General features: G+C 42.1%; 1 long non-coding RNA gene across 1 annotated transcript; it reads right to left on the bottom strand.

Annotated features, from left to right (window-relative positions):
* Positions 1 to 21,682: 21,682 nt before the first annotated feature.
* On the bottom strand, positions 21,683 to 51,529 carry LOC139081110 (uncharacterized). Its single transcript, XR_011536081.1, has 2 exons — positions 51,265 to 51,529; positions 21,683 to 22,033 (listed from the first exon to the last, which is right to left on the bottom strand). It is a non-coding gene; the product is annotated as an uncharacterized lncRNA (long non-coding RNA).
* Between the last annotated feature and the right edge of the window lie 20,560 nt (positions 51,530 to 72,089).

The raw sequence follows: 72,089 nt of genomic DNA, 5'->3' as shown, positions 1-72,089 counted from the left end.
TCCATCACCTCACATATTTGTCTTTTTAAATGTTTTTTTTTTTTGGTGTGAGAACATTTAAGTTCTACTCTCTTAGCAAATTTCAGTGATACAATACAGTGTTATCAACTATAGTCACCACGTTATATGTTTGATCCTCAGACCTTATTCATCTTATAACTGAAAGTTTGTACCCTTTTATCAACCTCTCCCTTTTCCCCTCATTCCCCCAGCTTCTGGCAATCACTTTTGTACTCTCTGTTTCTATGAGTTTGACTCTCTTTAGATTCCACATGTAAATGACACCTTGTGGTATTTCTCTTTCTCTGACTTATTTCACTTAGCAGAATGCCCTCCAGGTCTATCCATGTTGTCACAAATAGAAGGATTTCCATCTTTTTCATGGCTGAATAATATTCCACTGTTATATGTGTGTGAGTGTGTGTGTGTGTGTCACATCTTTTTTAAAATTTGATTATGCAGGTCACTTATTTGGCACTCTGATGTGCAAAGGACACTACTAGTTGTTATGAGGATTCAGAGATAAATAAGCACAGGCTTAGGGAGCTCACAATCTAGTGATTATGTATGAATAATAAGAACAATAACAACAACATCATCTAATATTTCTGAGCATTCAAAATGTGCCAGCATACTGAAAACCATTGAATTGTGCACTTCAAAATATGTGCTAGGCATTTCACACACATTTTTCATGTATTTATTTATCTTTAAAAACATTTAGATATAATTGACATATGATATTATATTCATTTTAAGTGTACAACATAATGATTTGACATTTGTATATTTTGCAAAATGATCACCACAATAAGTCTGGTTAACATCCATCACCGTACATAGCTACAAAGTTTCTTTTTTTTCCTCGTGATGAAAACTTTCAAGATCTACTACATTAGCAACTTTCATATATACAATACAGTTTTATTAACTATAGCCCCCATGTTGCGCATTACATTCCCAGGACTTGCGTATTTTATAGCTGGGATGGCACATCTTCTTTATCCATCATTTGTTGATGGACACTTAGGGGGCTGAGATTTTTTAAAAAATTTTTTGAAGAGTTAAATTTATTCAACATAAAAGGATTGTCTTTCAAAATGTCCTACTTTTTGATGTTAAAATAGGTTTTTCTTTTAGAAGCAATGAAAGTTTAACAATGATTTTCTTTTTTTTTATTGAGGTCACATTGGTTTATAACACTATATAAATTTCAAGTGTACCTCATTCTATTTCGCTTTCTGCGTAGAGTACGTCACGTTCACCACCAAAGACTAATTATCATCCATCACTGTACACATGTGCCCTTTCGCTCCTTCGCCTTCCTGCCTCCCTGCTTTCCCTCTGATAGCCACCAATCTATTCTCCATATGTATGTGTTTGTTGTTGTGAGATTATTTTTAATTCTAAGCTTTATGTCAGTAGCAAATTGTCAACGGAATAGTTTCCTATGGGGGCACTGAATGCACACTTGAATTCATACAAAATTTAGGAAGAATATAGAAAAGTTGAGGGCAGCGAGTGTCTGTTTTGCCTCCGGTTTGTTACTCCCACGCAACATACCCATCACCCACTTGTAGATGAAGACCAGTCAAAGGCTGTTTGCAATCCCTTTTCTGGGTCCTTTTTACCTGTTTCTGAGTTTGCCAAAGCTAAAGCTTGAAGCAGGTCCTGGCCGTTCCTGGAACTTCCACCCGGACCCTGATCCCCACCCCCCGTATTGTCTGCCATGGTAGGAGACTGAACCTACGTCTGCTCTCTCATGTCAGGCCTGCACTAGTTGCTTGGCTAGTGCCTCAGTTAATGCAAGACAGGGGAGCATAGTTCTTTTCCCAAAGGAATAGGCTGCCAGGGATATTTCAAGTCACCTGGGCCTAGGCTACTGGAAGGCAGACCCTTTGTCCTATGGCCGAGGCCCAAGGGACTGTCAAGATAACCCATTTGTTGGACCCAAACAGTTAGGGAGGGGGCCTGGGCCACCTCTGGTTGAAGGAGAGGGACTCAGAACTGGGAGGTACTTGGCTCCGTTGTAAGAGTTCAAGGCAAGTGTGAAAGAACTATTACACTTGATGATGGAGATGAACTGGGGGAGGTAGGATGTATTTATACAGTAACTGCATCCAGCTAGGAATTTTGAAAAAGATATCAAATTGACCTAAATATAGATATTTTAAAAGCATGTTAATTTTTGGCTGACTGAAACATTTCATCAGAAAAGCATGTTCTATGGCCTTGATACTCAAAAGAAGCTCTGAGGGGAGCATCAGCATCCCCTGGGAGCTTGTTAGAAAATGCAGAGTCTTAGACTCTGCCGCAGCTCTACTGAATCCGAATCTACGTCTTAATAAACCCCCAGGTGATTTAAAAGCACATTAAAGCCTGTGTGTCACCTCTCCTCTCTCTTTTTTGCTTTTTCAAAAACTTTTAATTTGGAAATAATTATAGATTTACAGGAAGTTGCAAAGAAAGTATAGAAAGGTCCTGTTGTACCCATCAGTCTCCCCCAGTGGTTACATATAATTATAGTACTGTATCACAGTACTATATAGTACTGTGTTATATATTATATACAGTAATTATAGTACTGTATCACGTTACCACAAGACTACAAAACCATTATGCTTAATTACTGAAAGCCAGTGCACCTGGTGGTGCTTCCCTGGGTTGCAGGCCGCTGCAGTGCCTTGTTCTACCTGACAGGATTCTGCAGGTAAAGGAGATGATGCTGTCAGGCATGGGGGAGGCAGCATGGCTAACAGAGTGATGGGTGCTGTACTGTGCAGTTGTCCCTTTGTGGGTTCTATAGTGGGCTTCAAATGGCCAATGCCAAGAGGGGAGTAACAGGGCCAGACATAGGGAATAGACTGGGGCCAGACACCAGAGCCAGAGAGACAGAAAGGCCAAGCCAAGTCACTGGACCCTAGACAAGCACAAATGAGGAGCACTAAGTTTGAATGTGAGAAGTAAGGTGTTTGGGAGAAATCTAGAATCAACGTTGATGTGGATGGAGATGGGAGAGAAGGAACTGACAGGGTCAGCCCAGTGAATTTGGGTGCACAGTTTTTGGTTTTACATGGACTCTCCTTTGAAGGCTCTGAAAGGTCTCTGGTGGCCTTAAAGGCATAGAACTCTGAAGCTGAGTCATTCTATTAAAACAAAGTGAGGTTGGGACCAGATAATCTGGGTTTGATGGGCTAAGGTTGAAAACCAGGAGAGGAGTGAGCTTGACAGAGTCAGGTAGAAACAGAGGCATGAAAACACGAGGCCACACAGCACTGAGGACAAGGCAAGGGAGATTGGGCCAAAAACCTGAGTCCCTGTTCAGCATAAGCAGGGCCAAAGGCAGGAAGAAACCCTGCCTGCCTCCAGTTCCAGGAAACCCAGAGGCAGAGACAACTGAAGGAAGCTAAGTTACAGGGGGAGCCCAGAAACAAATGAGCCAAGGCGGGGATTCCTGCCCATCTTGCATCAGAGGCCCTGAGCCCTCAAAGAGCTAGGGGTTGCCAAATTCCTGGGAGGGAATAAAGAGCCCGAGGGTGCTGAACTTAGAAAGCTAATTATGCACTGGGGATGACATCAGTGTCACTCACAGTCACTCTGTCTCTGAGTCTGAAAGTGAATTAGCTCATCGCCTTGCTAACTCACAGTATGATGGCGGACCAGCAGCACCAGCATCCCCTGGGAACTGGTCAGAAATGCAGACTCTCGGGCTCCACCCCAGACCTAGTGCATTGGAATCTGCATTTTAACAGAAGCCCCCAGTTACGGTTACTTCTTTGCACTTTAAAGTTAGAGAAGTGCTAGCTTATTTCTTAGCACACAGACATCCTGGAGATCAGAATTCTAAATCCTCTCTGCCAGCAATTGCCTATTCATGGAACTCTGAGTCTGTTTCCCGGCTCTCGAGAGCGAGTTATTTTCTTATAGAGCTTTGGTTCTCCATCCTGGCAGCCCATTAGAGTAACTTGAGGAGCTTCTTAAAGTACAGATGCCCAGGCCCCACCTGTGATCAGTTGAATCTGACTGTGAGGCTGGGATGAAATTCCGATTCGGCTGGTCTAGGCTAGGGCCCAGGGATCAGGAGTTTTAAAAGCTCCTCAGGTGATTCTAATGTGCAGCCCATTGGAAACCTGGGAACTGGGCTAAGAGGGAAGAGGAGGCAGCAGAGGGTATATCTCCGCGCGAAAAGGAGCAGTGAAGCTTCCCTAGACCTCACAGTGGCTGGAAGGAAAAGGATCCTGCAGCTCAAGGGTCCAGAGTTATGTGGAGACCTGTCCTCAAGCGTGAACACCCCCCCACCAACCCACTGACCGAGGGTCCTGGACCCTTGTTATCCCCAAAATAGGAAGTTGTGGATTTTGGCCATTTTGGGTGGCATTGGATATGAAGGGAAAGCCTTTTCTCTGAAGCAAGGGAGACCTGATCAGAAACAGTTGGAAGCCCACTATCACTATTGTCACAAAAGATTTAGGGATGGTCCAGAGAGGGGCAAAGAGGTGAGTTGGGGGATTCATTGCTGAGGTTCAGGCCAGAGATGATGGGGACTTGGCTAGGGTCGTAGCCTGGAAGGTCTGGACCATGGGAAGGTCAGAACCTTGTCCAATCCAGGCCCTACCTTACGTCCCTCATCCCTGTAGTTTGGGTGGATCCCATTGGCTGGCTCAAGCCCATCAAGGCCAGAAGACACTTGAGTGCCTGTCCATCAGTGCTCTGTGGCTGAGAGGCAGATCAGCCTTGTGGCTTGCCATCCAGGCTTGACCTGATGTCCTTCATCTGTCTTTCTGCCTTACTTCCTGCTCCCAACTTGCTGAGCCCTGCTCAGGACTTGTGTTGCCTCGTATGGCTAGAACTCTGCCTTGCTTGCACTTGTCCTTCTCCCAGTTTCCTCACCTCTTCCCTGGCATCCAAGCTGACCTAGATCCACTAAAGAAACTGAAAAGTGTACAGAAACTGCAAACTGTCCCCTAGTGTCCACTCTCCCTTTCTTCTGTAATGAGAAAATTCTTAATTTTTAGCAAGGTAACTTTCCCAGTCTTCCATAAAGCTAGGTGTGGCCATATGACTAAGTTCCAGCCAATGAGATATGAGTAGAAGTGATGTACCCCTCTTCCCACTTGATGGAATGTGGGTCTGGGGAGGGGCCATCTTGGAGCTGGATCAGAAAAGGAGATGAAGCCTGGGTCCTTGATAACTTCATTGAGTGGGGCCACCACCCCAGTTTGTACTTTTATGTGAGTCAGAAATCAATTTCTGTCTTGTTTAGGCCACTGTCATTTGGGGTTTCTTTCCCATGCCATTGAACTCATTTCTTCCCCAACAAAGTTTTAGTCACGTTATAACCTTTTCCAAATGCCTATATGTGCTGGACTCTTCTGCAAGCTTGAGATCACAGCATGCTGAAGTCCTGAGGTAGACACTTATCAACACCGTATTTACATATGATGACTTAGTCTCAAGTATCAATGAAAGGATCTGAGATTTCCCCCTGGTCTATGTGACCCGAGATCCCTGGCCTTTCTACATTAATCTTCATAACATTTGGTACAAATTCAAACATTTTGAGTTTTACTAAGTATATCATAGAGAGTAGAAGTCAACCAGAAATTTGGATTTCCAGAAGGAAATCTAGGCTCTCAGAGGTGAACTAGAATAATGCATCTCAAGCTTGAACGTGCATAGGAATCTTGGGGATGATTTGTCCCTACCTAAGAATGCAGGAGGAAGAACAAAGAATGTGTGAGCCCTAGCTTTTCAGGCGCTGGTGTTGGCCTGAGCAGCCCATGGTTAATTTAATGATAAAACTGTTTTCTGATATTAGTAATCTAATCTCCTGGGGTGGGGTTAGTTTGAGTGGATTGGTGTAGAACAGAGGTTCTCAAAGTGTGGTCTCCAGGCCGGAAGCATCAGTAGCACCTGAGAACTTGTTAGAAATGCAGATTCTCAGGCTCCACCCCAGACCTGCTGAATCAGAGAATCGAAGAGTGGGGCCCAGGAATCTGGGGATTTCTCCAGGGGATTCTGATACACTCTTAAGTTTGAGAAACACTGGTGTAGAAGAAAAAGCCTGGGAAGAGGCAGTTACAGTATAATGGAATAAAAGCCTTCAGCTGGAAATTGGAAAACCTGCGATCCAATCCTAGTTGTCTCCTTGTTTTTAAATAGAGATGGAAGCACTAACTTCACTAAATAATTTTCTGAATTAAACTTAATGGTATTTTTGAGAGGCAGCATAATATACTGGTTAAGAGCACAGACTCTAGAGCATGGTCTGGGTTCACTCCCGGCTCCGCAATGATTAGCCTGGACAAGTCACTGCCTTGTCATCTGTTACAATGGAGCTAATAATAGTGTACCTACCTCATCTTGTTGCAGGGATCAGACAAGTTAACATTTGTAAAGTACTTAGACGAGTATCTGGCATTGAGTAAGTGCCATATAAGTGTTTGTTAAATAATAATAATAATATATGCAGTATTTGGTACACAGAGTGACTACTCAGAAAATATCTTTTAAGAAAGAAAATGGAGTAAACTGGGATTATGGGGAAAATGAGAGTAGAAGGACCTCCAGGGGTAAGTATTCCTGAAGTAAGAACAGGATGCCAGCTGCTTGAGAATCCTCTTCCTGCGGGAATCCCATCCTCGCCTCCAGGGAGTCTATCCCAGTGCAACCTGGAGATGTGTAAGAACTGTCTGCCTGCCATGGTGGCAGTCAGCAGGCATTTGGCAGAAATTGTCCCCTGGATGGCCCTGCATCTCTGCGAAATGTCCATTCAGTTTTAAGAGTGGTGGAAACCTGGCCAGTGCCATTAAAGGTAGCCCTGACACCGTTCCAGGGAGCTGAGTGGGTTCCAGGGGCTTCACTGTGCTCAGGACCACAAGGGGACCCCAGTCAGTGGAGCTGGAGGGAGGAGAGGCTGGTGCTGTGTAAAATGTGACTCTTTAAAAATGTTTCTTTATTCTTTAAACAATTATATTGAGGTACACTTTACATAATATAAAATTCACCCATTTTAAGTGCACAATTTAATGACTTTTTAGTAAATTTACTGAGTTGTGCAACCAGCACCAAAATCCAGTTTTAGAACATTTCTAGCACCCCTGTAAGATCCTTCGTGCCCATTTGCAGTTAATCTATCTTCCCACTCCTAGCCCCAGGCAACCACTAATTTACTGTCTCTGCAGAATTACCTTTTCTGGACATTTCATACAAATGGAGCAGCCTTTTGCAGCTGACTTTTTTCACCCAGCATCATGCTTTTGAGGCTCATTCATGTTCCGGAGTATATCATTACTTCATTCCTTTTTATTGCTGAATGGTGTTCTGTTGTTATGGCTGTGCCACATTTTATTTATTCATTCACCAGTTGCTGGACATTTGGGTTGTTTCCACATTTTGGCTCTTGTGAATAATGCTGCTATGAACATTTACGTGTGAATCTTTGTGTGGACATATGTTTTCATTTCTCTTCAGTAGATACCTAGGAGTGGAACTGCTGGATCATAGAGTAAATTTAGGCTTCAAGTTTAGAGAAACTGTCAAACTATTTTCCAAACTGGCTGTGCCATTTTACATTCTCATTAGCAGTGTAATGATGGTTGCAGTTTCTCCACATCCTTACCAATGTTTGTTATTGTCTGTTTTTTTGATTATAGCCATTTTAGTGGATGTGAAATGGTGTCTCATCGTGGTGTTGATTTGTATTTCTCTGATGACTAATGATGTTGAGCATCTTTTCATGTGCTTATTGGCCATTCATATACCTTCTTTGCCAAAGTGTCTATTCATATTGATAGAATTTTTGTGTTTAAAAGTAGATATGAGGTGGCTACCACCTCACCCTGCTCATGAGCACCCAGACAGGAGGATTCTTTCCATTTGAGTCTGAGTCCCTCAGACTGGTGGTAGGCTGGGGTTTTGAAGAGACTAGCTCTTGCATCAATCACTTAAAACCTTTTTCGCCTGAGTTAGGGAGCAATTCTATAAACTGCTGAACTAGAGGAAAAGTGTGTTGGTTAAAATAAATGCTTGATTTGTTTTCTGTGAATTACATTTTTCTTTTTCTTATTTTTCTTAAGCAAGTTAACCTTCAGTGGAGAAAAAGTCACCAAGCTAAGGTTGGATTTATTTAGCTGTTATTAAGATGTGTGTATATTTTAGAAGATGGAGATTTCAATTGTTTTCTACTTATGCCTTTTCCTTTACATTCTGAATACCCACATTGCCAAGTGAATTGGCAAATTCCAAGCAATTTTCATTTGTGTGAATCTGATTAACAAATGATGCCACTAAGAAGGGGCCTGCCACTTTCTTGGATGAGGAATATAGATGGCACATAGTGAGTAAGAATAAATTTCTGACTACCAAGTAGCAATAGATCATTAGTGGGATGGCGCGTAGAGCTAATGGCATTAGGGATAATGGAGAAGGGGTGATGAATGGGAGCCAACATCTTTCCTAGAGCTTTGAAGTATGGTCCTGATAGGCTTAACAGGAAAGGCCACATTAACTAAAAAGCCCAAACCATTCCCCAGTGCTTGTGAAGAATCACCAGAGTTTACACCTGAGTTGGACCCCAAGATCTGATGACTAGGCCTTCCAGAATGGGCAGTAGCATGTTCTAGAAATGTTGGCCAACCCAGGGGCTCAGAATGTGATGATGAGGAGAAACTATGATTCCAAGAACTATTGATAACAGGAGAATGCAGAGTACCATTATTGTTTGTGTCAAAGCTACCTTTAGTAGCCAACAGTAGCCACTGGTCAGCAGGAGGATGCCAGGGAGAGCCATAGGAATAGGCTGAGAGGGGCTGGAGGCCAGATTTCCTCCTTGTTCCATCCATCTTGCCCCAAAGATGTTGAGGGATAGCCTCCAAAGGGACACAAAGGAGAGGACCCCAGCTGCAAGGGATTCCTACATAACTTGGTTTATTCATTTGTAAAATGAACATAATAATCATGTAGTAGAGTTGATGTGAGATAAAATGTGTGCATCATGCCAGCAGAAAGTAGGCACTCAGTAAACAGAGGCTGTTTTTATGCTGTGTTCACAGGTGTTGAGAGTTTTGCTTGTAGGCGAGACATTGCACATAGTTGCAATTTTTCCAGCCACTGATTGCTTCATTAATTGAGTGAATCTTTCAACTCACGTTTTTGAATGCTTACTATGTAGCATCAGTTTTTCTGGGTACAGAGAATGCCAATGTATAAAATAGGGTCTTCATCCCCGAATTGTTAAAAATCTAGTTGGGAAGTTAGTTCTAGAAGACTGTATCAGTGACTACGACAGAGGGTTGAATAACGTGCCACCGGAGCAAGAGGAGAAAAGGAAGAGATTCATTGTGCCTGGGGTCAAGGCGAGAGCAAGAGTCATGAGTGGCATTCCAGAAGAGGTGATATTTGAGCTTGGCTTTGAAGGATGGATGAGAGTTCACGAGGTAGAGATAGCAGGGAGAACATTTCCAGAAGACAAAATAAGAAACAGCATGGACCTAGTCTCAAGGGTCTGATGTGTTTGGAGGACTTTAACTATCCTAGTGACTATAATGTGAGCATGAGATTGGGTGGTGGCAGGGTTGGGAGGGTAGGGACTGGAAATATACTTCAGGGGAAAGGCCCTCAATGGCGTTTTAAGGACTTAGAGATAAACGCTGCAGGCAAAAACAAAACAGAATGGGTTTTGGCAGGAGCGGCGTGACTATTTTCCCAAATTAATAAATTTTTTCGACTTGCTGGGCACATGTCAACTAGTAAACATAACCCAGTTGTCCAACCTCTTCCAAAAAATGACTTATGGAGGGAGAAATTCAAAATTCAATTGGAAACCTGGTAGAGCACCTGACCTCTGACCATCAATAAAAAAAAAAAATCCCATTACAATAAATACCATTATAAAGACTGCCTGCTACACAGCTATTTTTCTCTCTAGGCAGATGGCTTAGAAACACCATATTCTTTTTATCTAGTCACAATAACTTATATACAATGGATAACCTGGTGCAATAAATTCCATCTTTGTTCCCTGTGCACATAACAGCTCCTTTTCACAGGGAAAGAACTGCCGCTGGACTACAGGCAGGAAGAGGAGGATGAGTTGAACTGTAGCTGAACTCCACGTAGTTTTTCTCTTCAGCTATCAATCCCCAACTATTCCTTGACTCCCTTTACCGTCTCCCCCACAAACATTCCAATCCCTTCTTCCAGAGAAGCTCATTGAGACTCCCAAACCACCCACCAACTTCCCAAACAAAGCACTCTAACCCCAAATATCTGGAGCTCAAAAAGGAAGCCCTGCTGCTTTCCAGATATGGTGGACTCGGCATCTGAGGATGCCACAACTGCCACTCCAGCTTTCGTGAGTGACCCTGACAGTCATTTCTATTTTTGGTGGGGCACGAATTTCAAGCACCACAACAAGCCTCTTACTGAAGGAAGTACAGCCAATTGTTAGCATCCACGTCTCAAGGTGACTTTGTTTTCTCTGCTTGTCACGTACACATTCTTGCTCAGGAAGTTAATTTTACTGCATTTGATGAGAGATGCTATGTTCTATGGACATTAACCAATTTGAGAATTCAAGGTCTTAGGGTTAACACCTTAGGAATGTTACAGACCTATTTTGCTCTTTAACACTTGCTGATATTGAGCAAGGATGTGGTCCTTACCTCTGTGTGTGTGTGTGTGTGTGTGTGTGTGTGTGTTTTAACCTTTATTTTTGAAAAAAATTTAAATCTACAGAAAAATGGTGGAAATAGTGTAATGAACTTCCATAAACTTTCATCTAGATTTACTTATTAGCATTTTTCAGAAGATAAGACGATAAGGCCAATCAATTTGTGAGACAGAGTATTAGTTAAGGTAACACTAGCTACTCTAACAGATCTCCAAGTGTCTCTCTCTGTGTGTATATGTATAGTTATTTATCATTATTTACTGAGCCATTTGAGACTAACTTGCAGACATCATGACCCTTTACCTCTAAATATTTCAGTATGTAATGGCATTCTCTTACAAAACCACAGTGCAATTATCCAATTCAGGAAATTGAGCATTGGTACACTACCATTAGCTAGTATAGAGCCCGTATTCAAATTTTGCTGATTGTTTCAATACCATCATTTAGAAGAATTTTTTTTAAACTGTCCATATTCCAACCCAGGATCAAGCATTGCATTCAGTAGTCATGTCTTGTCCTCTTTAATCTGGAACAGTCCCTTCATCTGTCTTTGTGAAGTTTCATGACATTATTTTGAAGAGTACAGTCCCATTGTTTAGTAGAATGTTCCTTGATTTGGGTTTGTCTGATGCTTCCTCATGATTGGATTTGGGTTATGCATTTTGGGCCAGAACTTGACTTGGATTTTAATTTTTACTGTTGTTAATTAAGAACATGATTTTCAAACAGTGCGGTCATTCTCAAAAAATTCTCCTGCCACAAAATATTATGGGTGGGTTCCAAGGAGACTCACTTTAGTGGAATTTTTTACTCCTGCACCTTTACTGACAGATTATGAAAGTCACTTCCAGGGTTGCTGATGTGGAGCAGAAGATGTCACAGCAAACAGTCCTCCTGGTGGGTCACTTTCTTCTGACATTGCCACTCTGATCATGGAGTCTTTGTGCTCCAGGATTTTCCTTTTGCCTCACCACACTGCTGTCCCTCAGAAAAGTGTCTGAAAGTCAGCGATGGAGAAAGTATGCAGATATAGAACACCATTTACCAGCAAAGAGCTGGCAGTGATTCACATTACTAAATCTTCATTACTTTTACAAAATACACCACAAAATATAATAAATAATTCACATTAAACTGCACTTATCAAAACATGAAAAGTTCATTTTGTGATACAGCATCATTGACTTGGATCATTGTAAACTCTCAGTTATTCATTAAATGGACATGGATGATACCCACTCACTGACACTAGTAAGAATTCAAGAGCTTTCACTGATTCAAATGTGGAGTGTTGAGCCTCATTAGATGAGATGTGGAAACAAAATAAACTTAAATTTATTCCTTCTTTCATTCACTCAACAAAATGCTATTGAGAAGCTACTTTATGTCAGGCTCTGTGTAAAGTGTTAGGGTTTTAGGGATTAAAGAGCTAGTCCTCAAAGAGCTCTCCTTAGAACCCAATATTTGGACTCACAGGCCAGAGCCCAAGTTTTTCTCTTGCTTAATGGCATCACTTCACACTTTGTCCTAATTTAGTTGGTGATAAGGCCGAGAAATACCCCTGTGGCAATTTCGTGACTCTTGCTTCACCCCATTGGCCCAATGCTGTTAACATCATGTATAGGTATGTTCCTGAACCTCCCCAGAAGCTAAGAAGTTCTCTTTTAGGGTTGTCACATGTCATTACTGTGTCTTCAACCTGCCGCTGACATTTCTAGTCTGCATTCTCCCAACTTTCAATGGCCTTCAATGCCTCTCTGTGTTAAGGTCTGTAGAGATGTCCTTTATGCCTTGGTTTAGGCCATGTAGATCTGTCAACTCATTAAAAATCCATGACAGTGTGAAGCCAGTATAATAGAAATCACACTGGACTTGGATTCCAGTGATGTGAGTTCCTGGCTGCTACAGGGATGGGCCAGTGTTGTTCATCACACCTGTGTTCTCTTCTTTGGCACACAGTTAGTCTTCATTTTCCAGGCTCTCTTGCAGTTAGGTGTGGCCATGTCACTGAGTTCTAGCCAGAAGAAAGTAAGCAGAAATGATATTTATATGAATCACTTTAAGGTCTGACTCATAGAAACATGTGTTCTGACATGCTTTTTTCCCTTCATGCAGAGAAGTCACATATTAGTGGTAGAGCCACAAGGTGCCAGGCACCTTAATCCCTGAATCACCATATGGACCCCTGCTTTCCCCAGTGAACAGGGATACCCACATTGGATTATTCTGGAACCAAGAAATACATGCTTGTGTATTAAGTCCCTGAGATTTTTGTGTCTATTAGAGCAGCTACTTTGACTCATTGCCTTACCCTCTGTCTACTCTTGAGGGAGTTGCTTAGCCTTTCAGAGTCCCTATAACCTCCTCTGTCAGTGGGGCTCATAACATAGGCATTCTAGGCCCCATTTTACAGATGAAAGGATGAAATGAGGTAACATTTGCAAAGATACTTTGTAGATGATTGTACAAATAGAAAGTTGTCCTATTATTATTGGATCTTGCCCTCATAGGGGTAATATAACATTTTCCATTTGGGTACCTCAGTTCCTTCTGTAACCAAGTGACATTTCCTGCTAAACATATAGCTGGGCTCTGGAACGCCTGTACTGCTTGACCATAGAAATCAAGGTGAAGGAGCACTCAGACCTTCCTGACTTCCTCCAACATGTTAGTCTGTGGATCATGGCTGCCTTAGCCAGGCCACTGACTCCTCCTTACTGCCTGAGTGATGTCCCAGAAATCGACCTCTTGACCAACTAATTCCTATCATCATCTAAGGCCCAATCAGAGGCATCAGAACAGTGAGTTTCCCAAGCCTTTCCTGGATCCCTAAAGGGCTCATTTAATAGCAAACATAATATTGGATGCTCATGATATATTGTTATTGTATGCATCTTCACAAACCCAGGAATCTTCACAACCACCCAAGCAAGCAGACACTTTTTCATCCCCATTTTGCAGATGATAAAACTGAGGCATAAAGAGGTTAAGAAATTTGTTCGAATTCACTCAATGAAGATGGATTCAGACTTGTGTCTCTAAAAGACCTGTGCTCTTAACCTCTATGTAGCCAATGGTTAACTCTTTGCTTCACAGCCCAGCATTGCCCATTCCCTTCTAAGAGTCTCATTGCTGAGAAAGCCAAATCTCCTTGTAGGTGAAAAGGATTTTACTTTTTTAAAGGAGTCAGCAACAATCATTCCTTTGGATGTTTCAAATAGACATTAATATTCCTATATACTTTCCTCCACATTTGTTATTTATTTATCTTGTTCTTTGTACCTTAATTTGCCTGCAAGTTCTATTAATGTGATTTTTAAAAAAGTTTGAGAACCACTGGGGCTGGCCCCGTGGCACAGCGGTTAAGTTCGCATGTTCCACTTCTCAGCGTCCCGGGGTTCGCCAATTCGGATCCCGGGTGCGGACATGGCACCGCTTGGCACACCATGCTGTGGTAGGCATCCCACATACAAAGTAGAGGATGATGGGCACGATGTTAGCTCAGGGCCAGGCTTCCTCAGCAAAAAAGAGGAGGACTGGCAGTAGTTAGCTCAGGGCTAATCCTCCTCCTCAAAAAAAAATTTGAGAACCACTGCTCTCCTCAAACCATCCCATACTCCTTGATGGCTTTTTTTAATGCCTCTTTTTTTGATGAAGAAGAGTGGTCCTGAGCTAACATCTGTTACCGATCTTCTTCTTTTTTTTTTCTCCCCAAAGCCCCAGTACATAGTTGTACATCCTGGTTGTAAGTCATTCTAGTGCTTCTATGTGCGATGCCTCCACAGCCTGGCTTAATGAGTGGTGCGTAGGTCCACAGCCAGGATCCAAACCGGTGAACCCCGGGCTGTGGAAGCTTAACCACTTAGCCACTGGGCCGGCCCCTATTAATTCAATTTTTTAAATGTTAAGAAAGATCTCTCTGGGGGAAATTGCACAACAGTATCGCATCAAGGTTCAGTATCCGAGAGAAAGTGCAGAGATGGCTGGTCTTCCTACCTGCCTAGGGCTGTCTGCCTTCAAGGGGCTCTGCATTGGGCCGTGAACCTAAATCCATCCCAGTGTGCTTGTGAGTGCAGTGCATGAAGGGGATGCCCAGGACATTTCCTACTCTACCAGTTGTAACTGCCTGATAAATAATAGGCAAAATCATTGGGTTATTTCACTTGATATCTGACTGGGACTTAGTGCAGATTTCATGTCTATCTGTGCTGAACCAGCATCCCATGGGATCTTTCTATACTGATTCCCAGCTTTTGCCCTATCTCCTATGGAAGCTGAAGAACTTGGTTGCCAAGCAAATATGTCCTGTGTTGTTATGGAAAGGCAGCGTGGGACAGTTTGTTCTTATGAAGTATGTAAAGTCAGGAGTAAACTAGCTCTTAATTGAACTCTTGAAATTTCAAAATTCAAGTCTCTCTGAAATTTGGAGAGGCTAAATATCATCTTGACATCTTCGTTATCATCAAAAGTTTCAACTCATGAGTACAATATCACTTCCCATGGAACAATATCACTGAATTCATCTTTGAAGTAAAAAGAAAAGCGGTATTTGATCAGCCAATACTTCACACACATCTCCTCTAATTTCCCAACCACTTTTCAGGGTAGGCCTTCTTAGCTCCTTCTTAAGATGAAGAAGCTATGCTAAGCAGACCTAATTAACTGGCCCAAGACGCACAGCTAACAAGTGGCAGATCCAGGCTTTGAAGCCAGACAATCTTGGCCTCACAGCCCATACCCAATGACCTCTCTGCTCGGAACACATCTGTTTCCTAAATAAAGAATTCCTATAATCTAAACATCCATAGGAAGTTGTTATGAAGAGACTGCAAAGCAAGAAACAGAAGACCTGCTTTGTCAGAGCCTTTCTGGTCAGCTATGGTGAGCCTGCCCCCTTCATTGTGCATTCCCCGCAAAAGAACCTCAGCTGAAGCCAGAGGCCTCCCCTCTCCCCGTAGGGAATGAACGAGGACAAAGCAGGGGAGGTCTTGGTTGAATATCGGGAAGATGGAGCCAAAGAGACCCATGCACTTCCAATTAAACAGCATGCCTTCCGTGGCCCTCTCAATGTCCTGCTCCTTCTCAAAGTGTACCCAGAGAGTTTCAGCTTTGGCAAAGGCCTGGGAGATTTCATGCTCCTTTTCCCCATGTAATAAAAAAGTCATTTTTGCCTCAAGCTAAGGAAAACACTGGCATTTCTAACTTTAAAATGTTTGGGTGATGTTTTTTTTTGTATTAGATTTACTGTTGCTGTTGTTTGGAAATCTTGTGGACATTCGCAGTTTTTGGTTCCCTTGCTGAGCTTTTCTGGAAACTTCCATGGAAAGGAAGGTTAAAAGCAGAGGGACGAGGTTGGCTTTTAAACTCTAAGTCTCAAGGGTGGGAAGAAGGTTTTTAAAAACTGCGCCTGCTGAGTTTCAGATGGCATACAACTCAGTCCTGGCCTGGGTGGAAAACAGAGGACTGGCAAGGATGCCATCTTGCTCTTGATCCCTTGTAAAATCTAGAATAGGATGCCCCATTCTGTGTTCACTGACCAGCCTGGGGATGTTTTACCCATGTGAATGTCTTCCTTTGCTTGTTAATTCCCCCTGAAAGGAAAGCAGGAAAGAAAGTTCCAACCCTTCATAATCTGAACCATACGGGGAAGAGGCAAAAGCAGAGCCTTCACCAATCGTTCAGCTGTTCAGTGTGGTGGTCAGACCTTACCACACAGGCTCCAAATTCCAAGTGAGCTATGCCCGTTTCCCCATTTTCTCTCTTGCCATCTTCGGCCTGCACCAAAATGCATTACACTTGGATTTTTGCAGCCCACACGATTGCCTTGTACAGCCTCACCCTCTAACAGTATCTCCCTTCTGCTTTAAGGGTCTGACCCTAAAGTGACACCTTCTTTAAGAACTCCCCACCCTGTCCCTCCCAGCACTACCTCCTCTCATCCCAGTCCAATTGGACCACTCCAGTTTTTCCTTCTTCCTCTCAGTTTCTGAGGGTAGAGAACACTCCATTTTCCTCTTTCGTTTTGGTGACTTGAATATCTCAGAGGGTATTTATGGGAGACTCGTGCATTCCCTACTCCACCTCCTGCTTGTGTTTTCAGATCCTAGAGGCTTCTTGGGTAAGAGAGCGTCTGGTTCATCTCTCAAATCTTCTAGCCTTGGGGCCCAAGTGAAGGGAGTGAGTCATTCAGTTGGTCAACGAATATCTGTGGGGTGCCCAGTAGGTGCTAGGCCCTGGAGATGCATTGAGGGAGAGATGTAGTCCTGCCCTCATGGGGACTCCTCAGTTTAGGGGCAGGCTTTCTGCCTTCTAGGCTCCTCTGTCACTTCTACTTTAATCCCAGCCCCAGGGGGAACATATGTAAGCAGTGCCCTCTGGAAATCTTCCATCCTAACATCAACTCCTCACCCACCGCCACCATCTGTCACTTTCACAATGCATCCTGAAACTCTCCACCTAACTGCACATTCACATGAAGACCCCGATTCCTAGAGTCAGGTACCTGAGTGCTTTTCTAGCCTCTCTCTTATACATGTAATTTAATAGGTACATTTTGGCTGTTCCAGATCTACACTCTTGGCAGTTCTCCCCAAGTTTACATGAGCCAGATAAGTGACTTCTAGGTAAGAGCAGGTCACTATATCCTTAGTTTCCACAAAATCTCTCTCTCTACACATTCTCCTTTGATTTAGGGGTAGACTAGAAAGAAAATAATTATCTTAAATCTTATTTTACATGTCACAATATGAAGATTTATCCCAGACACAAGCATGCATTCTTAATTATAATCACAGCATTGATCTGAGCAAGTATAAGATATATGGCCGCAAGTGGCTGGTGGTTTTGCATTACCATTTTAGTGCAATTAACGTCTACCACTAAAGCACCATCTTACGCATAAGAAAAAATTAAAAAGAAGCTTGAAATGTTATATCCTATCCAGGAAATGTCGTTACTATTGCATTTTAAAGATGAGGAGTTAAGGTTTTCATTTTTAATTACATTACTGAGTGATTCTTCTTAAGGGAACCTAATTGTGAAGAATATAAATTACTTTGCAAGCTTATGGTGAGGGACTAGTCATCCTTTTGGGAAGCAAGCAAACAAGCAAATTGGAATTCAGCAACGTTCAATAGAAAAGTTTAAACTTTCTGTCTGGTTGTAGCTCTTCTAAAAAGTCTTTATACAAGAATATTGTAATCGATAATTTAATCATCCATGAAGCATTTTTGCTCTGATTCATGGGAGATACAAAGGCAGAAAGCTTGTACGGGTACGAGGCTGCTGCCCTTTCCTTTCTAGGCCTTTCTTCCTCCCCAGAGTGTCTCCTCTCCTCTCCCAGTGGCCCAATCTTCCCAGAGCCCTCCTTGAAGTGCCCGCTCAGACCTGCACCCTTGTCCTCTTCAGGGCAGTGCCCCAGGTTGCAAATTCACCTTTCCTCTGCTACCCTCAGAATTGCTATTCTTTTCCTCTAAGCCACTCAGCTAACTGTTAGGGGAAGGCAGCTGATTAAACAAAGTCACACTCCAGTGTTGATGACTAAAAGCACTTAACGCTCCCTGGGGTGTCTGCAGCTGAGACCATGAGCCTGTAATGGTGGAATTTCAGGCGGTGCCACAGGCTGGTGGGGATATAATTTTTGGTGTGTTTTGATGCCACTCGAATTGTACCACTTGTAGATGTTAAAGGAGCTGGGATGAAAGGATTTCATAAAATGACACTTTGCCTGCAGCCTTTCTCCCAGGGCTTTAAATGATCAGGAAGAGGTCTTAGAGCTGTCCCAGTCCCAAGAAAGTTTTGTTCAGGGTCACATCCATCTGCCCCGTCTTTGAACTACCGTGTGACCTTCAACCACAGATGCTGCCTTGTAGAGTTGTAGAAATGTTCCTTGTGCCAGTTTTTTCCCAATGAATGGAATCCTGAATTCAGTAGAAATATACCAAATCCTTAACATTTGCCAAGGAGGCATTCCCAGGCCTTTCACTTTCTCCATAAAAGAAAGTAAACAATAGCTTCCCAGGCATTACTGCATGTGAGGATAACAACAGACATTTATGATGTTTCCAGCACTGTTCCATGTGCTTTCCATATACAAAAAATGAATTCACAAAACTGAAGAATTGTAAAATTAATTTATATAATTTAACTTTTGAATGATGGTTTTTGTGAGGTTGTAGCATTTATACTTCTGAATTATTAAAGCTTAAAATGGCACTAACACTTTCAGGTCATCCTGTATTAACTCAATCTTCATGATAACCTCAACATGTAGGTAGCATTATTCTGCCCATTTCACTGACGGGAAAACAAAGGCACTGGGAGGTTAATTTGCCCAATGTTATACAGCTGGTAAGGGGCAAAGCTGGGATTATAAACCCAAGCAGTATAATCCCAGTGTTCATGCTCTTAGCCACTAGGCCACACTGCCTCTTGGTAGTCACTAGGAGACAGCAGAGGTGCTGCCATGCCTGAAGGACAGCTAGACTCAGTCATTATTCAAATGTTTCACTCTCCACACCAATCTCAAATGGCCATAATTCAATTTCAGCTCTCAACAAGATGCACCTTTCCACATGTCATGGATTGGCAGGGCCCTCATTAGGATCAAAACCATGAATGATAAATCTAGAAGTGCTAAGGGTCCCCTGTGTTCCCCGCTTTTGTGTTCTCCACTCTTTTACATAGCTTGATCCAACCTATGCTTGTCGAATTAAATTAAATGGAATTGCCAAGACCCTTTGGAATTCTGTGGGCAGTTTGAGCAGATCCCCCTGTCTTGCCTCCACTTAATTCCAGACTTGTTGGATGGCCTTGGCATGGCCCCATTTCCCTCCTATATTCTCCCTGTCCATCACATGGAACCTTCCCACCATACCCGCCCCAGCTCAGAGAGCCATAGTGGGGGCCTACTGCTGTCTACATAACAGCCCCCAAGCCTGCTGCCTTCTCTAATGGCAGGAAAGGCACAGTGCTCTGTTTTGGGGAGCCAGCCCCATCTAGGCCAGAAGCAGAGCTGAAGCTATTTTATACCTGTGGTCAGGAAGTCAGTCAGTCAGTCAGTCAGCCTCCTCTAGCTCCTTCCAGGGGCCTCATTTGTCCTTCCCAGACCACCTGTGTCTCCTTTCCCAGACTCACTGGCCTCCAATTGACCTTGGCTGGGGGACTTTGGTCTCCCTATCCTGTTTTCTTGGCATTCCTGGCCCCCATGACCCCGGCAAGTGGGAGGCATTAACACCTAAGATCCAGGGAGCTCTGTCTGTCTTTCATGACCCACACACAGAGGGCCTACTTGTTGACCTAACTTTATGGCGCTATCCCTGGCACCTGGAGCCCCTTGAGACCTACCTGGTCCCATTAGCCAAGGCTTGATCAACGGTACTTTATTTCTTATTGGCATTTCTGAAAACTGAGAGGTTGCTCAGGGATTTCTGAGTCTTGAGTTGATTAGCAGTTAATGATGTGTGTTTTGATGAGAAAATAAAAGATTTTGTTTATCCACTTGAGAGGAGGAAAATTAGTAGTAAAAGTAGAGAAGGAAAAACACAAATTCTCAGCTTTTCAATGGAGTTTTAAGTGGTTGCGTCTGCTGAGTTCCCAGTCATTGCTGGAAAATTCTCTGGATGTTGATTTTATGTATCAGCTCTCAGAAAAATTCATAGAGTGTTCAGTTCCGCCTAAAGCTGTCAAGAGACACAGAAGGCCAAAAGGGCTGCTGGATGAGTTATTTTACTATTCAGAGAATGTGTGAATGCAACCAGGAGGTGCATTTATACTTCTGCCTGCAGCGCAGGGAGAGAGGAACCCGTAGAGACCAGAGGCAGTTTCCAACAGCGGGTCCTCCAACCAGAGCTGTGGTTCACCAGGATGCCCCAACTGGGTCAACATGTATGGAAAGGATGTTTTCTAAACTTGCCCTTGGTCCACCATTGTTGAAGTCATGGGGGAGATGCAGAGGGCTCCATAAAGGCAGGATGTGGTAATCGAAAACGAATAGGCTTTAGAGTCAAACCAATCTGGGTCTGAATCTCACCTAACTATACCACATTTCTCATCCTCTCTGAGTCTCAGTTCTCATTCACAAAACGGACCAGTACTATTTAACTTGCAGAGTTGCCACGAAGATTAAACGGTTCAATAAGTGGAATTAACTAGCACAGATCAGGTGCTCAGTGAGTGTTATTTCCTCTCCTCACTCCTTTTCTTTTTTCCTATGGAAAGTCTGCACTCTCCGCTCTCCAGAGCACACGTGGTCTTTAATGTCTGACATTCAAAACAAATAGACCAAGATGGTTAACATCTTCTGGAGGCTTGGGTTTTTTCAAAAACAACTCACCAGGGAAATAGTAATTCATAATCCTGCCTTTAAGGGATCCCCTCATCAGATCAACAAAATGTCCTTTATTAGGTGCTGATGTTGGAATTTTCACAGATGGTTTGGGCCAGTAAACTCGGTTGGTTGGAGTTAGGCAGTCAAAGCCTTGATTTCCAAACGGGCCCATAGAAGTGATCTTCTTTGACGTTAGTTAGTTTTACTCAGGCCAGTTCAGCCAGTCACATCACAAGTGAGATTGATGGTTACAAGTGGGGCTAGATGAGAGGCTGGGTGAAGGTCTTTGCCTATCACTATTCCTAAAATGACAACTTGGAGCACATCTTACTGGCCAGCCGCATTATCTTTGCTTGGCGAGACCACTCCATGTGATAGAAAGTGCCCTTTGGTGGGATCTGCTCTGAAGATTTCACTAATGATCATGAGCAATCCTAAGCCTGAGGGAAAATGAGAACATTAGAGGATCTCAGCTGTTCTAGAACAGTCTCTCAGTGAACTACCTTTGCATCTGGAGTGGAAGAGTCAAATTTTTGACTTGGGTCATCTAGAAAGGAGTTATTGAGGGAGCAACTTATATGTAGGGTTACACACTATAAAGATATGGCCACTGCTCACTAGAAGATACCCCAAAGTCATAGATACATTCAACAGCAGGTCAAAAAAAGAAAGCCCAAGCCTTCAGTCTAATTCTTCTTTATTTCTGCCCTTTGGAACATATCAAAATTGTGTTCTCTCCACTTGGAGGGAATTTTTCAGTCAAGGTTAGGGGCTCATCAGAACTTCTTTTCCATTCTGGCACCGATTTAATTCTGTAGGGTTATTTTAATGGAGGAATTTGTTTTCGAATTAAGCAACAGTTTTCAGGAACATCTCTGGGTTTAAGGTAGCTTTAGTATGCCTATAAAAGCCGAGAGCCATTCAAAGCAGCTGGTTATGAATTCCTCATGAGATGGGTGATAGTGAGTTCATCATTGGCGTTGGCAATTTCTTTCTAAATGAAGAAACGCACCTTGGAATTGCTCAAAGTCCTAGAAGGATAAAACAAAAGAATATTCAAGTTTTCTCACATGAGGATGATGGTAGTAATGGAGGTGAGGGAGGTTGTCACCTGCAAACCAAAGGACATAAACTGGTAAGTCATTTGTGGTGTGGCACAGGTCAAAATCATTGGAGAAACTCAATGGGATATCTTGTTTCATGTTTGGGGAGAGATAGACAAGAAGACTTTCTCCAGGAAAAGCTAAGCCTCTCTATGTTCCCCAAAAGCTTAGAGGTATCTTCTTCAACCCATCCCAAGCCAGGAAACAGAACAACACACATTCCTGGTGTCCAACCCAGTGCTTGCATTTGTTCAGTGAGAGAATTACTGTAGATAATTGTGTGAACTGATATTCCTGAAGCATGTTTGATGCTTCCAGAGTCTTCTTTCTGAAGCCTCTTTGGACAGCTACTAGTGTAGTTCTTTAAAAGCTGCCTGCAAGGCAAGATCCATCGATGGTTGCTAATATTAGTGGGTGAACATTTGAGGAGAAATAGGCTATCTCTCTCAAGGTATTTACTAATTACAAAGGGGAAAACAGTAATTTAATGTGGAGCAACATTACAGACACACCTTAACCAAGTGATCAAGGTTAACACCACTAGTCATCAGGCATGTCAACATCACGTACCCTCTGATATGATGCCCTGAGAAGGGTACATTGTCGCTTCTGTGGTATTCTTGCCCAAAATGCATACATTCAATTTAATTATGAGGAAACATCAGACAAATACAACTGGAGGGACATTCTACAAGATAACTGACTAGTACTCTTCATAAGTGTCAAGACCAGAAAAGACAAGGAAAGCCTGAGAAGCTGTCACAGATTGAAGGTGCCTAAGGAGGAGAAGATGCTGGAATAGGAAAAGGACATTAGTGGAAAGACTGGTGAAATCTGAATAAGGTCTGTAGATAATAGTACTATGCTAATGTTAAATTTCTGGTTTTGATGATTGCACTATGATTATAGAAGGTGCTGACATTAGGAAAAGCTGGGTGAAGGGTATATGTGAATTCTCTGTACCATTTTTGCAACTTTGCTGTAAGCCTAAACTTATTTCAAAATAAAAAGTTAAAAGATAAGTTTCCTGGAAAAAAACCCCACCATGCAGCATAATATTGCCCTACCAAGTGCCTCAGTGAACCAGATGGGGTGCATAATTATCTTCCTCTACATTCTGTGTTTAATTTCTACAAGTTGTAACTTGGGCAGCTCATCTCAGTCCCACGGGTAGCCTAGGAAAATGATATTTCATGTTTCAAGACTAAAAGGGTAAAATCGAGAAGAGCCTCTCCAACTTGGTTTCACAAGCTTTATTACTTATGAGAAATGTGTCTGTGAACAGGGAAATACCAGTGATGTAAAAAGATATATTTTTTAAAGGCTGAAACATGGAAGAGAGAATTTAAGGCAGGAGGACTGCCAATTATTTCTTTTTTTTTCTGAAAAGCTGTGTACTTCTTTGGAGTCAGAATCCAATTGTTTCAAGTCTTCATTAATCAGTGACACCATTCATCAAACGGACACATTGGCATAATGAGCTCTCATAAATACAGTGTTTGTGATCTTTCTTGGATTATGAGAGTAAAGAATGAGGGGTGGAAAGAGTGAAATCACGTGGTACCCCATCTACTTAGTCTAAAACATACTTACATATGCCACACCAAATTAACATCCTGTCATCTTTTCTGTTTCATCTCTCTTTCTCGTCTCTATCTCTCTGCCTCACTTCGTTTCTCTCTCTCTCTCGTATGTATAGCAAACGAACCAAGGGCACCCCCCACTCCCTTAATTGAAGCAGTTCAGGTCAAATCATGATTGTTAATGGAAAGAAACCAAATCATTTGTCACAGAGCTTAATTTCTCCTGTGCTGCCTGATTTCCTGCTGTTATTGTACTTACAGTAGATGATAAAAGCAGTTGCTACAGCCTCTTCACAGGAAAACACATCCCAGCTGCAATCTGAATCATAGCACCTGGGGCTGGGGATCAGCTGGGATTCAATAGCTATTTTTCCAGCCTTGGTTGCTCCTCAGGTTGATTGAAATGAACTGCACCATTTTTGAATGAAAGTTAACTCCCACATTTCCAAGTACTGTCTTTGGTCTCAAATGAATGAGCACTCGAGGTCACTCATGAGAGAATATGGCAGCCCAGAGCCCTTTTCTCATTATATCGCCTCAGAACTCACAGACCTCCCCCAGGTTTCTAAAACTGCAGTTCAGGGGCTTGGAACCACCTGTGTATTAAGATGGAGCTTGACTGTGTACGCATTGAAAATTGGAGAGTCATCACTGAGAGGCCAGGAGAGCAGGCTCTTTTTGTGGGGTAAGGACAAAGCATTCGGTTGAGCATTTGTGGAAATTACAATTCCTTGTACCCCATGGTTTCAAACTTTCTCCAATTTTCTCCCTGCCAATGGACCGTTGACTAGAGAGGTAGTGTCAGTTTTGAGACCTGTCTTAGAGATGGAGAAACGGGTATGATAGGCATGTCTTTGGTCATCAAGGAGGTTCAGAAATAACAAGGCAGCTGCTGGTCATGATCAGCCTTCTGGTCAGCCACCTCCACCCTCAAAACAGCCACATGGGGCTTCCCTGGGGCCACCCTATAATGCACAGCAGTAAGAGAGTCATTTTCCCTTTCTGGAATCCACCCCTGGCCGTGGCTCAATCCAGGCTGTCGTGTGTAAGTAGGGTGTGTGTGCCTGTGTTTATGTGTGAGTGGAGGTGCAGTGTTACTCAGCATGAGAGAGGACAGAGCCTGGGAGGAGAGATTGAGGGATGTCAGGCATCTCCCTGAGATGACCCAATTGTGCCTTGTGAAACCATTGCCTTTGAAGACTTCTGCTCTAGGTCAGAGATTTCTAAGTCTGGCTGAACATCCAAGTCCCCTGGAGAAGCTTTAAAAAATACAGATTCCAGGGATCCATCCTAATCTTACTGAATCAGAACTTTCAGGGGAAGGACCAAGGAAAAAGTCTTTCCCCAAAGCACAGCAGGTGGCTCACATCAAGATCCAGGTTTGGGAGCCACTGCTGTTGATCACTACTAACCAATCACTATCCCCTGACTCTATGGGATACTGTGAATAAGTAATAAGAATAATAACTTAGCGTTTATCAAGCATTTACTATACATATAGTGCTAAGACCTTTATATGTGTAATCTTATTTAGTCCTCACAATAACCCTATTAGAAAAGTACTATTATTATTCCCATTTTAAAGATGAGGAAACTGAAGTTTAGAGAAATAAAGTAACTGGCCTAATATTTCACAGCTTATAAGTGGAGGAAGCAGGATTCATACACAAATGGTCTGATTTATGAGTTTCAGTTCTTACTTACTACGCCATACTGCTTTGGGATGCTGAGTATTCACTTGGACAATTTTGGCCCTAGGATGTGGAGGAGGAAAATAACTACATCAAAAAAGAATGAAGCCTAGTATGTATGTGTGTGCCTGTGCGTGCTCGCACACACGAGTGTTAGCAATGTGGGGAGCAGATGGAGAACTGAAGAAACTGGTAAAAGGCTGAGCCTGAGGGAAGAAGAGTACGATAGGATAGTGAAACAAGAAAGAATTTTGGAGCCAGAGACTTACGTGTGAATCCCAGCTCCGCCGTTTGCTAACTGTATAACTTTAAGCAGAATGTTTAACCTCTCAGGGCCTTAGTTTCCCTGTCAATAAAAATAATAATAATAATATCTTCGGTGCAGGTTTGTAGATTATAGATAAGGTTCATAAACTGCTCTGTGCAGAGTAGATGCTCAGTTATGGCAGTCATTATTAGATGTTCATATATGACAAAGGAAAAGGGCAACAATTCTCAAAGGACTGATGTCCTGACCCCAAACCGAAAGTTGCTATCAGAAATAATCTGACTGGAGACATGACTTAAAGTGGCTAGAAAAAGTTCAGAACAAAATTCCTTTAGAAAACTGCCTGAGAGACATTGCATCTTTGGATGCGAAAAAAAGAGCAATGTAGAACACGGTTGTTGTCTGGCCCATACGAAGAATGATAGGAAAACCGGGGGGTTGATAAAGACCCGAGGGGTGGATCTAAGTGCTTTCAAGTACCAAGACCATCATAAAGAATTAGTTGATTTTCTCCCCTCTTAGCATCTTGTTCTCAAAGGCAGCCTTGTGTTTTTAGACAAGATGATGCAGCTTCTAATCTGGGGGCACCAGAGAAGAGACACCAGGGAAGAACAAATTCCTCCCTTAGATGAAGACTGTGTACAGAGTAGTGTGTGTCCATTGACTGGACATGGTCCTTGGAATTTTGCTGATGGATTTGGACCCAGAATTTCAAAATGATGGCAGAAGATAGGAAGACATTTAGAAGTTTTTCTACAAAAGCACGAGGAAGGGCACTACAGCCAAAAGATGACTAAGAGGGAACAATAACATCCTCCATCGTTGAAAGAATATAATGGTCCCAGGGAGAGTAATTAGAAAACATAAAAGGGATTCTTGGGAAGGAAAATTCAGACTCTCAGGGATTTTTTCTGCATGTCAGGACTTGTGAAATAGTGTTCCAAGAGAAGAGGCAGAAACTGTCTTCACTGAATCGTGGAAAGTCAAGTGAAAATCGAACGTGATAAAACACTCCAGCTGGGCATCTCCAATCTAGTTCTTGAAGATGCATTTGACAAGACTTAGATTTAAGAAAGATTTTGAACGATAGCCATGAGAATGAACAAGCTGCATGGAAAACACGGATAATCTCACTCGTGGAAAACATAGATAAATCTCATTAAGTATAATGTTAAGTGAAAAAACCTAGACACAAAGACACATAATGTATGATTCCATTCATATAAGGGTCCAAAAGAGGTAAGACTAATCTATGTGTTAAAAGTCAGACATCGTAGTTATCGTGGAATGTAGCAATTGGGAGGAGACTCAAAGGAGATTTCAGGGCGTTGGCCATGTCCTGTTTCTTGATGTGGGTACTGGTTATGTGGGTGTGTTCAGTTTGTGAATATCCATTCAGTTGTAAACTCATGATTTGTGCATTTTTCTGTATGCATATTTTAATAAAAAGTTAATAAAATGAAGGTTTTATCTATGAACAGACAGCAATTTCTTTCAAGAGAAACAAATCCCAAGTATCCAACCTCAGAATTTATTTCTAATTGCTTCGCCCATGAAAATTTTATCTTTTCCTGAACTGCAAATTCTTCAATTTCATGTGCTGGTCAGAATAACCCTAATATGTCAGTTTCGGTCTTCTGAGAAGCATATACAGTTGGCCCTCCTTATGCACGAGTTTTACATCGGTGGATTCAACCAACTGTGGGTCAAAAAGCCTATAATGGCTGTGTCTGTACTGAACACGTACAGACTTTTTTCTTGTCATTATTCCATAAACAATACAGTATAACAACTATTTACATAGCATTTACATTATATTAGGTATTATAAGTAACCTAGAGAGGATTTAAAGTACACGGGAGGATGTGCATAGGTTATATGCAAATACTGTACCATTTTATACAAGAAACTTGAGCATCTGCAGATTTTGGTAACCGCGGGGGTCCTGGAACCAATCCCTCTCTGATACCGAGGGAAGGGGGACAACCGCACAAGGATGGGATTAGATGTGCAAGAGATTTATCAAAAGAAACTCCTTTGAGGGGTAGTGGAAACAGTAGGAAGAGACTTTAGGCCAAAATGCAGATTTGACACCTTTGTAAGGAGAGAGGGGAGGATAGAGGATTGCATAGGAAGACCTGCAGACCGTAGCATGGTCCTGAGAAAATCTTGGCCAGGTTGAGGTCTTGGGCAAATATTGCTCAGTAGAGGAATACTGCACTGGGCAGAAATAGTGCTTTTCTAGTATCCCTACCATGCTCAGTCTTGGCTGGGTGCAGCCCAGGGGATCTGTGGCCTTGGCTTGAATGCTGTGGTGAATTTGAAGGTACAGCAATTTGAGGCTATCAGTCAAACATACTCTCAGCAAACAGATCCTCTTGAAGGGAGACCTGGGCAGTGCATGTCCAGGCCCACCATACCTAAGGCGTGCAGTGACACTCGCGGGATGGGACTTGGCTACAGCTTGCTCCATACAGAAATGTTATCTAACATGTCACAGATATCAAGAATAATGTGCTCCAGCTTATTTCCCTACTGCTTAATAGTCAGGAAAGAAGGAAAAACAAAATGTGGCAAATACCACATAAGCACAGTTGTTTTAAAATAAAGTGTTTTTTGAAAGCTTGCTGGGAAATCAAGAGAGCGTCTTAAAAGAAAAAAAAATTCTTCTCATGTTCCATTTAAGCCCACTTTCTAGCGAATATTCCTTGAGTTACTTAAAGAAAAATGACTTGTTATATTCTGCTAGGGTCATGGCACAAAATAATGCGAATGTTGTGATCCTAGAGTTTTGGCTCCTCTTTCATTGATTTAACTTCCCAAATTTTCAAGAAATGATAAGCTGGTGGTTTGAATTAGTGACAACTTTCCCACAACATATGGGTTAATTTTTCTACTCATCCTATCATCTATACCTAGAAACAAAATCCAGTAACTAGCCTACAAAGGGGCCTTAATATATTGACAAAATTGCTGACTTCAATGTGACACCTCTTCTTTGGCTAGCTATTGGAGTACCAGCAATTCCTCCTGCCAGCTACCACCACAAATTCCCACAATTCAAGAAAGTAAAATTGTTCATCCATCCATTCCTTTATAGTGGGGAGTCTCAATTTATGCAATATATATAGTTGTAAAAACCAAGGTGCACTTCTGGTCCAGGCAAGATAATGTAGACCCATTTCCCCTTGTGTTTCCCTGATAAGTACAACTGTAAATCATGGAACAAGAGGCAACCAAAGAAAAACTCTGAAAGGTGGTAAGAGGAATAGAAGGAAACTTCCTCAACCTGTTAAAAGGCAGGAATGAAAAACCCAAAGCTAATATCATACTTGATGGGGAAAGACTGAATGTTTTCTCCCTAAGATCAGAAATATGGTAATGATGTCTGTTCCCACCCCTCTTGTTTGATACAGCAACAGAAGTTCTAGCCACTGCAATAAGAAAAGAAAAAGAAATAAAGGGCATACAGATTGGGAAGGAAGAAATAAACTGTCCCTACTTACAGATGGCATGATCATCTACATAGAAAATACCAAAGAATCTACAAAAAAATCCTAGAACTAATAAGTGAGTTCAACAAAGTCACAGGATACAAGATCAACACATAAAATCAACTATATTTCTATATACTAACAATGAACATGAGGAAACAAATTAAAAACACTATACTATTTACAATTGTTCCAAAGAAAATTAAATGTTTCAGTATAAGTCTAACAAAACATGTGTATTATCTGTATGCTGAAAATTACAAAATGTTCATGAAAGAAATCAAAGAAGACAAATAAATGGAAAGACACGCCATGTTCATGGATCAGAATACTTAACATAGTAAAGATATCAATTCTTCCCAAATTGATCTACAGGTTTAATGTAATTCTTACAAAAATCCCAGCAATTTTTTTACAGCCCTAGAAAGGCTTATTCTAAAATTTATATGGAAAGGAAAAGGACATAGAATTGTTAAAACAGTTTGGAAAAGGAGAATAACACAAGAGGAATCAATATAATCAATATTAAGACTTATTACACAGCTACAGGAATCAAGACAGTTTGGTACTGACAGGAGGATAGACAAATAGATCAATGGAACAGAATAAAGAATCCAGACATAGGCCTACACAAGTATGGCCAACTGGTTTTTGAAAAGGCATAAAAGCAATTCAATGGAAGAAGGATAGGCTATTCAATACACGGTACCCGAGTAATTGGACATCCAATTCCTGCTATAAATCTCTAATAAGGAACCAACTGATAGAAGGAGTGAAAGAGATAGTCCAGGACGGTAGTAGCAGTCTCCAATTTATGCAAACTCTTTTGTCAAGTTTGGGGGCAGTCCCTTTAGGGCAAGATATCAGTGAATGGGAAACCAATTCTATCCCATGCAGACAGCAATGTGGACATCAGAGATTGATGGGGGCAGTTTGGAGAGTGGAGTCAGGTGGTGGAGCTACCTTTCCAACGGAGGGTGTGAGAGCTGTGCAGAAAGACAGACCCAGAAGCCTAATGCTAGGGCTGGGGCCAATGTGGGAGGGGGTGCTAGGGAAGACCGCTGGAGAACGCTGTGGCTCCATGGCTGAGTGATGCCTCAGAACATAAGGAGTTTAGATGTGAGAAATCAGCTTCATCTCAGACCCAACACACTGGTGGTCTGGCTCAGAAATTGGGCAGGGATAATCCCAGGGGTGAAGAGCATCAGAGATTCACCTGGGAGGGGCTGAGGTAAGCAGGGGCCGATGGTGAGCAATTGGGTGCTGACCTGGCACAGAGAGGCCTCAAATGCAGAGGACGGCAATAAAAGCCACTCGCCACCCTACAAGAGAGATTTTACTCCTGCTCTCTTTTCCTCTTCTATAAAATTCTTCTGTTCACAAAATTCTATAATTTGAGAAATTCTCCCTGCTGAAGAAAAATGAAATGAAGTTCCTTCTGTATTATACATTGATGTCCTGTTCAAAAATGAATGACCTTGTCAACTCCTTTTACGCCTTGAACTTATAGCAACAGAAACCTTGTTAGTTACGTTGGAGAGACTCGCAGTGCGTGAATCGAAACAAATCTGATGGGCCATCCACACACTGAAGGTTGCAGGAGCGTGCAATGCATCTGTGGCATGGACCTTTTGTGGAATTGACAGCCACCTTCTCATCTGCTTACAAACTGTGTGCTAGCCAGGTCAGATAGGTCGTATCTATGGAGGAGGTAATCACTTCCAACAGCCGGTGGGTTTGGTGGCTGAGAAAGCCTTCAGTAGCTCTTCTGCCCCAATTGCAGAGGTAGAATCTTGCCCTCGCCACAGGGCCAGGCACAGGGGACTGTGGTTTTCAGTGACTGGGGATATTTAGGGGCCACTGATTGTTGTTCCCTTTAACATGAACACTCCTGCCTTGGAGCGTCTCAGCAGTTATTTTTTATGATTGTTTTGGATATATTTTAAGTGTCAGTGCTCCTTACTCCAGGGCAACTTTGCCGATTTTTCCTTTCTTACTGGGAGAATGAATCTGACTATTGTGAATGAATTTTTAAGAAAACAAAAAACGCAAGTCTGATCCCTGGAAAGAGAAGAGGACTTGGCAGGTGGAAAGGGGTGTGTGTGTGTGTGTGTGTTCCAGTTCTTCTGCAAGAACCTCTTCGAGCATCATTTCCCCGTCAGAAGGCCGAGTCGTGTGGGGTCATCTCTGAGCTAGCTTATCCTCAGTCCTTTATGTGCCAGCATCTCAACCACACTCAGGCCAGAGCTGCTCTGTCATCCCACCCAGCAAGATAATTCACCTCTCCGAAAGCAAATCTGGGTCTATTTTCCACTTAACCCAGATCCACTGCCTTATTATGTCCTGCCCCTGACTCCAAATCTCTCTCCCAGCTGTAATTTTTGCTTCTGGTCCTTTCTTGGTGATGAATATGCACTCTCCTCTGTCTCAGGTAAGCTGGCTTCTCACTTGGCTTGTACAGGGCTCTCCACTGACTTGGACAAACCCTGATAGCCTCAGGTGACAGTCACATGGCTCCAACCCCAAACCCACTCTGTCCACATCCTCCGTCCACACGGAAAAGGCAAGTGCATTTGACGGTTGTGAGTCTTGTACAAGATAAAGGAGACTGACGCTCCTTAGGAATAAGAGACGAAAGCACAAACGTGAGGGGAGATAATCATGAATTTAACCATTACTTATTGAAGGCCTCTGACATAAGGAGAACTGAAGTCGATTCTGTGGGAGATGTGAGCCGTGGCTCCCCCCTTGATGTTGACAGTCGAGTCAGAAAGACGAGACACAAGGGGGAAGCCGGCTCCTGCTGGTACAAAGGATCCAAGTCCAGAGAGAGAACAGAGCGGGTTCAAAGCCGCTCAGACAGAGCAGTGAGTGAGCAGGAGATAGAAAGAGACTCTCCTGACACTGGGCACAGGAGTCTCAGCCCTTTGTCAGAGGCAGGAGCGTGTCTCCAAGGGGCTGCTAGAATGCAAACCACCGCGCACACAGCGGGCCGTCCAGATGCAGCGCAACCGCGCGCTTCCACCACGGGCTGGTTTAGAGGACTTCCTTCCCTCATCTTTAAAGTCAGATCAGAATATCAATTCCCGACATGCTTCCTCCCTCCACCTGCTTTTCTTAGATCTCTTGACTCCAGAACGGCCCTTACCCCATCTGGGTCTAAAACAAAACCAAACAAAACCAATCCTGTTACCTTGTCTGCATCTATCTCAATAAAAATCTTTTTAAAATCCACAAAAAACCAACCCTATACAATGCAGAAATCAAATAATATTGTAAATGGACAAATATGGTTTGCCAGTTGAAGGGGCCTTTATGGCATATGAATTATTTTCCTTATTGTGAATATGCATATGTAATTTTTACACCAGGATTTTATGTACTCAGATCTTCTTAACGTGGTATCCTGTGGTGTTAAGACCTTGGAGTTTGTATCATTTGCCTGTTACTACAATAATATCCTCTTATAGGTTCTCTTATGCTGGATAACAAACTCCTCCAGCACTCATTTGCTTACAATAAATGTTTATTCTCATTCTCACAGATGTGTAAGTTGAGTGAGGTTTGGTTGGTCTAGCTTAGGCTCAGTTGGACGATGCTGCTTCAGAGTGCAGATCTACACAGGCTTGGTTTCTTGATACAGTTTGGCTCCAGTGCTGGTCATGTCTCTCATCCTCTTTGGACCGGTGGGCTACCTGGGGCATGTTTTCCCATTTTTGATGACAGATTTACAAAAGAAGCAAGCAGACACATGTGACATCCCTTAAGGCCTAGGCTCAGAACTGTCACACTATCCCTCTTGCCCACATTCTATTGGCAAAACAAATTGCACGGGCAAGACCAACATCAATGGATGGGAACATGTACTCCACCTCTAATGAGTAGAGCTGCAAAGCCACGTAGATGGTTAACAGCATGGGTACATGGAGGAGTGTATGATTCAAAGCATTAACACAATCTACTGGTACCGGAAGACGGGTGGAGAGCCCTGTGTAGAGCACTACTCAAAGGAATTGTATTAGTCTGCTAGGGCTGCCGTAACAAAATACTGCAGACTGGTTGGTTTAACTGATAGAAATCTATTGTCTCACAGTTCTGGAGGCTGAAAGAACAAGATCAAGGTGTGAGCAGGTTTGGGTTCTTCTGAGCCTTGGAGTTGGCCACCTTCTTGCTATATCTTCCTATGGTCTTTTCTCTGTGCACACACATCCCTGGTGTCGCTTTGTGTCCTAATTACCTCTTCTTATAAGGACAAAAGTCATATCGAATTAGAAACCACCCTAATGGCTTCATTTTACCTTAACCACCTCTTTATATGCCCTATCCTCAAATAAAGAGTCACATTCTGAGCTACTGGGGGTTAGGATTTCAGCATATGAATTTTGGGAGACGCAATTCAGTCCGTAACAGGAATTATCTTCTAAGCAGCTCAAAGCACTTTGTAGGGGAATTTGCTGAATTGGTCAATGCAAGATGAGGAATTTAGGAAGTGGGAGGGATCCAGACATGGCTGTTAGGTGAATTAGACTAACTTGAGAGAGTAGCTGTAGAACAAAGACTGGAATATGGTTCTCTTAGGACAGATACCTTGATTTCCCACTGCCTGAGTCCCTGGACTCAGGGGACTGGACTTCCCACTGAGGTGCTTATCATTGAAATGAGTCAACTGAAATATAATAGAGAAATCAACTTCCTTTTGAAAACAGGGGTCTTCTGCATATTTTAATCCCACTGACCTCAAAATCAGTACAATTCAGGCCAAGAGTTCTGATCATTTTTGTCTTGGCCACCCCAACAAAAACTACCTGACAGAAGTAGGGTTTATCACTTTGAGAGGGGAAAATCCATTCTACAATATGAATATTCTTAATAGAAAGGCATAGGAAGCCCTCAACCTGAGTAGATGCTCTGTCTACAAGTCAAAAAGCCTTGGTGGCCTCATTCTTTGTAAAACAACAAAATCCAAACCATCAACAACAACAAAAATCCCTTTATGATTGAAATTAGTAAGACTAATAACTTAAACTTTACCAAAAATCACCAAAAGAGAAATGGATGAGCACATTAATGTAACTAGTAATATGCTTTATGGTTCACTTAGAGGAGATTTAATCTGTGTGGTTTAAAGATGATAGCTCCTTCCTTAATTTTAGAGAGAAATTCTTTCACTGGATTAGGGGCTAGTAATGGATTTTATAGTAATGAAATTAGTGTTAATGGATCCAATATTGCAAGGCAATAGTAACCATTTAAAAGCAAAGGAAGCAGAACTCTACAATCACAGGCCTCTAAACCCGTTTTTGACTGTTTCCTCTCTTGTTCTTAAGCCCACTGTGCTTTTTAACTCCTGAAACTTGTGAGTTAGTGAAGTGGGGAGTGTAGAGAGAATAGCAAGATCCCGTTTGCAAAGCAAACATATCTCTTTTTTATTATGTAATTCAAGAATGTCCAGCATCAAGAGGACACTGAAAAGCTTTTGTTTTCTTCCGATTCTTTGGGGGGCATTAGAGAAAGAGGGGAAAGATATAGGAATGCTTTTGATTTTAAAGCAAATTACACAACTTTTCGATGAAAGGGGTCCAGATTGAATTAGAAAATGGACTGAAATAATGCTTACAGTCATTTGATGACTTCTATCGTCGTGGATGCTGAGTTCTCAGGGAGCTTCTTAGACTAACGCTGTAAGCATATCTCCCAGGAAGAAAAACTTTTCTTAAAGTTACTGGGCATGTTTGAAAAACATCAAATTCGATAGAATTTTCTCAACAACCTGCACCAAATATGGATACACAAAACTGAAGACTTTTTTCATTTAGTTTTCTATCCTCATCTTGATTGTACATATCATTTGTCCCCCTCCTTCTGTCCCAGGCAACCTGATTCCCAGTTGTCCAAATCAACACAAAACTCAAATCAATACAAAAACATTTATTTGGTTATCCATCAAACCAACTTCTTTTCATCCTTTTAGGTTGTCTTTCAAATGATGTTGATTGGAAATTAATCTTAAACCCTTCTTGGTGGAAAACATCTTTTCCTTTTTTTGCTCTCTAACTTTTACTTTTGTTTTTTGGTGATACATTCACGTGATTTGAAAATAAGAACAACATAAAAGTTATATGTTGAGAGGTCTCCCTCTCATTCCTTCCCTTATCCTCCTGTTACCTGCTCCTTACCCCATAGAGGTAACCATTTTCATTAATTTCTCATATACCCCCTTATATGATGCAAGCAAATATGAAAATAATTCTTATATCTCTCTTTCTTACACAAAAGATAGCATATATGTGGTTCTCTACCTCGGTATTTTCAATTAAGCATACAGTCTGGAGCTAGTACCAGATCTGCACTGGGAGATCTCACTCATTCTTTTTTTTACATCTGCGTAGTATTCCTTGTATGGCTATCTCAGAGTTTGTTTACCCAGTTCCCTGTTGATTTACATGGAGTTGTCTCCATCTTTTTTGCTACTATAAACAATGCTGCAATGAATGACTTGTATATATGTTATTTTATGCCTGTAAAGTGTATCCATACAATAAATTCCAGAAGTGAAATTATTTAGCCAATGGCTAAATATATTGAAATGTTGATAGATATTTTCAATTTGCTTTCCATTAGAGTTGTACCATTGTGTATTCCTCTTTTTGCCCCCACCCCCAGCAATGTGTGAAAGTGCCTTTGTCCCCACAGCACAGTGGGAAGTGAATATGCTTAGAAACCTAACTTAACACTTAAAGTGTTCAACACTCAAATTGTGTAACATATCTGCCTGCTCTGACCATCTTCTCTAATGATATAACTCCAAGTAGCATTGGCTGGACTTTCTGCCTGGTACAACTTAATCTTTTTCTTTTAAATCTTTTTAGTTGAGAAATACAACACACACACATAGAAAAGAGCATAATGTATAGCTTAATAAATTATTGTGAAGCAAATACCCACCAACCACAACCCAGGTCAAGAACTAGAGCATTTACAGCACTCTAAAACATCCTTGGTGAGCCCCTTCTCTCCCACAAAGAAGTCACTGTCCTGATTTTTTTAGTATTTAGTTCCTCGTGGTCTTTATACTTTGGCTTCTTCTATATGCAACTTTAAACATTCTAGCTTAGTTTTGTCTGGTTTTGAACTTTATATAAATAAGATAATACAGTCTGTACTCTTTTTGTATTGTGGTAAAATATAAATAACATAAAATTCACCATATTAATTTTTAAGTGTATAGTTCAGTGGCATTAACACTGTTGTGCAACCATCATCACCATCCATCCCCATAAGTCTTTTCATGTTGTAAAACTGAAACCTTATGCCCGTTAAACAATAACTCCCCATTCTCCCCTCCCCCAGCCCCTGGCAACCACCATTCTACCTTCTGTCTTTATGATTTTGACTACTCCAAGTATCTCATATAAATGGAATCATACAGTATTTGTCTTTTGTGACTGGCTTATCTCAGTATAATGTCCTCAAGGTTCACCCATGTTGTAGCATGTGTCAGAATTTCCTTCCTAAGGCTGAATAATACTCCATTGTATGGATATACCACATTTTGGTAATTCATTCATCTCTTGATGGACCCTTGGGTTGCTTCTCGTTTTAGCTATTGTGAATAATGTTGTTATGAACATGGGTATACAAATATCTCTTCAACACCTTGCTTTCAATTCTTTTGGGTATATACCCAGAAGTGGAATTGTTGGATCACATGGTTCATATAAATAGAATAATATAGCCTGTACTCTTTTGTGCCTGACTTGTTTCAGTTAAATTTTGTTGGTGAGGAGTATCCATGTTGATGCATGTAGCTGTAGTTCATTTATTTTGGGCGTCTATTATTTCCGTTTATGAATATGATACAATTTATCTGTTCTACTCTTGATGGATCTGTGAGTTCTTTATGATTTCGGGCTACTGTGACCAGTGCTATTATGAGCATTTTGACACACGCTTCTGCGGCACACATTTCTGCTTGATATACACCTAGGATTGGAATTGCTGACTCATAGGGATTGGAACTGCTGACTCATGGGGATGTACACCTTCAGCCTTAGTTGACTTAGATTGTGTTACAGTGAAAATAATGAGAAAATCTATGAGTTAAACAGATACTGTTTTTGAATTTTATTTTTAAACTTCTTTTAAAAGATCACTTCATTTTTTAGGCCTTGCATCAAACATTTTGCTCTGCTTTTGGGTAGGCGTACACCCTACATTTTGTAAGCAAGGTTTCTGCTATGACCTGTAGGATGCAGGAAGATGACTGCTGATGTCTCCTAGACATGTAGAACAGAGCCTAGCAAACTAAAGCCCTACAATCTGTTTTTATAAATAAAGTTTTATTAATACACAGCCACACCCATTCATTTACATATTGCCTATGGCTGCTTTTGTGCTACAATGGCAGAGTTGAATGATTGTGGCAGAGACTGTGTGGCCCACAAAGCCCAAAATATTTACCATCTGGCTATTGCTGCCATAACAAATGACCACTAATATAGTGACTTAAAACAACACAAATTTATTATCTTACAGTTCTGTAGGTCAGAAGTTTGACAAGGTCTCACTGGGCTAAAATCAAGGTGTCTGCAGGGCTGGCATGCTTTTCTGGCAGCTCTAGGGGAAAATCTGTTTCCTTGCCTCTTCCAGTTTCTAGAGGCTGCTTGAATTCCTTGGCTCATAGACCCCCTTTCCTCCATCTTTAAAGCCAGCAATGTTGCATCTCTCTGTGCCTTTCTCCCATAGTCACAACTCTTTCTGGCCACTGCTGGGAAAGCTCTTCTGGTTTTAAGGACCCATGTGATTAGATTGGGCCTGTTCAGTCCAGGATAAGCTCCCTCTCTCAAGATCCTTAATCACTTCTGTGAAGGCCTTTCTACCATGAAGGGTAACATATTCACAGGGTCTGGGGATTAGGATATGGACATCTTTGTGGGCCATTATTCTGCCTAGTACACAAGGCCTTTGCAGAAAAAGTTTGCCGACTCCTGATCAAAAACGAAAGGTTGAGGAATTTCTAGTTGGAATCTAATGTAATCTAGTAGGAATATAGCTTCCTATTCAAGAATTTGGCATTTCCATAATCCCTAGCTTCTCTCCCAATTCACCTAAAGTCATCCCGGCAAATGAGACAAGTGACAGAGCTATGTTATTGACGCTTGAGTGCTGTAGAGGAATTAAAATACGGACAATCCCTTGATGCCTTTCTCTTGCAAAATTCTCTCTGTCTTGTCTGACTTTCCCAATGGACTTAAATATGCATTTCAGCATCAAATTCAGTCACGATCTCTCTCAACAGGCCAGTAAATCCTTACTCATCTTTTAATATTCTGACAGGCATTAGCATTTTCCAACTCAGCCAAAAATGACCTCACTGAGATCACATTATGAAGCCCTATTAAACATGATTGGCAATATAAAGCAATCAAGAGCTACCTTTGCCGTATTTACTGAACATGTTAATAGTCTGTCAGCCTGTCTCTCTCTTCCTCGTGCATTTCCTTAGGAAACAAATATTTAGGAAGCACCATTTGCATCTCCTTTCACTCTTGCTTTTCAGCAATCCTATTCGGTAATCATCTTATTTCTTCCCTTCTGAATTCAAAAATAATATAGTGTTTTTTCTTAACTGTAATCACCTCATTATCAGACCTCATAATTATATTTTGTCTCACTCCCGTTAATCTTTTAGCACTCTTAGCTGAGAATTCACTCAAATCTCACTTTAAATATTTAAAAAATATATTTAAATCTCACTCTAAACATTCTACTTTAAATATTAAAGATCTCATTTCTTTATTCATTTTTTCAATCAGCATGTTTTGAATGACTTGTCAGGTCACTCTTAGTATATTAATTTCTTTGATACTTTTTCCCCTGTGGGGGAAAGTTATAAATCATAAAGGAAAATAAAATGATTCTAATATTTTACCCACTCGTTTATATATTCAACGGGGATAGACAATAAATTTTAGAGCAAGTTTTTGAAAAGACTGAAACATTAGGATTTCATGTTTTGTGTATTTTTTAAATTTCTAAGTGACTTTTTCAATCAAAATCTGTAGAAAATAAATACAAAATTCTTTCCTATTATTATGTGCAATTAAATGAATGTATCTTGAATTGAACCTAGCTATTTAAATGTGCACAATATAAATGTTTCTAAATAAAAATTCCATACTAGGTAGGACAAATCCTTGTTACCCTATAAGATAGCCATTGTGTAGTCAAGAAATATCAACCCCCCGAGAAGTCACCAGTGTGGAGCCAAAGGGCCAGCCACTGGGGGCTCGTCTGCTTTAATGTTTTGGCTGAAAATGTAGAAGGCATGCATATCAGTTCCACACCTGACCTGAGACTGTGAATGATCTCAGGAACCAGAGGCATGTAGGTGCAACCAACAGGTATCAGCTGGGAGGCTGTGGCTACAGCTGCAAGATGATGTTTGGGCGTCCATAATCCATTTCTTTGGATGAATTGGATCCAAAGGCTGTCACTAGTGAATTGCCTACCAAAAGCCCTGAGTGACAAGGGCTTTACTAAAAGTGTCTTTCATGGGATGTAGGGTTGGACAGAAGCATTGCAGTGGAATCCAGGAGAAGATCCCAACAAAACAGGGAGAGTGGTGGAGCTGAGACTGGGAGGCACCAATCAGCAGCTGCCAGGGAGGAGCCGGCTGGAGAGGGTGTTTGGGGATTAGTTGAACAGGTGCCTCAAGAAAATGCCTGATGTAGATCAGAAATCCCAAGGCAAGATCAAATCATTATTGCTGCATAGAGCAAAAAGGCAAGGGGCCTGATTACATGAAGTCCCCTCTGGAAGTCTTTCTGGAGGCAACCAGCTCTCCTCAGACTAGAGCCTTCAAGTGAAGGGATGTCCGGGATGAGTAGCAGCATTCGGATTCCAGCGTGTTGGAACAGTGGACTAAAATGTTTCACAGGAATGAATGTGAAATTCTGCTTTCAGGTCTAAAACAATCATTTGCAGAAATAAAGGATGGGGGAGACTTGGCTTAACAGCAGTTTGTATAAAAATTCTGAAGAACTTTTGTTGATCAAAATTTCAAAATTAGCCAACAGGGATAAAAAGCCACCCTCAAATTCAACCTTAGCATTCACTTGAGTGTCTCACAAAATTCTCTTCAAAAAGGTTTTTGTGGTCAAATTAGTTTGGAAAATACTACATACTCTCCTGGAGATTTACAATGTCTTTTAGTTGGTTAAAGGCTCAGAAAAGGGGCTGGTCCCGTGGCCGAGTGGTTAAGTTCGCGCGCTCTGCTGCAGGCGGCCCAGTGTTTCATTGGTTCGGATCCTGGGCGCGGACATGGCACTGCTCATCGGGCCACGCTGGGGCGGCATCCCACATGCCACAACTGGAAGGACCCACAACAAAGAATATACAACTATGTACCGGGGGCTTTGGAGAGAAAAAATAAAATCTTTAAAAAAAAAAAGGCTCAGAAGAGTTCTGTGGTAAAAAGTCTTGATTAGCTTTAGTTAATCCACTGTATTAATCAGGATAGGAGAGGTTATGCTGTAAGAACAAACATCCCTCAAAGTGTCGGTGGCTTAAAGTAACAAAAGTTTATTTCTTGTTTATGCTGTGCGTCCATCAGGGGTCAATTGAGGCTTTGTTTCTTGTCATCATTGGACCCAGCTAAAGGGACAGTCGCCATGTAGAACATTGCAAGTCACTGTAGCAGAGGAAAAAGAGAATACGGCAAAGCGTGTACTTGCCCGTAAAGCTTCTACCCCAGAAATGATACATACCCCTTCTGCACATGTTCTATCAAGCAAAGCAAGTCACATGGCCACACATTACAGGGATGCCATTTTGAACTGGATATGCAGAGGGATTTTCTGAAAATTTGAATAAAGCCCCTCTCCTGACCATGGCCCACAAGGCCCTACAGGATCTGGCCCCCGTTTGCAGCTCCAGTCACATCTCACGCCATTTTTTCCTATCTTGCTTGGTTCTAGGCATGTTCGCTTTTCTAAGAGCGCCCAAAACATGGGCACTTTTGCACTTTCCCTTCACCCGGAAGGCCCTTTCTTTACCTCTTGCCTAGTTAGCTCCTTGCTATCCTTCTGGGCTCAGCTTCAATGCCACCTTCAGGTGGAAGCCTTCCCTGACCGTTCACTCTAAGTAATACCCACCATTTGTCACTTATTTTCTGTCATGGCACCCACGTATTTTAGTCTTGGCCCTAATCATAAGCTGTAACTATCTATCCATCCACCTATCTATCTATTATCTGACTCCATCCATATATAAGTTCCATGTGGGCAGAAAACTTGTCTATCATGTTCGCCACTAAATCTCTAGCGCCTTGTAGATACTAGGTGGTCAATACATGTTTACTGAATGAATAGTAAGTTCTTTTATTCTTCTTTTTTCCAAGCGTATACAAGAGTAGAGAGAAGAGTGTAATGAACTCTGATGTCCCCATCACCAAGCTTCAGCAGTTTTTAACTCATGGCCAATCTTGCTTTATCCCTATCCCCAGCTAGTCCCCTCCTGAATTATTTTGAAGCAATCAAAGACATCATATCACTTCATCTATAAATGATAAATGTTTCAGTATGTGTCTCTAAGAGAGAAGGATTCTTTTAAAAAATTACCACAAGACAATTATCACACCTTAAAATCTTGACCATGTGAATGCTTAGTGCTGTCTGGGAAGAGCACAGGCTGCTTCAGAAAGAAGCGAGAGCCTGGTTGGTTGCCATATGTTTACCCAGCCCTACTATGTGCCTGCTGTGATTTCAAAGTGACCCATATAGACAAGGTCCTGGGAGCTGACATTCTGGGCAAGGGGAAACAGAAACATGAGATGGGGCTTCTTTCCCCATCGAGCTCCACAACACTGGCTGAGTCCATCAGTCTGTGCGAACAAGAGTGCACAGATGCCATAGAGAGGAGTTCTGCGTTATGGGGTGACTGGTCCATCTTAAAGCTCATGGATTCTTATTTTAATGCTGTTTTGCCTTCATTTGAACCAATTCCTTACTTATATCCCAAAATATTTATAGGAAAAGCATTTTCGTTTGTTTTTCTTTGCAGGAAGTAACCTGGATTTTTCTCACCTCTCTGTGCTTTACTCGCTATATTTACCAAACAGATCACTAAGGGTGGGTGGCCAGAACTGCTCCCAGCCCATAAGCCATCTCTGTGTGAATTTAAAAGGCATGCCTTGCTCTGCATAGAACAGCCTGTATCAGGGTACATGGCCTGGTGTGCAGGCCATGGAGTTGGATTTCAGACCCTGTTTGCTCCTTTAACCAAGCACTCACCCTTCAGTGGTAAACAACCTCTACAACAGTACATGGCAGGCCTGCAAGTGGCTATCTGATCAGGGTGCTTTCCTGACTGGTTTAATTCTGTGCAACTTATGTTGCCTGCTCCCAAACACAAGTAATTCAGTAAAGCCACTAAAATGCAAAGGTGAGAAATGACATGTGATTTGTGACAGATATCTGCTATTCATTTGTCAAAATCCAACTGTGTGTGAGGAACAGTTAGTGGGACGATAGTGTTATGAATATAAAGCATGGTATTTTACAAAGTTCCCGATTCTACTGACAGCCAACTATGTGAATTATTTCATAAAAGTGTGGTATGCCTGTCTCATTCTGATGCATTTCTAAAAAATGATACATAGATAATAAATCCAGGGTTTATAAATTCACTTCCTGTCAAAAAGTGGATGTCACTATAGTGTCTGTTGTCATGGAAATAGTTGAGATATTTCAGACATATGAGGGCGTCTAAGTAGGTTGAAAATGTGTTACATTCATTTTGTCCCCTAGATTTTTTTCAAATTTTCCTAATTGGGGGAAAAAATCCATCGCAAGAATGAAAAACCCTAAAACATGTTGGAATAGTATTCTTTCCATTTGAGAAAACTAGTTTTTTCCCCGCTATCCAAACAAAAAGATAGTAGCTATGTGTCCCAAAGAATGAATTGGTACTTTTGTTTGCCTTGGTATAGAATGTGAGCGCCAGGAGGCTGGAGGAATGCTGTCTGCCACCTTGCTCTATACGAGAATGGTCAACTTAGTGGTGTTCCGTCAAATGTGGCGGCCATGGCCATGTGTGGCTATGGAGCACTTGAAATGTGGCTAGTTCGAGCTGAGATGTGCTGTAAGGCCAAAACATGCTGTATTTCAAGACATAGTACAAAAAAAAGAATGTAAAATATCTCATTAATAACCTATTAATATTGATTTCATGTTGAAATGATCTTTTAGATATGTTGGGTTAAATGTTATGTTATTAAGATTATTTTTGCTTGTTCCTTTTTACCTTTTCTAATGTGGTTATTAGAAAATTTTAAATTATCTATGTGGCTCACACTATATATTTTTTTGGACAGTGCTGATTTAGATATAAGCAGTGCCAGCATGATGCCTAACTGTCCAGCCAACTGTGACAACGGAAAACTCATCCATTCTTGTGACCGTTCTATCTGTTTGGCAGCCAGTTAGATGCTGGCCTGGTTTTCCTCTAGGTAAACACAGGCAAAGTGGAAGGTACTGTGGAAATGGGGTAGGCAGGGGCACGTGCATTATAAAACAGTGCCATACTTCCTAGATCACTTGAGGCAAACTGCAATGAAACTCCCTTGACTGTTTCCCACGCAGACCTCCACTCATGGTGGCATGATCATCCCCATGTGTCCTGTTAGTCTCTTTGGAGCAAATCACATTATCTAAGACCTTCAACTATTTGGAAGAATTGTAAGACCATCTTGTCATTACGTGGTAAGGTCTGCAATATGCATACGGATATTTTATTTTATGTGGAATTTTTGGAGAAGAAAAGAATTAACCCAAGTCAAATGAATTTGAAAAGGTGGCAAACTTTTGGCAGAGTCCTGGTTGATATACTTCATTGCAAATCTATTTTTCTTTTCGCACTATCTGAAAGAATCCACATTTTTTTTATCCGGGCTTATAAGGTATAAATCTCTATAAGGTATAAATCCCTGCCACTGAAATTCCTGGATGATACCTATGTATATTTGGATTCAGTTACTGTGCCACATTTTCAGCAATTGGTGAATGCCTCCTGTATGTTGGGTACTTTATTTACATAAGCTCTATTTCTTACTATATTCTTTCAAGGTAGGTATTTCAAGGAGAAGAAACTTAAAGTTCCATCATCTAGAATGGTCATGAGAAGAGATGAGTTTTAAACACTTTGTAGTGGTAATACTAAAAACTCAATGGCCAGAAACTAATGCTCTGTGGCCAGAAAGGAACTTAAGTTCGCTCTGCTTAATACCTGGAAATATTCTTTTTTTTTTCTGAGGAAGTTTGGCCCCAAGCTAACATCTACTGCCAATCTTCCATTTTTTGGTTGAGGAAGATACGCCCTAAGCTAACATCTGTGCCAATCTTCCTCTATTTTGCATGTGGGTCAGCACCACAGCATAGCCCTCAACAAGTGGCGTAGGTCCGCACCCAGGGACCAAATCCAGGCAGCTGAAGCAGAGTGTGCCAAACTTAACCACTAGGCCATTGGGACATAAAAATAAGACCTGCCTAAATGATAGAGACATACAATGTTTTTGGATGGGAAGACAATATTATAAAAATATTAGTTCTACCCAAATGAATTAATAACTTTAACATAATCCCAATCAAAATTCCCATGGGAAATTATTGATAATTTAATGCAATTATTTTAAATTTTATGTGGAAAAATAGCGAGGATAATTCTGAAAAAGAGGAGTAATAGGTGGAGGGTTGGCGTTTAGGGTAGATTCCTAGCTTCCTATCTCGGTCCCAATTCTTCACCTTCCCTTTGTATCCGCATCTTTTTTCATGTGATTTTGCAATTCTTGTAAAGGCCCCTTAACTTTGGACTTAGACATGTGACTTGCTTTGGCCAATAGAATGTCAGGAGTGGTCTGAGTCAGTTCTGAGCCTAGGTCTTACGAGGCCTCATGGGTTTACACTTGTTCTCTTGCACCTTTTCCATTGAGCTGGGAAAAACACACCCTGGCCAGCCTGCTGGTTAAAGGAGGATGATGGACACGTGAAGCGGAGCCACCTCAGGCAACCCGTAGACCTGCAGTGAGAAGGAGATCCTCCCAGCCACTGCGGCCTGAAGCAGGCCTAGCTGGACAAGTCAAACCCCAGTCAATCTGCAGATGCCTGAGTGATTGTAAATGATTGTTGTTTTAAGCCCCTGAGTTTTAGGGTGGTTTGTTATTGAGTAATAGCTAGCTGATACAGCCTTATACGAAAATCGATTGCAATGTTATAGTCCCTGTGAGGTGGAGACAACATTCAAATCTGGGTTTGTTTTACCCCAAAAACCATACTTTCCTTTCCTGAGGAAGTTAATTCAAGGTTTGTGTTAGAGACAACGGGCATAATACAACCATTGTGCACTATACCCAGGCTGTTCCTAATATTGCTTAGCAAGGGGATCCAAAGACCTGCTTTGTCACGTGGCTTGAAACGTGAATGCCCTCACTGAGAAAGCGGAATAGAAGAAAAATCAATCCACGTGCTCCAAACCTTCCAAGACTGGAAGTGGCTTATCTCCCTTAGAAATTCAGTCCAAGGCATACGGGACAAAATTAAACTTCTTTGTCGTGGAACTCCTGCTTCCTTCTTTTCACAGAGAGCACAAAATGCGCCCCCAGAAAACACCTCTTTAGATGCTACCTTCTCCCCAAGAGGTCCTGAAGGTATTTTGGAAGCTGCGGACCTACTAGAGAGGGATGATGTGCAATATCGCAGGCAATAATTCATGATTTATAAGGGCAAAGCTTTGTAGTTTAAAGAGAAAAAAATGACTTCCATGTTACTGTTCTACACAGACTGCAAGAATCTCTCAGGAAGCCCCCATTGTCAACTTCTCAACAACTGGTAATGACTCTTGGCTCCCACACTACACATTTCTGTGGCTACGCAGCAGTATTTCAGCTTCTTTCAGTATCTCATAAAAATCACAGCTAATAAACTCCAATCGGCACCTGAAGGAAGGGGTGTGCGCTTCTGACTGTAATATACTGGCCTCCGCAGCACTTCAAAGGCCAGGCTGCTGCTCGTGTCTACCTTGCCCTGGTTTGCATCCCTAGGTGAAGATTAACCATGTGTGCCCTGGGGAAAATCTGTTCTGAGTTTGCTTTAAAGTCTTTCGGATCCCTTTAAATCAGCTGTCCCATTTGACAGCCCCCTAGCACAGGCTCCTTTTCAGTAGGGTGAGGGCATATTCTCAGTTTCCATTTGATCCTTTAGTTTCCTTGTCCTCTCTTACCCATCTCAGGCTTTTGATTTGTTCTCTCCAGAAGATGAAGCATGTATGTCCATGAGAGAAACCTGATCATTTGAAAGTTTAATGACAAGCCCAAACTAAATTTGAGATTTATTGGGTGCCTGGCTCCTGATACTTGAAAATAGTTTGTTCCTAGCTAAGGTTGGGTGTCAGATGCACAGTGACAGGGTCAGTGACAAATTTTTATGGAATTTCAACTGGAGAAAATTTTCCTGTGTGTTCCGAGCCTTCCCCTCTGAACCTTTCATTGTTACCATAGTTTTATATTGGGATCTCAAAGTTTGGGTTCTTAGAAAACACTTTGTGAAAATATACAGACTATTTTTTTAAAAGGCTATTTAAAAATAGTTTCTTCTTTCACCACCTCTCAGAAATATGGAGAGTGTTGCTGAGTCCTGGTGAAATGAGAGAGCAATATTTACTGACCAGAATAAAATTAGATTGAAATGCCGTGTGATATATATCACAGAGTGGGGGTATTTACTTAGCAATTTAGGGGGCAACTCTCCCCCTACGTTTTAACCATGTTTCTCATTGCTCTCAAGAGAAAACATGTTTCTCAAGTTTGCTTCCAGATGCTCTCAACGAGGTAAAAACAAAACAACTGACACTTCATGAGAACACATCCAATCAAACCTAGTTACCATTTTTAAAAGGCAAAAAAATACCTCTAATGAAATTTTGACAAGCCTATAGAGATCTAAATATTCCAGACTTACTGAATGCCTCAATTCCAGGAGATACTTTGTTCAGATTTTAACATCTCTGAAATTGAGATGCATCTGGTCGATGATGCCTTATTGTTGTCAGTGAGGCAATGGGCATTGCCTGCCCCCACGCAAATTTGGACTGAAAACCTTCTGTGCTTCCTCCAGGTAAAAATCTGGAAAGCACACAAACATCAAAACTTGCAGAATGCACATCAGCAGCTTGGAAGAAAACCCCAGAGACCACAGTGGAGCAGTTCCATAAAAGGCTGTGTCATCAACTGTTTTCATGACACAAGGGATGATGCTGTGTGAAAAGGCATGGCTATCTCTGATTTTGAGTTGAAAATTGATTCAAAGGCCTCAGGCTTGAACCTTTTAATGTATATTCCAGAGTAGTGTATGAAAAAAAATCCACATCAATTGAGTCAAAATGAGTCATTCGATAAACATAAAGTAAAAATTGTAGGTGGTCAGAAAGTATTGTGTCATTGTGTAGTTGGCAGTGTTTTTATTTCTTGGTGGTACATAAAATAACAGTGTATCTTATAGTCGATGGCATCTAAGATTCGCTGAAATACAGTATTCCGACAAGCCACGTTCTTCCTCGTTCCTGTGATCAGTAGTGTCCAGCCAGGGAAGTTTGATGCTTACAGATATGAGTTTGATGCTGGCTGAAGCCTACGGTTACTCCTAGCATACTTCAGTCTAGGGCTCAGTGGCCAAAAGGCAGTAGGCTCTGCCTCTTGTGGCTCTGTCATTGCACTGGGGGTGCCTGAGCCACTGCGTGTGGGGGCAGACCCTACCAGCTCTAACCCATTTATTTGCCACCTTGTCAGTCATTAACTTCTCTCTGGTCAAGCTTCTTGCAATATGCCGTTCAGGCCAAAAGAGTCTCTGAGAAGAGACGGAGTTTAAGGCCACTTGCCAGTGATCTGACTTTTCATAACTTTGCTTGTCTAGAACAGAACTCCGAACCTACAACTGTGTGAAAATGTCCTTCAAGCAGCAAAAAGCTGTCACAGGGTTCTAGAAGAGGAGGACATATCCTCAAGCCTTCTCTCAGGTAATTAGGTACAAAATAAATCAGGAGCTTTGGAGCAATAATATATACAAATTACAGCAAAAAGCAGGAGCCTGAGCTATGGAAAGGACAAAAAGAACTACCAGAGTTAATGCAGCTTTGTCTAGAGCTATGGAGAAATCTGATAGCCAGGGACTTGATGGACGAGTCTTTTCACTTCTCTGAGTCTCAGTTTTCTTATCTGTAAAATGGGATACACCTACCTCACGAGGTGACTGGAGGCATTAAAGTGCTTTCAAAATGCTTATGTAGAATAAAATCTTACCACGTTGAAATAATTATCTGTGCTAAGAACACTATATGACTCAATGATCTCAATAAAAATACATGCCCAAATGGATGGAAACCATGACCGTAAGTCATGAAGGAAGAATTAAATATGCTCTCAATAATCTGTTTAAGAAAATGGGAGGATGCAGGCCGTATTTTAGAAAGAGTTCCCTCAAAAATGCTTGTATACATTGGAACTTATTGGAACATTTCAGTTACCTGGATAATTCACAAATAGGGAGAATCTCAACCATGGTGGATGAATGAGGCATGGTGGTAAAAACATATTCTAAGATTTCCAAATCAGGCTTTGGGAGAATTTAGATCTGTTACTCTGATAAAAACCATTGCAAGTCATGTGGCCAACAAAAAAAGGCTTTGAAGCTGGGTGTTTAGTTTTCTTGGTATCCATACTAAACACAGTAAACCAGGACTACAAATTTTAGCAAATACTTAAAATGAAAGTGTGAGAAGCAGAGCTCCATAATGGGCAACCTTCCTAAGGTTGCCTTATTGAATCAAAAAGCAATGATTACCATCTGCCCTTATCGGCACATGGAAAACGTATGTGTAATTGTGCTCTCCCAAAAGTGGTTAAGAAAACGTGGGTGGATAGATTGTGGAGGTACACTAAATAATTAAAGAGTAAAAGACCTAAGTGGTTTCGCTTCTAGCACATTTGTCTGTTTCTCTCTCATCTGCATTACTCATTAAAATCACCTGAACTGATGTTTATTCCGGTCATCCTGCCCTGCTGTCATTCTCCAGTGGGAGTTCTGCAAATAGTCTGGTTAGATAGGGAGACCACTCCACATAAAGGGCTCCCTAATGTTGAATAAATTTCCTATCTTTGAAACCTAAGCAAGTTTGTAATCTTCGAAAACAAACTGCCCTATTTCAGACAGTATTTTCCAATTTAAAGGCATATAACTCGCAAAGAGGAAAGAGTAAAGACTATGTTTTGCAATTTTCCTTGGGAGCCTTTCTAAGGCTTTATTATAAGACAATTTCAGGCAAAGAATTTGTTCTAGACCTGTGCAACCAGCCACGGTAGCTTACTGAGCACTTGAATTGTGGCCAGTCCAAATTAAGATGTGCTATAATGTAAAATACACACTCAGACTTTGAAGACTTAGTTTAAAAAAAAGAGCAAAAGATCTCATTACTATTTTTATATTAGTTATATGTTGAAATTAAAATATTTTGGGCTGAATAAAGTATACTGTTACAATTAATTTCACCTAGTTACTCCCCACTTTGAGGCTACTAGAAAATTTACAATTACGTATGCAACTCACATTTGTGGCATGCATATTTCTATCAGACAGATGGGTCCAGGCCATAACAGGGTTGGCTCACCTTAGTCTGTTTTCCTGTTTCAAGTCCTTTAGGACTAAGAAACTGAGAGTGAGAAGTGGGACACGCTGGTCCTAATCCAGGCTCCGACACTAACCACCCCAATCTCCCCTGGGCCTCAGAATCAGCATCCGTGGTTTGGAGCAACATGACCTACGTTGCACACCTCACAGGTTGGTTGTGAAGATAAAATGAAATCGTGTTTAAGAAAGAAGCCCTTGGCAAACTGCTAAGATATTAGGGCTGTTGGTATTATCTAAAATACTCTCAACATAAAACAGTCACTGAAAGTTTTTCTGAGTTTTTCTGTCCTTCTCCCTGTCCCAGACCTAAGGGGAACATCATATTATGCTACCCCTTACAGGGGAACATCTTGCTGCATCCACAGCTCATATTTACTGTGTGCTTCTGTATGGCAGGCATTGTGCCGAGGACTTGATAAACATTATCTCATTTAGCCTTCACAACCTCTCCACGAGATTGACACTATTATTAGCGGGCATCAGAGTAGAGTGGTATTTAAGATCAGGGACTGGAGCCAGGCTATTCGGATGCATAACTGAGAGCCACCACTTAATAGCTGTGTGATGTTGGGCAAGTTACTTAACCTCTCTAAGCCACAGCTTCCTCATCAGTACAATGGGGAAAATAATAAGACTGTATTAGTTCACGTAATGCTAGCTGCTGTAACAAGCAAAACTGAATGGGCATCATGGCTCACATACAATAGAATACTTGCACATATAAAGCAAAAATTGAATATTCAAGCAGAAATTCAGGAATGCAACCTTCTTTATGTCTCCTTAGAATGACTTTCAAAGTTGCTGAGCTTGTCTGCATCAAGCTGGAAAAGGAAAGAGCATGGAAGATGATGTATGGAAGGAACCTAGGGCTCAGAGAGACAAAGTGGCTTGTCCTAGGTCATACAACTAGGCAATGGTGACTCAGCTCCATATGGCTCTGGAGCCCATACTGTCTGCACAGATCATAACTCCAGTGTTAGGGACCCCGGCTTGCTGTGCACAGAGCTGAACTACCACCAGAAATAGATGCACAGTTGGCCACTTGCCTTGGACTCTACATGCAAGAAGATGGAGAAGGATCTGACCTGCAACCACAGTGGTTGCTGTGGCTCACCTAGAGGGTGGACTGGAGAATGTGCTATGCACAAGGGAGTAGATATTGGATGCCATTGCTGGTCCTCCTGGGCTTCACCACTATTGCTGCCACCATCACCACCATCTTTTCTTTTTCTCACTACCTGCCTCCAATTTCTCTTGGAACTTTATGAACCTTTCATTAGCTTAAAGAAATAGCTCTTAAGACAGAGAAACAAAAGCTACTTACAAGCACAGCTGTGGAAATGAGCTAGGAGTCAAGGGCCCTGGGTTCTAATTCTCACTCAGTCACTTACCAACTGTAGTAGATTTCTTCATAGTTCTGATTCTTCACTCCTCCATGAATCCGTGTGCTTTACCATGTGTCTTTGTAGTTCCTACCACGAGAGGCAGAGAATATATCTCTGTCCTGTCAATGTTGGAGTTGACCGTGTGACTTGCTTTGGCCAATGAGCTGTTAGCAGACATATTGCAAGCAGAGGCTTGAAGTATGCTCAAATCATTAGGCTTGTTCTCTTGTACACCTTACATTCTCCATTAAGAGAACAAACTCTGCCTAGCCTGCTGGCCCAGGGGATGAGAGACACATGGAGAAGACCTGAATTCAACCTGCACCTTGGAGCCTAGCCCAACCTAAATTGAGCAGTCCCTAGCCAGAGACGAGTGACTATTTTAAGGCACTGAGGTTTGGAATAGTTTGTTACATGTATTATTTTGGTAAGGGTACCATGAGTACCCTCGGCAGATCACTCGTCCTCCCTGAAACTCAGTTTACTTCTGTATGCAGTGAAGGCACTGAACAAGATCCTCTAAAACCCCTTCTAGCTGTCCTGAAGACAAAGGCAAGCTTTCTTGCCATATTTTTCTCCTGAGACTTTGGGTCCCAGGGGACTAACCCATATGCAGGAACAGAAGTGGGGCTCTTAAGTGAGCATCCTTTAAGCATGATAATTAGGCCACTATCTCATTATCATTTTGAGCTACATGGTATTCATTCATTTTCATATTTTAATAAAGTCAAGATTTCATTAGCTTTCAAATACCAAAAACTTGCTTTATTAGCCCCTTTTCCACAGCCAGCAGGTGCTGGGTCTGTGGCCTTCCTGACAGCTCAGCAGGTGCGCTCCATTCAGTCTCCAGGCTTGAAGAGCTAGAAGTCTAACTTCAGTGGTGGTAGAGATAGCCCAGCAGTTGTGAAAAGAGGTTATGTCCATCCACCTCCTTTTCAAAGGTGCTTATATTGGAGTGAGGTCCGAGGAGGCATGTAGCTACAGAATGTACATATGTGCCTTATAGATATGGCCTCTGGTTCCTCAGAACTGGCAGTGATTGTGGCAGCAGATTTATTGTATGTGCCACATGTCAAGATTCATAGGTTACTTCCCAAATATCCTTTTTAGGTATCTGATAATTCCTATAAAAATAGACATTATGGTATAGTGTACTCTGAGGAAAGTTAATTACTTGTTCTACTTGGAGCTCAAATGAAAATAAATATTCTCTCTGGGGTCTCCAGGTCCTCCTGTTTCCTGATGAAGTTTCCGGCACCAACTGCCAAGGGCCAGATGGGCTGGAACTCTATTCTGAGTGGAGTGGGTGCACCTGACATTTTGTAGCCAACATGTTTCTTCTGATACTTACACAGCAAAATAAACTGAATCTAGTCATCCTCCCATTTGATTAAAAAGAATGGTTTCTTCTTGTACACATGCATAAAAACACATGCAGGGAGAGACATTGTAACCTTATTTTCACAAGCAAAAGATTAGAAATGACTGGAATGTCCATCAATAGAGGACTGGCTAAACAAAGTAGCCACCGAGGTGGTCTAGGGTAGTGCTTAAGATCAAAGTATCTGGAGTCAAAAATGTGAGCTCAAATCCCTATAGTTTTGGTTACTCACTTGGGGCACTGGGCAAGTCACATGACTTCTCTATAGTTCAGTTCCTCATCTGTAAGATGGGGGTGGTATACCTCTGTAAAAAATGTTTAGGGCTAGTGGGAATTAAATGAACCAATGTATATACATAAGGCACTTAGAACAATGCTTGGCACATAGTAAGCATATAAATATATGTTAGCTGTTATTTTTAATATTACCAAAAATAATGAAGCAGATCTATATACTTTTTTTTTTTGGTGAGGAAGATTGGCCCTAAGTTAACATCCATGCCAATCTTCCTCTTTTTGCTTGAGGAAGATTGTCGCTGAGCCAACATCTGTGCCCATCTTCCTCTATTTTGTATGTGGGACGCTGCCACAGGATGGTTTGATGAGCAGTGTGTAGATCTGCACCTGGAATCTGAACCCATGAACCGTGGACAGCCAAAGTAGAGTGCATGAACTTAACCACTATGCCACTAGGCCAGCCCCATATACTTAATTGAAATGGAATAATTACCCCAAAACTTAGTGCCTTAAAATAAATTCATTATTTCTCATGATTCTGAGGGTTGACTGCGCTCAGCTGGGCTATTCTTCTGCTCCCAGCTCCTGTTGGGGCTACAGTCATCTGAGGGCTCAACTCAGTCTAGAACATTCAAAATGACTCACTCATGTGGTTGGCTGTTGGTGTTGGCCGGAGTTACTGTCCAGAGCACTTCAAATATCTTCTCAATATGGCTTAGGATTCTCACAACATGGCATCTGCATTCCAAAAGGGAGTGTCCCAAGGGTGTGCAAGGCAAAGCTGCAAAGCCTGTAAGGTCCAGCCTTGGAAGTTACAGAGTCACTTCTGGCACATTTTATTGGTCAAAGTAAGTCACATGCAGGCCCAGAATCAAAGGGGAAGAAAGAGACTCCAAATCTCAATGAGAGGAATGGTAAAGAACTTGGAACCATCTTTAATCTGTCATATATTGTCAAGTAAAGGGGAAAAATGTGAGGAAAATGTGGATATGATACCATTTATATAAAAAGGGAGCTTTTGTATGTATATACAAACATGAATATAAAAACATATGTACATACAACATATGTGCATATGAATGTATATGTGTGTAAACTTCATAGAAAAATATCTTTAGCTGTATACATAAGAAGCTGGCAACAGGGGGAGGGACTGGAAAACTGAGATGGGAAGTTGACAACTTTTATTACATGCAATTTGCATTGTTTGAGTTAGTTTCACTGTGTCCATATTTTATTTACTATTTAAAATGCATAATAAAAATGTAAAGAATTAACAATAATATTAATGTTTCCTAGTATGAGGAGAAATCATTCCTGGAAAAAACAACTCCGTGAAACAAACCTTTCACCCCCGGTTCCAGTTATCCACCGTGAATAGCTTTGGATAACTTTGAGAAGTCCTCACAGATCAGAGACATCCCCCGCAACGTACACACGCACACTCACACACTACTGGTATGGGTTTTTAAACCACCAAAATTGTTCATGTGTCTGTCATGTTCTCACTAAGAATAGGGTTACTGGATATTCGAAAAACATTTTTCCATTCCAATTAAAAATCATCATTTATCTGTGACTAGCAAGACATCTCATTTATGTTTAAAATAGAAGAACAGAATTACTCCACAAAATAGGGAAATTGTAAACACAGTATCATATTTTCACAGACACATAACTGTGGATTTTAGCATCATTGTTTGGTAGCTGTGGTTCTGTGCTATTTCTCTGTGGTATTAGATGGTTGCAGGGAGGTTTCAACTCTTCTTTTACAAAGAAGGAGCAAAAACAGAAAGTAAAGGTACAAATTCCCATCTGTCTCATGTGCAGCAGTAAGAAAAGCCATGACGTCATTCCAAGGTGGGGGACGGGAATATTCTGTCTGCTTTGCCTCTGCTCACTATGTGAGATCCTCTTGTCCTAAGAGTGGGCTAGTGGTACCACTGAGGTAGAAAGAGTTGATTCCAGGTTCCACAGCTTATGTGCATCTTGTTATTACAATATTCAGACTTTCATTCTGGGAATGTGCTTGCCCATAAAATCTATCGCATTTTTTTTTAATTGAGGTAGAATTGACACACAACTTTATATTAGTTTCAGGTGTACAATATAATTATTTGATATTTGTATATATTACAAAATGATCACCACAATAAGTCTAGTTAACATCCATCACCACACATAGTTATAGAATTTTTTTTCTTATGATGAGAACTTTTAAGATCTACTCTCTTGGCAACTTCCAAATATGTAATATAGTATTATTAACCATAGTCACCATGCCGCACATTACATTACCTCCCCATGACTTATATAGCAATTCATTTTTAAAAGTCTTATTGTAACTTTATGAATTTGGCAGCTAGTGTCCCAGATTTTTCACTTTCATTCTTAATTTTTAAAATAACCATTCACACCTCCATTTGTGATTCCTTTTAACATAATCTTTTGAATAAAGACCAACCAGACTGGGCACTAGTGAATTTCAAGCATGAATAAATCAAGCAAGGCTTAAGCTGATATTCAAAGAGAATTTGAGAGGTCAGAGTCACTTCCTCATTCCCCCTGCCTCTAAAAGGGAATTTGTGGCGACATTATAAATAATCAGCTTCTCTGTAATCACCAACATCATTATTCTGGTCTCACGGATTATGTGACACAGTTGTGCTAATAGATTCATAACATTTGAAGCTGAAAGGGACCTTAGAGATTATAATGAAGAAAGGCAAGTTCAGAGAGGTCAAATAACATGCCCAGAGTCACACAGCTGGTTAGTAAAAAGTTCCAGATGAAACTCAGATTTTGCCATTCCTACTCCGTTGCTCCTTTTCCTGTACCATGACGTTATAGCTATTATTGCAAGATTCAATGTCCCCTTTGCTTTCAGCATGCTTATGGTATAGTGAAACACACCAGGAATTGCTGTGCTATTGGGCCAGTGGGCAGGGCCAGTGCGCACATCGAGGAGGGGATGGTTCTCTATTTAAGCTTCAGGGGAAATCATGCTGCTTATGTCCTTAGAATTTGTTTGTGCTTCTGGCTAAGATTGTGTTGAAACAAAGGGTGCCACAACTAAAGCATGTGGAAACCACATCAATAGTTCAATCCAAAGTTGATGCAGGGTATAGGTTTCATAGAACATGTATAAAGCACGCATGTGAAGCTGATTCACGTGCCCAAAAGAAGTCAGGTTCGTGACTGGGTGCGGTTGTAGATGGAGTCAGGATTCTGAGTTAAGTGAGCAAGTCCTTCCTCATTATTCTTGAAGTTCTGATGTCCTCTTTCCCCTTCTGTCTAGTTTAGTGGTACTCAACTGGGGGTGACTTTGCCCCCCAGGGGACATTTGGCAATGTCCGGGGACATTTTTTGTTGTGACAACTAGGAAGAGAGTGCTACTGGCATCTAGTGAGTAGAGACCAGGGACGCTCCTGAACATCCTACGGTGCACAGGACAGCGCCTGTGACAAAGAAGTATCTGCCCAAAATGTCAGTAGTGCCGAGGGGAGAAACCCTGATCTGGTTAAACCCTATCTATGAGTTGGGGCCAGCTCAAGGCCTACTGCTTCTGTTTGATGTTTTCCTGCACTCCACCAGCTGTCTTTGCTCTGAGATCATGTGGTTTCTGCTCCCCAAGTTAGCAATTGATTGAACAATTGTCTTACTTGTTCATAATTTTTTTCAAGCCAAGATTAGTCTTAGCTGCTCAACTAGATTATGTGTCTCATAAGAAGAGAGAGTCTTTTATGAATATACTTGTTCTGAGTGCCTGACAAGCACCTAACCTTGGCTAAACATATAGGAAATGCTTTTCTGGGGAAGATGCAAAAGGGAAAATGTCCAGGAAAATGTCCCAAAGAATGTCTCAGATGCCCAGAGGAGCTGCTTAAACAAAGAATCAGGAATCACTAGTAAAGAAAGTAGGTGGATATTTCTAGCTGGCATAAAGATGACAAAGATGATGTAAAAGGCAAGAAGACATAGGGAAGAGAGTGGAGGCAAAATGGAAGGGGATTTTGAAAGCCACAGAGGAGTTAACGCTAGAACAGGTGGATAAAGGGACCCTCGAAGATTTCATGCATCATCCATCCATTCAACAAATACAGAGCATCTTCTAGATACGGGCACTGTTCTAGGCATGGTAACGGGCAGCAGTGAATGCAACAGGGTACGTGGGGGCTGATATGCACTCTGGTCAGGGAGGGATAGATCATTAATAAACTAATGATATAATGTAATGTATTGTCTATGCATGCTGTACATATATGCACATACATACAGCTTATATAATGTAAAAGCCACGTATATAATGTAATACCAGATAGTGATAAGCAGTGTTATGCTAATAAGGGGTTAATGGTTGGCTTTGGGGGTGGGGAAAGCCCAGATTTATAGTGTTTGCTGATTTCCCTCATGTAAACACTCCGACCACAGATGATTTTAAAGTACAAACATGAGGTCACGGAACACGGGCTTGGGAAGAGATGCGCACAATGCTATAAAGAAAATATAAAACAGGTTTGGAGACTGAGGATGGTGGAGATGCTATTTTTGATGCTTCAGTCAGAGAAGATATCTCCGAGGATATGACACTTGAATAGTGGGGTTTCTATAGAAAGATGTGACATTGTTTTATCGGTATGTTTAGTGACTTCAGGACACCTCACCTATATCCGCTTCTCCCGGTAGAGCTGTAAATGTGGGCAAAATTGAGATTATGCCAGATCTTCTTTCTGTCCCTCAGAGGAGCAGCTGGTGAGACGCCTCAGAGGAGAAAGTTGAAAAGAGAACGAACAAGCTCCCTTTCCCACATCACACCCCTGGGAACTAGCACGTGATTGGAAGGCTCTGTAAAGACTGTCACCATATCTGTGGGGTACCAGGGTCCTACCCAGAGCTAGGTGGAAATCTTGCCTCTCTCCCAGAGATAGGTTGTGGATTATTCTAAGAGTCACTCCACACCATGGGCCTGGGATACTTGACAAGGCAGTCCTACTTCAGGTGGTAACATTCTCCAAATGCTTTCTGGGTTGTTGTTTTTTAAACAAAATGCGTGCAAATAGGATTTTCCATTTTCAAACAAATGCCCACAGAACTCCACAACTGCAAACTGGTGGTGGACTAAAAGAGTAGCAATTTGGTTGAGAAATGGGTTTCAGTTTGTGACTTCCAAGGGTAGATGTTAAATTTCCAGGAGTGAAAAAGCTGGAAACATTAGGGACATGTTTTCAAACTCTCCTCAACCAAGCCACTGATTTAAATAAAAAAAAAATCCCCCTGAATGCCAAAAAAGCATATTTCAGATGTCCCCATCAGCTGTGAGACAGTTGCTTTCCCATGAAGACCCGCCATATGGACAGTATGAGAAATCTCACATTCAAATAAATTGTTATTCAGAGGGAGCCTTTCCTTTGAGCCAAGACTCCCAACTTTACATTTTGCAGCCTTTGCCACACACTTATGAGGTCCAGTTGGATTGTTTAAAGATTTTTGTAGTATTTAATCCCCTGACTGCAGCAATCTTTGTTTTAATCTCTCCTCTACGCCACAGTGACCCTGTAGCCAGCGTGAGAGAAAACAGGAGCCCTGGGCCCCAACTTCCAGCCTCTGGGTTCCCCTTCCCCAACTCCGGCTTCTGGGCCTCAGTTGCAAGGCTGGGCAGCTAAGCCCAGCGGGATCAAGTCCTCCCTTAAAATGCTGGGCTGGCTTAGGCGGGGCCTGAGAGGGACAGCGGGAGAGCATGGCTGGGTGGAACCCTTGGTTCTGCTTGTTCAGTCAGTGTGATCTGCAGGGACATTGCTTCTGTCACGGGGGATTTTTAACAAGGAAGACAGACTGATCTGGCTTTGGCTACATTTGGTGTCAGGAAGGAGGGTATTATGTTCTCCCCTCTCATGCTGCTCAGTGCTTAGAGGTCAAGCTTGCTCTCGGGGCTTCGTTTGCTCCGCACCTCTGGCCCTTTGAGTGTCACTGGAAACTGAGGCAGGAGGCAAGTAAGCCAAGGGAAAGGTTGAAGCCAATTGTATTCATTTGCTCGGGCTACCGTAACCAAGGACCACAAACTGGGTGGCTTGGAAGATCCTTCCTTGCCTCTTTCAGCTTCTGGTAGCCCCATGTGTTCCTTGCCTTGTGCAATGTAACTCCAACTTCTGCCTCCATCTTCATAAGGCTGTCTTCCCTCTGTCTGTGTTTATATTTTCCTCTTCTTATAAGGACAGCAGTCATATTGGATTCGAGTCCACCCTACTGCAGCATGACCTCATCTTGCCTTCACTAATTATATCTGCAATGACCCTATTTAAAATAAGATCACATTCTGAGGTACTGGGGGTTAGGACTTCAACACGTCTTTTGGAGGGACAGAATTCAATCCATAATGCCACTGAAGAAAGGGAGACTTTTTCCAGTGAAGATACTCCACTTTTAACACATGCTCAGATCCTCGGTGCAGATGGTGGCTAGGAAACAGGTGAGCCAGAGAAAACAGCTGGCCACGCCAGGCCTAGACGGCAATTCACAAAGTGCACCTTTGTTGAAATTCTTGCCCCCACCACAAATGCAAGGGGTCTTGGGACAGCTTCCTGGTTTGGGAGTCTTAACTCTAAATTCCCCAACTCCTAGAGGTTTAACCAGACCTGCAATGTTATTTGACCTGTGTCACTTGGGATTTAGTGCAGTTTATATGTGACATGGATATCTGATCACCTGCAGGATTAAGAGAGGGCTCTGGAGCCTCCCTCATTTATATCTGCTGCTGTCCCCCACTCAATCCTGTTGGCCCAAAAGGTGGAAGAATCCTAGTTACCTTGCTGCATTTCTCTACTGATCAGCCTCTCTTGTCCTTCCTCTCCTGGCTGGCTGGACAACCCATAAGAGTTCTGATCTGCTCTTCTGTCTGCAGAGCTCACCCCACCATGGGAGGACAGAGGTCTGTGGAGATGAGGGGATGGGAGCACCTCAGTGTGCCAAGGGTCGCTAAAGAACACTTCTTGATCAGAGTCCTGCCTTTATTTCAGCAGCCCTGGCAATCCTTCTCTGTTACTTACTCTGATCTCAAACCTAATTTTCACCCTGGGGTCCTTCAACTACCTGTCTCACTTGTAGCTAAACAAGATGACAGGATGGAGCTTGACATACAGAGGAAGAGAGAGGGGTTCCTTTGCTCTCCATGTTTAGAGGCAGAAGAGGGTTTCCTGGGCAATGGTATAATTCACTTTTAAGTAAGTTGCAAAATCTAATGATCTCCCTCATTCATTCTCTTGGGAGGGGCCCTCAATATGCACAATGCAGACGTTTCTCCCAAGTTAACATAGCCATACAAGGTAGAGGCTTCTCGCCCCACACACACACTCACACCCACCAGGTAGATATTTCCCCCCTTAGGCATGCTCAATATGCAGATGCTTTTATGATTGTAGGCCACACAAATAAACAAACAAACAAAACAAAAGCCACACCAAAGACCCCACACTCCTGGCAATCAATTTGAGGCCTCCCAAGATTTTAGACCACTCCCCATAAGACTGACAAACATTGACTGAAGTCGGGGGTCCCTAACCGTGTTTGGAGATGTAGAACTCTTTGGCAGCCTGGAGAGGCTATAGATCCCCTCTGGGGAAATTATTTTGAAATGCATGAAACACAATGCAAAGATTTGCAAAGGAAACCAATTATATTGAATACACTTATCAAAAGGTTATAAAACAAATTCGGGATATAACAATATCTCTGTATCTTTCTTAATGCTTGAAATAAAAAGATGGAGCAGCAATAACTACTGTAATTTCTAAGTGGTGATGAGCATAAGAAATGAGATTTTAGGATATCTGCAACAACTGTAATGTGATGTGGAAAAATCTGTGGTTTCTAGAGGTGACAGTCACAGGTGTGGTTAATACAACTGAGATGTGCGACCTCTATTCCTAAATGAAAGAAATGCGCAATTTCATCCAGAGGTGAGTAAAGACAAAGATGTAATTTTTTTCCCAACCAAGTTCACAGATCCTTTGGGGATCTGTGGACCCAGATCAGAACCCCTGGCCTATGGGGTCTTCTGGGTCTCCTCAGCCCTCTGTCACCCGGGCCCCCCTCAGTGGCCTGTGTAGGTAATATTGTCCATACTTCTCATCGTCCTTCCGCATCAGAGGAAACTGAGCCAAGTTCTGAGTCCTGCCACAATGAGGCAGAATTCAGCAAGTTGGCACACGGCTCCCCGAGGTTGGGCGTTTGCCTTTTCGGAACACCCCATCCGCCTCTCCTAGGAGATCATAGCGCTGGCTTCTCTCCCTGCATCTGTCCTTCTTCTCACTCTGCCTTCCTCATGGCCATTGGCATGGTGCTTGGAGGCCCTATTCCTGCCATTGATGCTCATTTGTGGCTCTTGCAGCCAGGCCAGGGTCAGCTTCTCCATGTACTGCCCGTCTGATGCCACCCCCATGAAATGAACTGCTCCCCCTGAGCTCCCACACCGTCCACCACGGGCCCCTTTGCACCTCCCCTTTGCTCTCCTTGCCCCTTATGCCCAAGGCCCAGCTTGGCCTGCTGGCCCACAGAGCACTCTGTCATCCTTGCTCCGATTCATGCAAAGCAGCAGGGCCTCCGTTCCTGGACCAAAGAATCAGTAAACGTCTCCAGACCCTCCGCCTGTTTCAGAACATCCTTGGTCAAATTCCTTTTTAACCCAGAGTCTCCTTAACACTCACCATATATTTAATAATTCCTCCCCATCTTGGGATAAAGATGGAAATAATAGAGTCCTCATGCATATTGAATCAAAATTGCATTTGTTTACTTTAAGAAAATGAGGTGTAGCACTTAACAATGTTCAGGAACTGTTCTATACACTTTACAAATACTATTTCATCTAATCCTTGTGACAACCCTATGGGGTGGATACAGACGGAGAGACTGAAGAACAGAACCGAGTTGCCAGATTCAGCAAATAAAAATATAGGATGCCCAATTAAATTTGAATTGCAGATAAACAATATTTTCAGTTGTTTATTTAATATGTCCCACACAACATTTAGAATATACTTATACTAAAAAGTTATTTGTTGCCTATTGAAATTCAAATTTAACTGAGTATCCTGGCATCCCTACAAAGAGAGGTGAAACAAGTTGCCCAGGGTCACACAGCCAGCAAGTGGCAGAGCCAGGATTCACACCCAGAAAGTCTGGCTCTGGAGTCCTTGCTCTTAACCACCTTTCTCAGAAACATGAAAGTCACCTTATTGGAGCACAAGGAACATGCGTTCCTTGCAATGGTCTTGGGAGAAATCCCTGTTCAGAAATCAGGCCAGCTTGCTGCTTGAGATCACCGCTAAAGGAACTAGTCCAGTGAATCCACTTCAAATGAGGAAAACAAAGTGCCTGGTTGCAGCAAGAACTTTCTGTGTTGCGGGGGCTGGCCCGGTGGTGCAGCAGTTAAGTTCACATGTTCTGCGTCAGCGGCCCGGGGTTCGCTGGTTTGGATCCTGGATGTGGACCTACACACTGCTTCTCAAGCCATGCCATGGCAGGCGTCCCACATATAAAGTGGAGGAAGATGGGCATGGATATTAGCTCAGGGCCAGTCTTCCTCAGCAAAAAAGAGGAAGATTGGCGGCAGATGTTAGCTCAGGGCTAATCTTCCTCAAAACAAACAAACACAAAAAAGACTTTCTGTGTTGGCCCCAATAAAAGCTGGATGATTTGGATCTGAATGTGAAAAAGGGAGGCTTAACTTGCCCTCTAGCTGCTGGGAAAATCCTTTCAAAGATCAATCATGGAGTCCCACAGAACTATCCAGTTTGCACGCCTCTTTTGCTGCCTCATTGGAAAGAAGACACCTATAGAAGGCATTTTCCACCCACTACCCTGTCCGGCACCCCAGTGCTGGTCTCCAGCACTCTTATCAAGAAGCAAGTGGATGATCTGAGATGAGCAGTTGCTGTAACTCTTACCTGCCCTTCACAGCAAGAATCTGAAAACAGGGTTCACTAAATTGCATTCCTCAGCAGAGGGCAGAATCTTGGATCCCTTGAGAATGTAGTTTCCGGTGTCAGATCCTCCCCATCAGAAATAGGCACTCTCATAGATGGTGGAAGCATAAAACTGGTACAACTCTTATAAAGGGCAACTTGGCAAGATCTATCAAACTTAGAAAGGGGCATACCCTCTGAACAAACAATTTCCGTTCTAAGAAATTTTCTCACAAATACACTCCTCCACATTTGTGCAAAGTAACATGTGAACAAAGTTATTCGCTACAGCACTCTTGGTACTAGCAAAATATCTGAAACAACTTCAAGGATCCTCCAAAAGGAACACGAGTAAATTACAATGCGGCTACATGACGGAATGCTATACAGCCACGAAAAAGGAATTGAGAAACTCATGCGTGGATGTGAAAAGCTCTTCAAGACATATTGCAAAGTGTAGAAACAGGAAAGGTGGAGTGGAGTTCGTATTGGGAACCACCAATTGGTAAAAAACTATGAGAGGGGAAGCACGTACAAATATACATGGGCATATATTTGCTTACATATAAATAAAATATCCTTGAGAGGAAACATAGGAAATGGGTAATATTAATTGCCTACAAGAAGGGAAACTGGGTGGCTGAGGGACAGAGGTGGAAGTTACTTTTCACTGTATAGTCTTTTATACTAACCGGGCCAGGGGAGGGAGGGCCTTTTTCACAACAAAGAAAAGAGGGAGAAATACTCCAGCCCAAAAAAACACTTGATCCATTCCAGTACCTTTGGGGAGGCAGCAATATATTTCCCCTCAGTGTTTTCTGTTCACTGCTTTTCAGAAACTCTACATGTTTCGGTTCACTGTCTCCCATGATTTTTTCTTTGGAACAGCTAAACTGGAATCAAAAATTCATCTGGGATGGCCGCCCCTTGTCTAAGAAGGTCAAGGCCATTATTAGTCCACAGTCTAGCAGAGAAAGAGATAGAAGCCCAAAGTTTTCAGAGTCGGGAATTTCATTGTGGAGCACAGGCGGCTTCTGCACAGGCTCTCGCTTGGTCGTTTTCACCAAGAGCATGTGAGTTTTTGCATAGACCTTGGGCACAGGAGCTATGGGACAAGGACACTGTTGCTTGTCTGGGGTTCAACTCCCCAAAGCTGTGATCTGAGAGGGCACACGAAATCCTCGAGGAAGGGGCAAAAGCCTCTTTGGTAGAGATTGCCTTGAGATTTAGAAATTCAAGTAGTTGGTGAAAAGCACGTTCTGAGACACTGTGTGAACTTGGATTTCCATTTATTTGTCTCACAAACTCTTACGTGGCACTTATTATGTGGCAACACTGTTTTATGCACTTTATAAACATTAACTGGATCTTCGTAACAACCCTATCAGATAGTTACTATTAATAACCCCATTTTACAAATGAGGGTACCGAGGAGCAGAGAGGTTAGGTCACTTGCTCAAAGTCACACAGCTTAGTAGTTGGCAGAGTTGGAATTCAAATCCAGAGGTCTGGCTCCATAATGCATCTATTTAAACACTAGAATAATGGGAGATTGGAGAGATTTCAAAATCAGATGTCTTGAACATTCCCTGAAAAGTCAGGTTAAGTCCGTGTAATGATCAAGATTATTCTGGGGGTTCAAGATCTGTCCAGACAATTAACCAAATTGGCATTAAAATGGTCTGGACAGATCTTGAACCCTTGGAGTATTCTTGGTTGTTAACATGCAGTTATTCTGCCCGTGCAGGAAATTCTCAAGACATCTGATTTTAAATCTCATCAATTTCCCACTACTCTAGTGATTTAAAACGAAAATATTTGGGGAGAACACTGTCATCTCTCCCAACAACAGCCTAAGTAGATGCTCACATGTAAATAGTCTTGTAAGAAATAGCCTGGGTGCTTGGACCTGTGAGAGAATGACAGGGAAGTTCTTTCTTGATTGTCGTTATCCGGAAATGGATGTGAGACCCAGGGAATGACTGTTACTTAGTGGGGCGCGGAACAAGAGTTCTGCCAAAAGATGTGGCAAATGAAGAGTTAATTCTGGTTTTGCCAAGTAATATGTCATATCTCTTCTTTTGCTCTCCTAAATGCTGCAAAATTGAGACAAAGGTAGCAGTTTTCCCAGGCGAGTCACCATCGTTTGCATTAATCTCACCTCCTCCTTGTTTCCCAAACGGAAGGGGTTCGAGGAGCAGTGAGACCCATTCCCCATCACCCTAGGATCACATCAGACATCACGGCCACTGACTTCTGGCTGCCCCACCATAAAGCAGCTTCCAGAAGATGTGTGGCATGGGCTGTGAGAATGCCGGCTGCAAGGGCTATTTGACCGTGTTGCATTCTGTGACAGCATGATCCATTGGCTGCTCTCTGGAAGACAATATAGTAAAAAGAATTGGCCCCTGCTGGTGCTTAAAAGGTGCTGGAAGGGGCGTGTTAATTTATTGCTAATATACACTGTGTTAAAAATAGAAAGAAAAATGTCTTTTGTTCCCACTTTTGCCTTTTGGTGCTTGAAAAGTGGGGTGGGGGGGAGGGATCTAGTGGCCATGATTAGAGGTCATGTTTTGGTCACAACTTAAACCTGTACCATTGACTGAGAGGTAGGAGAAAGAAATCCTTTGTTCCATGCCTGTATGGAAGCTTCCCGAAGGACCTGTCCTCTGTGGAGGCCAGGCACACTTGCCATACTAGTGTGGGGACACATATCTCCTGGCCCCAGACCTCCCGAACTTGCGTTTGCACCTTCTGCCTGTCCACCTGATGCAGCACTAATGGCTCTGGAAGCTTCCTACGGTGTATCAGGTCTGCTGGCGACAGGCAGAGAGGATACAGGCTTGGGATCCCTGAGACCCCATTTCAGGCATCTGGAAAAAGGCTGGGAAAGAAAAATGACTCTTTGGAGAGGCGCCCAATAAATAGTCTTTGGATTGAAGACTTGTGAATTCAGAGTGGTCAGATGGGAACAATATTTAAGGGAGATGCGAGAAGGCTTCTGCAAGCTTCGGAGAGTTGATTTCCTCCTGCACTTGGGTATATTTAAAAGCTGCTTAAGGGTGTTCAGGCCCTGAGAAATGAGCATACCCAAAGGGGAAAATCAGCAGAGCAAGAAGGCTCACCGGGTCTTACAGCGAGATGTGACTCTGCTGTAACACTGTTCGGGCTCATGGGCTCAGTGACCAACTGTTTCCTTCGATACCCGGCTGTGCCAACTCCTAAACCATCCTTCATTTTGAGGAAGCCAGTAGACCCCCGGGAATCAGGCTTGGCTGCCATTGGAATAAGTTTCAGTGATTAATTAATTTAATTAACATATTTTCAGTTTCAACTGCCTTTAATACAATCTACCTCTATAAAAACTCCTAAGAATTAAGGCAAATATTTATGTGGAAATAGCCTAAAATGGCCTCTCTGGCCAACTTGGAGGAGGGGAAATGATAGTAGCCTGGATCTAACCACCTATCTGCTCTTTAGGGAATTTCCAAAATATATAATCCTTTTTCCTAAAGAAAAATTTAAGTACATTTTTCTTCATCTGAGTCCCTCACTCTTCTCTCCCTTCCCCTCTTCTCCCACTCCTTCCAATTTATCTAAATCCATTGAAAATGGACTAGCCCAACCCATCAATGAAAAAAAGGCGAGTGGATGGAGCAGTTGGTGAGAAAGGCAGCGGGGAGAAGCTGTCTTGCCTGCAGGGCCAGGAAGCTCTGAGAAGACAGTTAATTTCTCAGTGCTAAGTATGCCTTCCTCTGGCCTGCCTGCTTGAGAGTGAGCCACTCTCAATTCTGTCATGTTGTGTGTTCTCCCTGGCTCAGGCAGAAAGGTCACCCACTCAGCTTTCTGTGCCACGAAGAGAAATCAGTCGGGGCTTCCCTGAGAACATGCCCTCGGCTGTTCATCACTTGGGGTGGTTTCTCCAGCTTTGCACTGGCCCAGCGTTTTATCAAGCAAAGGCATCGCTGTTAGCCTGGGGCTGGCTAAGAAAGCTGTGTGTTCTATCATTTTAGGAAGAAAAGGGGTAGGGGTGGGATGAGGCTTTAGGGAGGAAAATGATACAACCAAAAAATAAAAATAAATATGGAATGAAGAACATAATTAGACCTGTTATTTTTATTTATGTCGTACAATCAGAAACCACAGTTGAAACCTTCCTCCTCTGGTAACAAAAATGTGATTGTCAATCATTGTTGGGCGAAATACATTTTTTTGCTGCATTCCATTTCACAAGGAGTCTGAGTGACCTTTGAGTCTTAAATTGCAGCCAGGCTAATGTGGCCCCAAGTGTATAAGCCTATCCTCCTTTTCTTCTTGTACCCCCTTCCTTCTCACAGAAATAAAGTGGTCCAGATCTACCGACAGTTCAGGTATGACATTAATTAAAAACCCAGTAGAAATGAGAAAGTCATTCTGGCAGCAGGCAAGTCTTAGAGCTGTGAGCCAGGACATTCAAGTTGCCTCTAAACTTACATGAAAACAAAAAAAACCTTGTTTAATCAGAACCTAATACCAGACCAGTCTAATCCTCATGGGTAAATATATTAACTTGTGTTTAGCATCACTGTCGTTCACTGCTCCCCCGCCCTCCTGGAAAGAGCAATCTGTATTTGGAAACTGTTTAGTTTATACAGATTATATATAACTACCATTTCATATATTTGCATTCGCTATTTTTGTGCCTCTTATACTCATAATTGAGGACACACATGGCACTCAGAAAGGAGTTCTTAAAGATTTATCAAAGCAGAAAGAGAGGCAAAAAGAAAATGGCGAGACAGCTTCGAAGATGATCAATTGGGTTGGTAGGAAAGTCTGAGCTTTATTTTCCCATTTTCACCCTATGATACACATGCGATGTGTGGTTAATTACAATCACTCTAAAGCTTATAGCAATGAAAGGAATAGAATGTTTGAAGCCCCTTGGTCCTGGCTGCTCTTAGCAACCACACTTAAACTGCTCCAGGATGGAGCATTAACAACCGTGACCAGGGCCAGCCCATGAAATGAGCTGGTGGGATTTTTTGCCACCAAAGCATTACTGTGGGGGCAAATTCAATGCTGAGCCAGGACGACTGGTCAACCACAGCTCTGTTTCTCTCTGGGATGCGGAGTAGGTCATAGTAACCTCGATAGAACTTGGATTGCTCATCTGTAAGTGCAGCAGGATTCTATATAAAGAGCTACCAGGTCCCTTCCATTGGAATATTCTAGGATTTTGGAGTCGAATAACATTTTCTTTGACCTAATTTTTCTTCTAGGGAGACGTAAATAAAGTTAAATGTGACAATTCAGTTGAAGTATTAGATGGCCTCTCTCTGGGCTATAGCTATGATGTCAGAGAGATAAACTAGTCAGTAGTTTTGACCTTTTGTGGATCACGGGTTTCTCTGAGAGTCTGATGAGAACTCTGGATCCTATCCTCAGTGAAACACACATACGCCTATTTATGCTCACTTTGTATGCCACGTCAAGGGTGGTGGATTTCCAGATTCCAGTTAAAGAACTGCCAGTCGGGAGATTTTCAAGCCTCACCCAAGCTGTAGAGGTCTGTAACTCCATCATACAACTCGAGGCTGTAAAATGGTTTTAGCACTTACTAGTTCATTAGGCACTTTAGCTTCCAAAGTCAACTCAGGCCAAAGGTTTGAGAGACAGCCCTCAAACACCTACTCACTCTCTCCCAGATCTTCCCCACTCTACCTTCCTCCTGAGTTACATCTTGCTTAACATGACTTATGTCTAACAAATACTTATTAGCACATGCTACGTGCCAGACACATAAATTTAAAAGGTTAATGTATTTAATTCTCAGAAAAACCCTATGACACAGATAACATTGTCATTCCCATATTACAAGTAAGAAAACCGAAGCATAGAGAGGTTAAATAATTTGCCCAAGGTCATCAGGTTAGTGAGTGGTGGATATGGGTTTTGGACTCATCAGTCTGACTCCAGAGTCTGTGCTCTTAACCACCATGCCCATTTCTAAAGTATTTAGGTAATGGAGATTAAAAAACAAAAACATTCCATGAGGGACCAGCCCAGTGGTGCAGCAGTTAAGTTTGCACGTTCTACTTTGGCAGCCTGGGGTTCGCCGGTTCGGATCCCGGGTGTGGACATGGCACTGCTTGACACGCCATGCTGTGGCAGGTGTCCCACATATAAAGTAGAGGAAGATGGGCACGGATGTTAGCTCAGGGCCAGTCTTCCTCAGCAAAAAGAGGAGGATTGGCAGCAGATGTTAGCTCAGGGCTAATTTTCCTCAAAAAAAAAAAAAAACTACAATAAAATTTTTGGGGGCTGGCCCCGTGGCCGAGTGGTTAAGTTCACGTGCTCCGCTGCAGGTGGCCCAGTGTTTCGTTGGTTCGAATCCTGGGCACGGACACGGCACTGCTCATCAAACCACGCTGAGGCGGTGTCCCACATGCCACAACTAGAAGGACCCACAACGAAGAATATACAACTATGTACCGGGGGGCTTTGGGGAGAAAAAGGAAAAAAATAAAATCTTAAAAAAAAAAACATTCCATGAAAATTCTTCAAGTTGTCTACTTATGATCTGTGCATATGTACGTTATACTTCAACTAAAGAAATTTGCTTTAAAAATCTACTATATCGATCAGGAATACTTTTGGCAGCAAGAACAGTGGCTTAAACCAGACGGGTATTTATTATTCGTTTAACAAAGAGATGGCTGGCCTCAGAGTTGATTTGGCAGTTTGGTGGCATCCCAATGACCCAGGCTCTTTCCTGACTTTTCCAGTCTCTATAGGCTGTAATGGAGAAGGGATGAGAAAGAACATTGGGAATCTCTCAACAGTGTCTGGTACACTGTCCCTGGATAATAACACTTCCATATTGAGAGAGGAAGAGAGGAGCAAAAGTGAAGGGAAAACCTTCTTTGAGATCAAAGGTAGCTAATTACTGTTTTTCTCTAGGTCAAAAAACAGTCTCACACTGATCCCTTCAGAAGAAGATGTAGAATATAGCTCATAGTGAAAACTATTTGGAACAGTGGATGTGAAATTCTCTTCCATCAAATTGGAGGGATGAGCTCTTAACCAATGGCTTAATTTGAATCTTTGAAAAATGGTTGTTTCATTATCTTCCTTAATGGAGTTTACATCAAATTTAGTGTGTCTTGCAGACACCAGGCTAGATTTAATCAGATGGCACAAGTTTTCCAAACTTCTACTAATTCGTATGCATTTTCAGCAGTTAAAATGCCTAAAGGAGGTACCATTCTTGTAGGAGGAGAAGAGCAGTTAGTTAAGTGGTCTTGCCCTCAGCTTTGTGCCTGGATGGCAACGATCCTTCCCCTGTTCACATTATCTACTAAACTCCTTAAAATTCATGTCTGGGGAGAGAACTATTTTTTCTGCAGCTTTCAAGAAACCTATCACCACAGTGTTTGGTTTGTGGAGCTTTGTCTTAGTTTAAGTTCACCCAGAAGAAGAGACAAGGATTCTGATCCAAATAGTTTCTTTGGGTGATGAAGGAAACACTGCTGCGGGAGTGAGAAAGTGAGACAGGGAAGGGATGGCAGCGAACAAAGGGCACCTTATCAAGTAGATTATCATGTTGGTCAAGGCGAACTTGATCTCACTGGGAAATTCTGGGGAGATAGTGTAAACACATGCCTCAGGGTTCTTCTACCTGAGGGGGAGAGAGCTGCGGTATTTATATACCAACTCCCCAGTATTATTAGAGGATGGCTACTTCCAAATGATGGTAATTCCCTGACATTTCTGTCTTTCCACATAGGCAGACAAATCTGGCTTCAATGACTAGAGACAGCCTTCAGACAAAGAAATGTAGATGCTGGCATTTGGCAGTGGTGAGGGTAAGGGGATGTAGGTTTCTTAGAGTAAAAGGTTAGACCTGAGGGAGGCCGTAAGTGTCATAAAGTCCAAAACCCTCTGTTCTTCCTTCTCCCCATTTTATAATCAAAGTAACTGTGGTCGAGGCAGGTAGAGTCTCACACCTAGGCAGTGAGTGAGCTGCAATGACGACCCTATTCTCTCACCTTTTCATCTTACATTCTTTCATCCCTGCCATGTTATTCACAAACCGAGAGGATACTTAAAATAATAAAAGATTATTGCTTGGGTGAATTGTCATGAAATTTAGAAAGTAATTTTTCTTTGTATTACTAGTAGTGTGTGAATATTAAGAAAATACAATTGTTAAACTTAGTAAATTGGTTATGGGGCAAAGTAAAGATAATCACAAACATTCCTTTCTCTGCACATATGCCTCTTGGACATTAATGATCTTCCCACAGCTGTGAGCAAGACTGTTCTCAGTTCTGGGTCCTTCTGCTGTGCCCTTTGGATATTCTGTGAGGTCTTCTGCTTAAAGCCTGTCCATTTGACTATTAAATACAAAACACCATGTGATGTAGCCAGCCCCATCCTCTTGCAACACTCCTAGTGCTTCTTAAAAATTCAATAAGGAAAGAATTTGCAAAACCTAGTCCCGCAGGGAACTAAAGAAACCCTGCACGTGGAGCTCTAAGATATGAGAGTGTTTAAGAAAATCCTAGGGAAGAACAAAGCTCCGCTTCCCCATGAGGTCTGAGGTGGAATATTTGGCTAGTGTTTCTCTCCGGATGCTCAACTTTTCAAGCTATGTAGACCGCTCTTCACAACTTCTGGGGTCTCCGAGGGCTCTTCAGGGTCTCTGCTCCATTCTAATTTTCCTCCTTTTCTCTAATCTTCTCACCTCACTCACCCATTTCTCCTACCCTAGGAAGGACTTCATTCTGGGTCAGCGACCAAAAGAATTGGACCAGGAGCAAAGTGAGTCTCATAATTTTATAAAACTGTTCAGATTGACCTCTCACTGTTAAGTAGGTTTCGATATCTTTGTACTCAGAGGTTCATGGCTGGATTTTCCAACTGAAACTCTTTAGAAAAACTCTTCAGAAAAACTCTTCTGCAGCTTCTCTTTCTTTGGTTTAAGTAAACATATTCTTTCACCAGAGATTAGTTTTGCATATTTTTGACCTTTATATAAATGGAACCACACAGCATGTGAATTTTTGCGTCTCATTTCTTTTGTTCAACATTAGGTCTGTGAGATTCATCCATGATGTTGTGAGTAGCAATAATTTCTTTCTTTTTTCATTGCTGTATAGTATTCAATTGTATGAATCAACTACAAGTTGTCTATCCATTTGGGTCATTTGCAGCATCTTAGCACTGAATTTCAGAAGGCCACTGGGCTGGGAGGGGATCATAATTATATT

The sequence above is a fragment of the Equus przewalskii genome, chromosome X (assembly GCF_037783145.1).
Source record: "Equus przewalskii isolate Varuska chromosome X, EquPr2, whole genome shotgun sequence".
NCBI lineage: Eukaryota > Metazoa > Chordata > Mammalia > Perissodactyla > Equidae > Equus > Equus przewalskii.
This window is presented reverse-complemented; position numbering and strand designations above follow the sequence as displayed.